General features: G+C 42.6%; 1 protein-coding gene across 1 annotated transcript; it reads right to left on the reverse strand.

Moving 5' to 3' along the window:
• Nucleotides 1–23,921: 23,921 nt before the first annotated feature.
• Nucleotides 23,922–53,810, reverse strand: LOC124712357 (keratin, type I cytoskeletal 9-like). The gene is made up of 3 exons (XM_047242652.1): nucleotides 53,783–53,810; nucleotides 39,760–39,847; nucleotides 23,922–24,667 (listed from the first exon to the last, which is right to left on the reverse strand). Exons 1-3 carry the CDS (start codon nucleotides 53,795–53,797, stop codon nucleotides 23,922–23,924), a joined length of 849 nt encoding a protein of 282 aa, XP_047098608.1. The 5' UTR covers nucleotides 53,798–53,810.
• Between the last annotated feature and the right edge of the window lie 18,279 nt (nucleotides 53,811–72,089).

Here is a 72,089-nt window from a genome sequence, read left to right on the forward strand (position 1 = left end):
GGTCTAAGGCGCTGCAGTCATGGACTGTGCTGCTGCTCCCGGCGGAGGTTCGAGTCCTCCCTCGGGCATGAGTGTGTGTGTTTCTCCTTTGGATAATTTAGGTTAAGTAGTGTGTAAGCTTAGGGACTGATGACCTTAGCAGTTAAGTCCCATGAGGTTTGACATACACATTTGACTCTCAACGATGTCGGAATGATCTCTCAGACACCTAAGCTGCCCCTTACTGGCAGTTTTGTTCTTCTCCCTCCACCCTTGCCGTTCAGGGAGCTGACTTTCTCGTCGTATAGTCTTGTCGTTGGTCCTCAATTTACGATGTCGCACTCTGAATAGCTGATACTGTGTACCTCTCCCCTGTCAGTTCTGTGTACAGAATCAACTTCGAAAAGTTTCTCGATGACGGCTATTGCGTTTCACGGGAATTCAGTTTTCGTACGCTGTTTCGTGTTGCGGCGGCCGTCAGTTGTTGCCGGAATACTCCAAAGCGGCTTGCAAGCCAGATTTTCTTGAGAAAACTTCTGAGAATGCCTCTAGTCGTTTCCCTGTAATATTGAATCAGCTTAACAAGAAGCATGTTTGTTCGTAAGGTGAAGGCCTATTTCGCACTCGAAGGCCTCAGGTTCTCGTAACTGGACGGCGACCCTCAGGTGTCAGTAGGTCTTTAAATAGGACCCCTGTTTCAGAGCTAAGCACAATACAGCAATTAAACGGTCCCTGTCCGCCTTCTGTGGCTTTTAGGAGAGTCCCACAATAACAAGCCGGAGTTTAAATGAACCCTTTTCTCCAGAGCGTCAGGATTGAAGTATTACGAGCCGAAATGCTGATCATTTGCATATCTTATCGAATATATAACTTGGTTATGAAACCTCTTTGTCTTGTGTCCGCCGATTTCGTATCCTAAAATCCACTTGCTCATAGATACATTGTATGAAGGTTCATGTAACACAGGATATATCAAAAAGAATCATCGGATTTGGCACCTCTGTATTTCTGAAACTAATAAACATACACAATGAATTTTGTTTTTTGACGAGCGGGAAACTCAAAAATGTTTTTTCATACCTTTTCATACGTTTTAATATGCCCTATTTGAGATGCACGACATATGTCAATGCGGTATTCAAATTGTTCCACACTGCAGCGAATATGTCTTGAGTTACAGCTTCCACAGCTGCTGTTATGTGATGTCCCAGTTCATGCATTGTTGGCAGTAATGGAGGCACATATAAAGAGTCTTTTATAAACCACCACGAGAAATAATCACACACTATCAGGTTCGGTGAACTCGGAGGCCAGTAATTCTCAAGCAGATCGAGATATGTGCTTTCTCAGCAAAGAAAAACACATTAAATTTTGGGGAGTCCCGCCCATGTCGTACAACTTCATGTGGTTGTACTGTACCCCCTATTCTCACCTGATAAGGACTGATCTTTCTATTTAAATGGAATGTTGCTTCGTCACTAAACACAAAGCGTGGAAGAAATCTGTCATCCTCTATCTTGCCAAGAAAGGAATTAGAGAACTCCACATGTTGTTGTCTGTCACCTTCACGAAGAGCTTGCAGTAGTTGAATTTTATGTGGTTTCAGGTGTACACGTTGAGGCAACGCACTCCGGACCGATGTCGGGGACATGTGGAACTGTCGAGATGCACGGTGAACGGATTTCTCCGGACTCCTTGAGAAAGTACGGCGGATGTGTTCGATGTCTGTGTCAGACACTCGGGGACGGCCTGGCGATTTGCCTTTATGCAAACAACCTGTTTCTCGGAATTGTTCATGGCATCGTCTAATGGTCTGTGCTATAGGAGGTTCCACACCAGGCCTAGTGCGAAAGTCACGCTGAACAATTGTTCAAATCGTTCAAATAGCTCTAAGCACTATGGGACTTAACATCTGAGGTCATCAGTCCCCTAGACTTAGAAACTACTTAAACCTAAGGACATCACACACATCCATGCCCGAGGCAGGATTTGAACCTGCGACCGTAGCAGCAGCGCGGTTCCGGACTGAAGCGCCTAGAACCGCTCGGCCACCGCGGCCGGCTGAACAATTGTTACTGACCCACACTGCGCAAAACGTAGAGCACAAAACGCTTTCTGTTGTCCCGAAATCAGTTTCGCTACAACTGAAGTGAGCGCACACTGCTGTTACCTAGCGGGAAACATGTAAGACTCGAGAGTTTGCTTTTTCCAACATACGTTGTTCACGCACATATCTCAAGTAATATAATAATTATGATCTTTTCAAACGGATGAGTCCTTTTGATACACGCCTTGTTCACTATACAAAGACTTCTAGACTTCTACGCATCATTCATGTAAACACTAAATGGCGGGCAGTAGTATTTTGAATTCTCTAACACAAAGTAACTCTTCTTATTCCTTGACAGGCTTTGGGAAAGGGTGACAGAGTCCTGATTCTTTCTTCAAATACAGTCAATCGTTTCTCCACAGAATTCAGATCTGTTGGTAGTGCACAATAGTGAAGGATGTCATTTCGTCACGCTAGTGGAGACATTCTCATAATGAAAGACAGAGTAAAATGCTGGCAAAATCTACACTCTTGAATGAACGTATTTAGCATCAAGTATGTTTCTAACAACTTATTTTTTTCTTCAATGCGACAGTCGGAGTCTCTGACAGCCGTGATGTGCATGCTCAAACACCTCCATCGCACTTCATAGTTGGGTGTATACAAGTATACAACGGCCTTGCCTCAGTGGATGCACTGGTTATTGTGAGATCACTGAAGTTAAGCGCTGTTGGGCGTGGCCGGCACTTGGATGGGTGACCAGCCAGCTGCCATGCACTGTTGCCGTTTTACGTGGTGCACTTAGCCTCGTGATGCCAATTGAGGAGCTACTCGGCCGAATAGTAGCGGCTTCGGTCAATAATACCATCATAACGACTGGGAGAGTGGTGTGTTGACCCCACGCCCCTGCTATCCGCATCCTCCTCGGAGGATGACACGGCGGTCGGATGGTCCTGGTAGGCCACTCGTGGCCTGAAGACGGAGTGCTTTGTATACAGGCCCCTAGCGTTCTCCAAATGTTGCTGTGCTATATGGATCTTTGTAACGTAGGCTTGTTGGAATTGTTTAACGTTTTCAATGGCCGGTAGCTCCTTGCAGCTCATTTTATATTTTAACATGGTTTAAGAATGTTTAACGGCACGGTGATACCACTTATTTTCCTCTTATGAGCTTCTGTTGCACACGAATTTTGAAGCCACATCTCTAAACGCAAACTCAACTCAGCATTTACTTTCGTGACAGGGGACCTCTTATTGGCAGTAGCAATCATCTTTTAATCCTCTCGTCCCTGTTATAAGTTCAGTTTTTCTTCCACTGTTGTGTTTCTCACTGTCGTGGCACATGCTACAGTAGATATAAGTACCGTTAGTAGACTTGAGGCTGTTACGACGGGTGTACTAACTAAGCGGTGTTCGACAATCGCTTAGCTAAGATCCTATAGTACCTAAGCAAAGAACACTCAATGATAGGAAAAGCAATTACAATTAATGACGCCTTCACAAATGCTATAGCACATGAGAATTAGTTCTAAGTTCTAGGCGACTGATGACCTCAGAAGTTAAGTCGCATAGTGCTCAGAGCCAGCCAGAACTTAGAACTACTTAAACCTAACTAACCTAAGGACATCACACACATCCAAGCCCGAGGCAGGATTCGAACCTGCGATCGTAGCAGTCACGCGGTTCCGGACTGAAGAGCGTAGAACCGCTCGGCCACTGCGGCCGGCTGTACGCGAGGTTTCCATACTCCTAAACATCCCTAGGTCCACTGTTTCCGATGTGATAGTGAATTGGAAACGTAAAGGGACACGTACAGCACAAAAGTGTACAGGCCGACCTCGTCTGTTGACTGACAGAGACCGCCGACAGTTGAAGAGAGTTCTAATGTGTAATGGGCAGACATACATCAAGATCGTCACACAGGAATTCCGAACTGCATCAGAATACACGGCAAGTATTATGACAGTTAGGCAGGAGATGTGAAAACTTGGATTTCATGGTCATAAGCCACACATAACGCAGCTGAATGCCAAACGACGCCTCGGTTGGTGTAAGGAGGGTAAACATTGGACGATTGAACAATGGAAGAAACGTTGTGTGGAGTGACGAATCACGGTACACAATACGGCGATCCGATGGCAGAGTGTGGGTATGGCGAATGCCCGGTGGACGTCATCCGCCAGCGAAAGTTCCTGGCAGATTAAAACTGTGTGCTGGACCGAGACTCGAACTCGGGACCTTTGCCTATCGCGGGCAAGTGCTCTACCAACTGAGCTACCCAAGCACGACTCATGCCCCGTCCTCACAGCTTTACTTCTGCCAGTACCTCGTCTCCTACCTTCCAAACTTTACAGAAGGTCTCCTGCGAACCATGCAGAACTAGCACTCCTGAAAGAAAGGATATTGCGGGGACATGGCTTAGCCACAGCCTGGGGCATGTTTCCAGAATGAGATTTTCATTCTGCAACGTAGTGTGCGCTGATTTGAAATTTCCTGGTAGATTAAAACTGTGTGCCGGACGGAGACTCGAACTCCCGACCTTTGCTTTCGCGGGCTAGTGCTATACGCAAAAGAAGTTTCTAGTTGTGAAATTACGCGCCAATATGCTAATTAATGATTGGTAGAGAAACATCACAGTCGATCGGAAAGCAGCATCAAACCCCCTCAAGCCCGTAGATATATAGAAAACCAATGAAAATTTGTCACTGAATCAGAACAGTGAATTAACATAAACAAATTTCAAAAACCCTCAAATATAAACTACTTTACGGAAATTTTAATCTCATTTCCCAACTATCATAAACTGACGAAATAGTTTATGACAAATTCCTCAGTATGAATGACTAACACACACGTCAATCTCGAACATTCCTCACGAGACCAGTTCATAATTGTATAGTATAAAAACTTGTCATAAAACATTATTTCAGATTCGCACCTTCATTCTTGCTCATAACTAAGCACAATTATGGTAGTAATTAATAAACAATTGAATAATTAAATAAACAGAACTGCAAATAAAAGTGATAGTTTCGAAAAAGTGATCCTCTAATTCTGTTTTTTAGTGTATTTCTCTAGTAACATCGTGAACACTGTATTTATTTTCGCAGTTTTATACATATCCCATAAATGTAGCGGAAGCTATGCTCAGTAGTTCAAATAACGTTCAGGAATGTTGCAGGGTTACGTCGTCGACAACCGCTGAAATTTTGATAGGAGCACACCCTGCCATTATCAAGTCAAAACTGCAGCAATTTAGAGCTGTGCAAGAAAATTATAAAACCTCGGTCTCCACAGGCACTCTGCAAAGGTTATACACACATACACACGTACACACACTGTAAACACTAGCGGCGTCACGAACTAAAGATGACCGACGTCAGACATGGTTGATGGTTAAATTAATAATCAACGGATGACGTAGCATAAACCTGTCTCTCTCTTTTTCACTAGTGGGAGAGTAGGATTCCATACAGAATTCAAACAAAAACCACCTCTTGCATTTATAAGGTTACTTGCTAATTTAATTTCAACAGCTTCCTTAATAACACTAACCCAACAGCTGGAAGAGAATGACAAAATCTCTGTCTTATTATATTCCATAGGATGACCGGTATTAAGTCAGTGTTCGGTTTGTGACGGAGCTAGTGCTTATAGTGTGTGTGTAATTAATAAACACTTTATAACTATTTATAGAGTTTTTGTGAAAACCGTGACTTTAAATGGCTGGCCGTGCCCAGTCGAAAAGCATTGCCCTAAGTTTTCTGAACGCTGCACACGCCGGGAGAAAGTAAGATCTCACATCATCTATAGTAGTGTTGCTACTGTGTCACGTAAGGGGAAAAACAAATTATGACGAATCCCGACGCAACTTACCCCATAACTGTTTATACGAGGGTGAGTCAAATGAAAACCTTAAGTATTTTTTAAAACATTATTTATTGTGCAGAAGTGGTACAAAGCTGTAACACTTTTCAACATCATCTCCCCCACGCTCAATGCAAGTCCTCCAGTGCTTACAAAGTGCATAAATTTATTTAGAAAAAAATTCTTTTGGTTCTCCGCGCAACCACTCATGCACCACGTGGCGTACCTCTTCATCAGAACTGAACTCCTTTTCTCCCATTGCGTCTTTGAGTCGTCCAAACGTATGGAAATCACTTCGGGCAAGGTCTGGTGAGTATGGTGGATGAGGAAGACACTCAAAATCCAGATCTGTGATTGTTGCAACTGTTGCACGGGCAGTGTGGGGCCTTGCATTGTCATGTAGCATAAAGACACCTGCTGACAGTAATCCACGTCGCTTTGATTTGATTGCAGGCCGCAGATGACTTTTTAGGAGATCTGCGTGTGATGCACTGGTGACAGTGGCCCTTCTAGGCATGTAATGCTCCAAAATGACGCCTTTTTTGTCCCAAAAGAGAGTCAGCATAACCTTCCCTGCTGATGGTTCTGTTCGAAACTTATTTGGTTTTGGTGATGAGGAATGTCGCCATTGCTTGTTCGCTCTCTTCGTTTCCGGTTGGTGGAAGTAAACCCAGGTTTCGTGCCCAGTAACGGTTCTTGCAAGGAAGCTATCACTTTCGCGTTCAAAGTGCCGAAGAAGTTTTTCACGAGCATCAACACGTCGTTGTCTCATTTCAGGAGTCAGTTGCCGTGGCATCCACCATGCAGACACTTTGTGAAACTGGAGCACATCATGCACAATGTGGTGTGCTGACCCATGACTAATCTTTAAGCATGCTGCAATGTCATTCAGTGTCACTCTGCGGTTTTCCTTCACTATGGCTTCAACTGCTGCAATTTTCTGTGGAGTCACAACTCGTTGTGCCTGACCTGGACGAGGAGCATCTTCCACTGAAGTCACACCATTTGCGAACTTCCTACTCAATTCGTAGACTTGCTGCTGTGACAAACATGCATCACCGTACTGAACCTTCATTCGTCGATGAATTTCAGGTTTCACACCTTCACTACGCAAAAACCGAACAACAGAGCGCTGTTCTTCCCTCGTGCAAGTCGCAAGTGCGGCGGCCATCTTTATACTGACACTGTGACGGTATGTGTGCATCTGCACTATGCTGCCACCTACGGGCCATTCTGCACGCTGTTTGTAGCGTGCTTACCAACTTACAGGATAACGACGCGAAATTTCGATTTGTTATTACAAATTTAAGGCTTTCATTTGACTCACCCTCGTATATAAGTATTTACAAGGAAATATCTTTTCAATAGAAAAGAATCGTTTGCATACTTTGTAATAGAAGAGCACTATGCAAAAAAAAGCAGTAACGTTTTCGCCGGCCGAAGTGCCCGTGCGGTTAAAGGCGCTGCAGTCTGGAACCGCAAGACCGCTACGGTCGCAGGTTCGAATCCTGCCTCGAGCATGGATGTTTGTGATGTCCTTAGGTTAGTTAGGTTTAACTAGTTCTAAGTTCTAGGGGACTAATGACCTCAGCAGTTGAGTCCCATAGTGCTCAGAGCCATTTGAACCATTTGAATACGTTTTCCACGATAAACTTTTTGTGATCAAAATTTTTTACCAATTTTTTAGATCTACATGTGTCCATTTTACGATCACTTTGCAATCCTTGCTGATTGATTTTATGTTTGAGTGCTGTTTATACTCGAGACATATATCTCTACCAGATATTAGAATTACACTCACCAGTAAAACGGCTATATACCTCGCTGGATCATTCCTTTGTACGAAATGCCGTTTTTCCTGTCTACAAAAGATATTACTACAATACGGCTTTACAAATTTTTCTCGCAGGTGATTAACGTTGTAGTCTGCATATTACTGTGTTGGGCCAAGTATCGTGCGTAATTTGTCCAAAATATGTCGAAAAATTCAACCCAGTTGTAGCAACGTAGCTGTAGTATATAGATTAGGTAGTAGTGATATGTTGAAGTGCTATGATATTGGTGAAATAAAAAGGTCAAACCATCACTTAATCCATCTGTAGACTGATGCCGAAACAGCAATGATATTCGGTCGTGAGCTATCACAGTTGCGAAAAAAGCATTGAAATTAATTGTGATACAGATCCTCTACTTATTTAGAGCTATCATCCTTACGATGTCATTTATTACTTTTATTTCATTATCTTTATATTCCCATTGACATTGTGCAAGCGGAATATAAAAGACAGTGAGTTAGATATTCCACATATTAAGCCAGAATTGCAGAAACATGGTAATATCTAAACATTGGTCAGTTCGGATAGAGATCAGTGTAACTAGGTTTTTGGCCTGGCGATAATGAATCTGTTACCAAAATTAAAATGGCGAACACTTCCGAAAGATACATGGGTATTGAAAGAAATTTGTGTCTTGGGACTTGTTTACCATTACCAATATGTATAAAATTGAAAGTCCAAAATATACGCTGAGTATGGCTAGTAAATTCCGAAGCAAATGCAATGAGTTTGATAGAAATCATACCTCGTGATTTTTTACTGTATTAATCATGCATCTTATATAAACATCGTAAACATTGAAACTATGGGTTCAATATGGCTAACAATATCTAGAAAATTACGTTATTTGCCACTGAGGACAATTCCTCAATCATTGACACCTTTTTTTTTTTTTTGACAGCTCAGCATCAGAAAGAAATACCGTACCCTTATTGCTCTCACATCTGTCTGAATTTAAACAATACCTATTCTTGATTATCTTGGATGGGCGGGAGGATGAAACGTCTTTTCCAACCTTTGATGCGACCAGTTTTCCCGAAGGAAACTTTTCCGGAAAAATATTTGCACAACGTATGACAGCTCGTCTGGACTGTTTCAACGAAGATCCGCGGTTGTCCCTCGTTTAGAATTGTCCAATTAATCTTCAAATTCTTTTCGAGTTCCACTCGATGATTTCTTTTCCGTTTTAGCAACAAAAGAAAGGATACCTTATTGTTCAAGCAGATCTCTAACTTCATCACTTGATTCGGTATCTCTTGATATTTGATCCTCTACATGTTAAATGATTATAATATGACCAGCGTCTAGTCTTTTCTGCTAAGCACTTTTCGCATTTGCAAACAGTCGCTTATAATTTTCTTGGGTGGAAACTTCCCAGCGTCGCAAAAATCTCACTTATTGTAACGTCCACTGTGACACCAGATTAACCTGAATTAACCTTAATATATTGTCTAGTATTTATACCGTGTAGTATGACAGCTATGAATGTTAGATCTCTGTTTTACTCAATATTTATTTACTCCTTTATTTATCATTAATGCATTATAAAATACGTATGAAGAAACGGCTTCGGGAAGACACTTGAGCCTGTCCCGCACTGCCGTTACGTGAAAGAAAATACGAGCTTACCTAGACGATTACATTTTTCAGCTGTCCTTTCATATGTGGTTTATTTCCGGAGCAAACTTGCTCCTATTCAAGTAGCAGTTTATCGTTGGTCGCTGGAGCGAGGAAGGGTATCCACTGTTTGGAAAAATCGCAGACCATTCCCGTTTTAAAAATGATCGTAGGTCAGATGCACATAATTTTAGCCCTATATTGTTGTTGTCAAACCGTTGTAGAACTATGGAAAATATTTATGCTAATGTCCTATGACTTCGTGGAGAAGGAAATCTCCACTATAAAAATCAACATGAATTCTGCAAACAGAGATCTTGCGAAACTCAGTTCGCTCTGTTCCTCCTTGGAAACCACATCGCTGTAGACATCGGCGATCAGGTTGATGATGTGTTTCACGACTTCTGGAAGACATTTGAGCCTGCCCGCACTGCCATTAAGTGAAAGAAAAAACAAGCTTGTAGACGGAACTCAACACGTGGCTCTTAATAGAACAAAATCAATAGACGTAAAGGTACTTTCGGGGGCATGTCAAAGAAATTTGATAGAACCGTTATTGTTTACAGTGTGTATAAATGAGCTAGTAGAATGCGTCGGAAGCTCTTTAAGACTGTTCGCAGATGACGCGGTTGTGCATAAGATCATATCAAAGCCAGAAGACCGTAGCGATTTGTTGGAGACCTTCGGAAAAATAATGAATGGTCCAAGGACTGGTAATTGACCCTGAACGTAGAGAAGTGGAACTTATTGTGGGTACATATGAAAATAAAAACACTACTGTACAACTACGCTATTCATGAGAAATTGCTGGAAACAGCAACCATCGTAAAATAACTAGGAGTATCTACCCGGAGAGACCTTAAGTGTAATGACCACATAAAACAGATAGTAGGAGAAGCCGATGACGAACTGGGATTCGTGGGAAGAATATTAAGGAAATGTAATTCTTCCACTAAAGTGTGGCTAACAAATCGCGTGTGGGGCCGATTCTTGAGTATTATTCACCAATCTGGGACGCTTACTAGGGAGGTCTGATAGAAGAGAGAGAAAAGGTCCAACGAAAAGTGGCGCGGTTCGTCAGGGGATTGTCAACTGCACGAGAACGTTACAGAGATGCTTAATAAACTCCATGGCAAAATCTACAAGAGAGTTGTTGTGCGTCACACATAGGTTTACTACCGACATTTCGTGAGAGTACTTTACGGAAAAAATGGTTCAAATGGCTCTGAGCACTATGGGACTTAACTTCTAAGGTCATCAGTCCCCTAGAAATTAGAACTAATGAAACCTAACTAACCTAAGGACGATCACACACATCCATGCCCGAGACAGAGTACTTTACGGAAAAAAATGGTTCAAATGGCTCTGAGCTCTATGGGACTTAACTTCTAAGGTCATCAGTCCCCTAGAACTTAGAACTAATGAAAACTAAGTAACCTAAGGACATCACACACATCCATGCCCGAGGCAGGGTTCGAACCTGCGACGTAGCGGTCGCGCGGTTCCATACTGTAGTGCCTTGAACCGCTCGGCCACCCCGGCCGGCGAGTCGGACAACATATTACTTCCTCCTACATGTCTCGCGAGATGACCACAACGAGAAAATTCGAGAGATTAAAGCTAATACAGAGGCTTACCGATTATCATTCTTCTCACTTGCCATTTGCGAGTGGAAATGGGAAGCGGGATTAGTTAGTGGTACCAGGAGTACCCTCCATCACGTACCGTCATGTAGCTTGCGGAGTATTGATTCAGATGTAAATCTTACTGGGGATTCACGAGGAACATCGTATATTGTTTGTCGTACCAGTTGAAATATAGCATGGTGGGAGCATTTTAAAGGCGCAAGTGACACAAGCGGCATTTTGGGCATATAGCATGGCATAAATTTACAAACTATTTTATGTTTGCTTGTGTGTTAGCGGCTTAACATGAATAAAAATAATTGTGATTAGAATTTATTATATAATTTACTCTTTGAAATAGATGACGAAGCTGCAGGCTCTTTTTATCTCCAAAATACAGTGGCGAAAGCAAATCATGACAAAAAATAATAATTTTTGAAATTTGACATTTTCTGTTTTCTACTCCATAATGGACTTTGGACTTTTCTGAACTTTTTGGCAGATAATACATTAAAATCAGACAATTGTGAGACTTCAAATAATATTTTGAATGTTAATGCGTGACTGTCAAATTTCGGGGCTACGCCACAGTTGAGCAGTCATATCGTGGGAACTACACAGTCTAGAAGGCTGTGAATTGCTTTGTTTTGTGCCTACTGCTACGTCTCAGAAGTTGGCATTACGAATAAACAAATAAGTCCTTTGTTTCTGATACTAGTATTCGTTGAAAGTAGTGCGATTATCGGCTACTATTGTATTAAGGTAACTTCCATTGATTTTTATACGTAAATAAAATTACTAAGCGTAAAAGTAACTCCAAGAAACGCAAATTCGCGCGTAACAGATATGTGAGACCTGCATTTCCTTCTGAAGTACTTGCAAACGCCGATGAAAAGCCATGTCATGCTTTGTGTCCACCTCCACCAAGGTGTAAATACAGGCAAGCTGAATTTTCTGGCACCCTGCATGAATTTACGCATAAAAATTCTCTTCCTTTGGCAGTAATGGAGGAAATCAAACCTATTTACAGAGATTTGGCAAATCCTGAGCTACTAAAGAAGTGTTCAAATGAGAAGACCCAGAAAGTGAATGTGTCCTTCAATAACGTTGTGTGGTGCTGTATGCCTAAAAATGTATTTGTTGGCCTTATGACTCTAAAGTGAGCAGTGTGTGATGGTGTAACAACTTTTAATGGTGGGAACTATGAAAGACTTAAGGTTCTGGAGAAGTTAGGACTGCGGAAAGTGGATGAGCTTCGTGTACGTGAAGCAGAGTTAACTGTTCAGCAAATGACAAAAGAAGCAAGAAAGAAAAAGAGGGGGCAAGCGCTGGGCTGTTGTGATACAGACTATGGGCCAGGGCAATTCTAGTGCATAAAAGACGCAGAAATGTAAGTCTGTATAAGAATTTGTAATAAAGAAATGTTTTAAACCTCAGTATTGCTGAACTACGTTTATTGCAATAAATGACCCGTTTTCTATAAAGGTAAAGATGGTAAGAGACATGAAATTTTCACAGTATGCCTAGTGTGAGATTCAACACATATGGAACTAGAATAATTAAACTATTCTGAGTCGTTTTGTTGAATCTGTATTCGATGTTAACAAATTTCTCTTTTTCAGAAATACTCTTCTTGCCATTGCCACTCTACACTTTATATCCTCTCTACTTCGGCCATCATCAGTTACTTGACTGCTCACATAGCAAAACTCATCTACTACTTTTAGTGTCTAGTTTCCTATCCTAATTTCCTTGGCATTACCCTTATTTAATTCGATTATATTGCATTATCCTTGTTTTGCTTTTGTTGATATTCAGCTTTTATCCTCCTTTCAAGACATTGTCCATTCCTTTGCTGTCTCCGACAGGATTACAATGTCATCGGCAAACCTTCAAGTTTTAATACTTACTCCAAATTTTTTTTTTGGATTCCTTTCCTGCTAGTTCAACGCACAAATTGAGTAACATCGGATATAGGTTACAATCCGGTCTCACTCTCGTATCAACCATTGCTTCCCCTTCATGTCCCTCGACTCCTATTACTGCCTTCTGGTTTCTGTACAAGTTATAAATAGCCTTTTGTTCCCTGTATATTACTCCTGCTACCTTTAGAATTTCAAAGAGAGTACTCGAGCCGACATTGTCAAAAGCATTTTTTTTAAGTCTAGAAATGCTATAAACATCGGTTTGTCTTTCCTTAACCTGTCTTCTAAGGTAAGTCGTAGGGTTAGTATTGCCTAGCGTGTTCATACATTTCTTCGGATGTATGAACTCGGAATAATTGAAATGCTTTTCTTCTACAAACCGATATAACATTTTCGATTGTTAATTCCCATTTCTGTAAAATTCTTCCTGCTACTTATCTTCGACTCGGCTGTGCGCGACCTCCCCAAGCTGGAACCCAACGCCGACTCTTCTGTAAGCGCTGGGACATCGCTACCTGTTCAAACCAACAATCGGTTTAATAACAGATTTATTGCTTTCTTCATCCGTCGCATACTATTGCTCACAGAAGCGCGTACCTGGAGGCGGGTGATGTTCTCCAACGAGTTATATTAGCTGTACGTGGAATACATGAAGAAACATGTGGAGCGACTAGTATCAATGCTATAAGCGGCGTTACACTTTATTAGTGTGACATCTCCTGGCAATAAATAGTTTTTTGTGTGGTGTACGTGTTTGTCACTTTCCAATGTCATGGCCTCCGCTAGGGTACCATACTCAAAACAAGGACGGTGTGAGAACTTCACATTCAGAGAAAGAAGCATACCTTAAGAACTATGAGCAATTCTTGATCTTCGATACTGTGAAACAAATCTCTTCTACTACCATTGAAAATGATAGGTGCGAAGTGCAAAACGAACAAGTTCCATGGCAGCACTGTATGAGAACGGTGGTAATTACCACTCCTCGCACCCAACTGTGAGACAGAATGTGCGCTCTCCTTACCCCTTGAGTGCCTGGATCAAGAAAAGTTAGAAGCACTGTAAAAGTAACGTAGACAAGGCAAAAAAGTTACACTCGTTACAGTACGGGTATTTAACAGAACATGGGACCTTGTTTTCCGAAATGTTTATGGCAAGTACAATATTTCATGCCCAGAACACATGTCAGAAGTGTTTCACTCTTGAGACTTCTGTCACAAAGGTGTCAAAAATATCGATATTTTCGTCTAAATAGCGTAGACCTCTTTTTATATATATATATATATATATATATATATATATATATATATATATGCGATATTTTTAAAATTTGCCCGTCACTAATCTTAGAGCAACGTTAACATGCAGCAGAATTAATATTTCATTTCTTCTAGCTATTCATTGGTGCAGTGCAGTTCTTAGAGGTACCCAAGGCTTAGAAATTACTAAATAATGCGGCCTTATCATAGAAAAACCTGTGCTTGCAAAATAATTGTGAAGTGGGTAACGCTAGTAATCAGCGACAAAAGTTTCTGCCATCTGTTTTTTGCTCACATCGGATATATATGTGGCTTCTGGTGTGCAGCATGCGTTGCATAACGGAACAAACGGCGAAATATTTGAGTGAAAGCTATATACGTGGCGGGGATAGCAATCACTTAGAGCACAACAGTTGCTTTGCAGAACACGACAAAACTACATCCACTGAAATCTTATTTATTGTTAAAGCATTGGTTAGCCCATGATGTCAAATTGTTACTTGAATACATATATTATATGATGTTCAGACATTATTTTTTGTGTATGCCTTGATAGTTCCCGCTAACGGTGTCTGTTATGTGTTAGCAAGTTACTTATTGGTGTTTTGCGCTTTCTGGCAGCCGCGTGGGATTAGCTGAGCGGTCTAAGGCGCTGCAGTCATGGACTGTGCGGCTGGTTCCGGCGGAGGTTCGAGTCCTCCCTCGGGCATGGGTGTGTGTGTTTGTCCTTAGGATAATTTAGGTTAAGTAGTGTGTAAACTTAGGGACTGGTGACCTTAGCAGTTAAGTCCCATAAGATTTCACACACATTTTTTTGCTTTCTGGCGTTATTTAAGCTTTAATAAGTTTAGGACCGACTCACCATAGTGTCTGTGAAATAAGCGACTAAGAATGGTGCACGTGGCGACAACCTGAGTATGCAGCATGCATCATACGCGTTGTCCCACGGTGCCGTAGCCAGAGTTAATTGCTCACATCCGAGGGAAGTGAGACATGCAATGCTGCGACGTCTATATTACTACTAGAGCTTGTGGCTCTAGGTTTTCAAAAGGCCTTAGGTAACAAAGATAACTGACATACAACTATGCAGACCATTCCCACACGTGACCGGATCGAAGAATTTCATACTTCTAGTACTCAATATGTTTAACAGAAACATGTGTAAAAAGTGGTTTGCGCCAGGGAAATTTAAAAGTTAAGGTAACGAACTCGATGTACATAAATGATTTGTCAGACAGAATCAGCATCAGTCACAGATTGTACGTTGGCGCTGATGTCTAAGAGACAATCTCATTATTCGATGTTAATAAGGAGATACTGAACGGCTTAAATCGATTATAAGAGGTCGTATTCTACTGCCTCCGTCACAGATTGTACGTTGACGCTGATGTCTAAGAGACAATATCATTATTCGATGTTAATAAGGAGATACTGAACGGCTTAAATCGATTATAAGAGGTCGTATTCTACTGCCTCCTCGCAAATTTCGCTTGGGGATCAAGACAGTAAGGTAAGAGATTACGGCGTCAACCAAAGCTCATGATAAATCATTATTTCCTCGCTCCATAGGTGATTGGAATAGTACAAATTATACTCCTCTATGTACTATATAGTGGCTTGAAAGCTGTATTAGTATGTTTACAGAATTGTAGTATCTCTCTTATGATTTATAGTCTTACCCAACAATTACCAGCACTTGTCGCGGGGGAAGCCCTCCTGCCACTAGTTCAAGTAAAAAATTAACAATAAACACTTCTTATAAATTCTACCAACAAACGTAATTCATGGCAGTTAGACTATTGAAGATGGCTTAATACAGCGATATTATTGGCGATATTATAAAGAGAAGTTTTGGAGTAGAATGTATCTTCAAAGGTTGTAGACATTAGATATTTCAACGGAGTCCATCATGAATTAAATTAAAACATGGTAAATAGCAAACATATATAGCAACAGAAAATTTTCCGAAGCAATTCATAAATTCTCGACCGTATCAGGTCTGCTTTCGTAGGCGCGTTTACTTCTTGCTGTTATGTTTGTGTTGGTATCCGACAGGAACAAACCTCTAAGTCTCAAAGGAAGGTCAGCTTACAGGCATCTTAGACGTTATCTTGCTGGAGCACACATGTATAATATCCCTGCAGTTAAAGTGAAAGAAAACTGATTTAACTTACCTGCTTATTGGCATGAATCATAAGAAAAAAGAAAACTGATTAACATTATTTCTTAAAAAGAGTAAAACTTTTCGGGAGGTTCAGTACAGGAGCCGGCCGATGTGGCAGAACGCTTCTAGGCACTACAGTCTGGGACTGCGCGACCGCTACGGTCGCAGGTTCGAATATTGCCTCGGGCATGAGTGTGTGTGATGTCCTTAGGTAAGATAGGTTTAAGCAGTTCTAAGTTATACGGAACTGATGACCTCAGAAGTTAAGTCCCATAGTGCTCAGAGCCATTTGAACCATTTTTTTCAGTACAGGTAAATATTATAAATTAAATTCTCTAGTTTAAGAGGGAACGCAGCTCGGAAGTTATCCATGAGTTTTAAAAAGAATGGAGCTTCTAAACCCCAATCAAGCCAGTTGTGTCTACCTAGCGACAATGACTTATTCCGTACTAAGCATTGACGGCTGCACAGTATACTGAGCTTAACAGAACTATTGGTGATGTAGGCACGCATATACTACGATGTGAAGTAACAAAGCGTCAAGAATGAGTTTAATTTAGTACTGCGTCATATCGGGAGCTTGAATTAATTTTTAACGAAGAGTGGGCTGTAGTTCTACAACTGCAGTATAAGGCACAGCGATACGGGACCTGTTCAACAGCAGAAAAATTAGCTTTTCAGATGTGTCTGTAACCTGCGTGTGGGGTGAAAAGAACACACCTATTTAGTGCCTTCAACGCGACCTGTTTCGTATCTACCAAAAAGCTTTTCCGGGAAGGGTTATTCTTTTGCTTTCATCTCAGGAAATCAGATGTGGAAAGTCATCGTTTGCTATTGGAAGCTTATAAAGAAACATATACTGTTGGAAACAACGCGCAGAGACTGGTTTCGATGGTTCGAAGACAACGATTGTGAGGTGAGTGCGTTCTGGGAAGTGTGACGTACCATGATCTGTTGCATCCGGGTCGAAAGGTGAATTCTGAACACTAAGAAGCACAATCACTCAATTTGAATCGCGTGCTTAAAGACAGACGGCCCAATATACTCAGAGACATTACAAAGTCATTTATGCTGCAAATCGATTGAAGGAAATGTTGAAGAGATTTCGAAGGCATGTTTTACCTCACCCGCCATATCCGCTAGACAGCCCTTGCGACTGTTTCGGTCCATGAAGCATGGCCTTTCTGAAGAATTCTTCGAATCTTTTAACGGTCTCACATACTTGCTCCAAGAGTGAATTACCTCGAAAGAACCTGAATTTTTTTATCGCAGAATCCAGTTGCTACCCGTAAAATGGGAAAAGGTAACAGCTCATCTTATCCCATTCAATTATAATAAACACGTGTTTTCTGTCCTGCAAACAGTGAAAATTAATTCAAGTGCCCATTAAATAAAGCTTTGTCATTTTGTTTAGTAAATAATTGTCTCATTATCTGCAAAAAATGCTTGTCAGTACGCAATAGTATTACTCCTGACCGAAAGTGAATGGTCGTTATTATAATTTCTGTATCCAAGACAGTACAGTTCATTTACTTACAAATTCATCTACGTATTTACCACATGTTTACAGGATATATAGAAGATTTCTGCACATCACATGGATTTTGATGTCTAGATTCTGGCAGTCATGTTTCCTCAAACACTTGCTGTACGACACTGGCAGAGAGGTGTTCTGCATCTTGAAGTTCTCCACTTCACAGGTTGCATCTCCATTAAATGTATCCTCACAACTTCAGTTTCTGTTTGCATCTTACCACGCAGTTCGTACTCTAGTCAAAGTTATTTATGTCTGGTAAGACAGTTTGCAACAACAGCGTACTCTCTCTTTAGGCTTCTGGCACATCCTCCATCGGTTCCATTCGGCGGGCAGAAGATGAAAATGCATGTGCTTCAGTGACTAGTATTAAAATCTTTCTTAACTTCTGTGTAAACTGGGTGTTGTGTGCTGTCCTTAGGTTAGTTAGGTTTAAGTAGTTCTAAGTTCTAGGGAACCATAGATGTTAAGTCCCATAGTGCTCAGAGCCATTTTTGAACTTCTGTCTAATAAGTTATGCCTTACTTCAAGACATGCAATGTCTGGGGTCATTTCCCTGTCTTTTCTTTCCTTTGAACCTTTGCTGCTTATTTTCGTCCATGTGAGGATTCTATATTTACACGACGATACACTTTGTCAACTGATGTTAATCCTAGGCAACAGGATACGATGCAGCGTGTCTCGATGAGAGGACAGACTTTGAGGTTCGTGTACTCATAATTATCGTTGAAACTGAATGTACAGCCTAGCTTCACTCCAAAATATTTAGGAGTGTCACAGTGTTCGTCCAGTTTCCGCCTAGCTTGTCTATTTGTCACGTGAAACGCCCAGATTCGTATTGCGATTGGATTAGTTTCTGGTGGTTCCCGTCATTTTATTCTGCCAAGTCTTCGAGATCGGGGATCAATTTCATCTGCACCTCCTCGAACGTACCTCCTTGAGCTACAACTGTTGTGCCTTCGGCATAGATGGAAGTTCTCATGTGTGTTCTGACAGGTTGTTGATTAGTGTAGATATCGTGCAGCAGCGGAGGCAGCACACTGCCTTGAGGAAGACCATTCTCCTGGAACCACCATCAACTTTTGTTGTTGTTCAGGATGACACATGACTGTCTATTTCTAGAAGACATTAAATGAATCTGGTTATTGTATAAACTCGCCATACAAGCGCCTCCTGGAAAGCGCACTTAGATGGAACAACTTTCTGCTTCCACTACAATACTTTCAACTAAGACTTAACTCCACCAAATGCTACAAGGGACGTTCAATTAGCAATGCAATATATTCTTTTCTTGAGCTGTTTCAGTTGAAAAATGGCAGAATATGTTGTGAGGCATCCTTAAAAATTCATGTTTCAGCGCCTGTGGTTTTATGATGCTCCGATAGGTGGCTACACCATACGTAGTCTGCAAAGTAGCGTCTGTAATGGATGTGCATTACAAGCAGAAAGCTGTCATTGAGTTTCTTTTGGCAGGAAAACAGAGCCTCGCAGATATTCATAGGCGGTTGCAGAATGTCGACGGAGAACTGGTGCGGAACAAAAGCACGGTGATTCGTTGTGCGAGGGTCTGTAATCATCGCTACAAGGACGCGCAAATCTCACCGATCTCTGGCGTGTCGGACGGCCACATACAACTGTCGCTGTAACGTGGATATACACTCATTGGAAGTAACAGACGAGTGAAAACGAACTTCTCCTTCTCCATCGAACTTCTTCCTCTCCATGACTGCGCAACGCCTCGCACAAGTCCGCACACCCAAGAGAAACTCACGAAACTTCGTTGCACTGTTCTTCCCCATCCACCCTACAGCTCGGAATTCGGACCTTCCGACTTCCATCTGTTTGGAACAATGAAGGATGGACTCCGTAGGAAGTACGAAATGAATGATGGGTAGGTTACTGATGGAGCAAGACGTTGGCTCACACGGTGATTATGTTGAAACATAGAGCTTCGTAGCCAACAGAGTGGGATATAATATGTTGCACTGGAATCCCGAATAAAACCAACCTGTTTTCAGAAATAAATGTGTTGCACTACTTACTTAACGCCCCTCGTACGTCTGACACCATAGAGAGAGCTGAAACCCAGTAATGTTTGGTGTATCAGCCAAATAGTTCACAGGGTAACATCCATGTGCCGAGAGCATCATTTTAAGCAACAGCACGTCGACACTCTGCCAGTTATCGCAGTCATCGCTCAGCAGTTGTCGATCAGCAGTCGGCAGAAGTCAATGCCGCAGGTCTCAGCAGTTACCTGAAAGTTAGCTACAGTGCCGGCCAGCCTAGTTCTGAGACTGTTTACGCGGAGTGTCTCACGTTCTTTAATTGATAGACGAAGTGCTGCCGGCCGTTGTCGCCGAGCGGTTCTAGGCACTTCAGTCCGTAAGTGCGCTGCTGCTACGGCCGTAGGTTCGAATCCTGCCCGGGGAATGGATGTGTGTGATGTCCTTAGGTTAGTTAGATTTAAGTAGTTGTAAGTGTAGTTTGATGACGTTAGATTTTAGGTCCCATACCGCTTAGAGCCATTTGAACGAAGGGCTTACTTATTGAGACACAGAAGTTAAACTGTCTGCATTTCAGTTAGGTAGTTAGGAATCATCTTCCGTTTAAGGTTAGACAGAAGGCCCCCCCCCCCCCCGCCCGATCCTTTAAAGAATCGACTCCCATGTACAGAACAGCTTGAAAGAGCTGATTACTTTACAAACGAGTTAATGTGTTAAATATTTAACGTTAAGCATGTAAGGGAGCAAAAGTTCGGAAAAGGTTTTGAAATTATGCTTACAGGTTGTTGAAAGTCGCAAAGTCCTCGCGTTATGTAACACTCTGTGAAAATAGTGTGCGTAATTTGCGCTCCATTTTATTCAAAAGCTAGTTTCCCACGTATCTCAAAGTTTATGACGGCATGTCTCCTGAACAAAGTGTTGTACAATGATATAATTTTGCAGGTAGTCTAGATACTGTCTGCAAAGCTTTGCAAACTGATCTAGCAGTGAAGAAGTAATAAATTCGTCATGCCTGGTGTTAAAATTTTACTGCGTACAGTTTACGGAAGAACTAGTTTTTACGCATCTAAATGTCTATGACGTCATATGTCCTGAAATGTATGCTGTAAAATGATATAAATTTTGAATGTTCATTCAATAGTATATGTGGATACAATCTGCAAAATGTGTTGCCAATAAAGCAACTAGTAACGTAGTAGTAAATTAAAATTTCGTGTCTGATGCCGAAGTTATTCTGCATGAACAGCGAAAATATAGTAAGTGATAAACTTTCTTTCTTTCATAATTTTTTGGCAATGTCAACGAGAAAAAAAAATCGTCAGGGTTTCAAATTATGTGTTAAGTTCGTTGAAAGTCGTTAAGTGCTTTCATTCTCAAATACTGGATCAGTAAAGTGGTGGTATTTGCGCGGCAGAGCTCACACGCACGCACACACACACACACACACACACACACACACACACACTCACACAAACACACACACTCACACACGCACGCGCACACACACACACACACACTCACACACACACACACACACACACACACACACACACAGACACACACAGCTTCTAACTACTTGTCCTATTGTCTTAGACTTGTAACATATATATGATTATACCTTTTAAATTCTATCAGTAATTACGCATGATACCGAAAGTGAAATTTTTGCCCTTCAATAGTGTTAGATACACAATCAGAAACTGATGCCGGTTTCCAAGATAGTGGCTTAGCAGTACATATCAGGTTCATCAGTGCCACGCCTTCTCACAAGGCAGACGTTTACTATCTATTTTGTGATGCACATCCTGTAATTGACCCCATATGTGGCTAGTAGTTATTGTACCGACGTGTGGCTACTAGTGATCCTGTTTTAAAGTTGTTTTCCTGCGAAGAATGTGTAGTTAGAGTGCCAGCAGGCCACTTTCATTGACTTACAGATATCTGTGGAAGGGGGTTCGCTTCCTTCAACCTTTGTGCTGTTCAAAAATGGTTCAAATGGCTCTGAGCACTATGGGACTTAACTTGTGAGGGCATTAGTCCCCTAGAACTTAGAACTACTTAAACCTAACTAACCTAAGGACATCACACACATCCATGCCCGAGGCTGGATTCGAACTTGCCACCGCAGCGGTCGCGCGGTTCCAGACTGTAGCGCCTAGAACCGCTCGGCCACTCCGGCCGGCCTTTGTGCTGTGCATTTACGTCAGGTGTTCACAACAACTACCAAAGCCGTTTTCAGGTTTCCGTAAGTCAATCGGTACCAACAGAACTCTTATATTATCACTCTGTTGAACGTGTGTGTGTCTGCCTGTCTGTCCGACTGTTACGAATAATTTTTCCCAGGAACTGGTCAACGTATCAAGTTGAAATTTATGTCACAGACTACAGTCTACAGTCCCTTTATGGTGTTCAAATTTTAAACTTCAATGTCAAGTCAGTGGAAATGTAAAGCCATTGGTGTCACATATTTTTATATCATGCCAGTATCGATACCGGTATCAGGTAAAAATCGTTGAAATATGCGATTCCCTGGATGGATGAACTGTCTATATACATGATGTAAAGGTACAGGTGCAGATATTTTTGTTGTTGACTGATGACAGTCTACTGAAGTACATTACATTAGTATTTATTTGATTTGTAGACTAATAAGTATTGTTATTGTGAGTAATATGTTTTCAGGTTCGATAGTAGTTCATGTGGCAAGAGGAAGTCATCATTACTTACATTCCCCGCGTAGCAGGTCAGCTGTTGAAGTATGATGCGTGGACACAACACAATTAGTCTACACTGACAAGCGTAGTTCACGTTGTGGTGCAGTTACGGCCATGCAGAAACATCAGGTTGTAAAGTTTGTGATATGTTTGTGGGAAGACTGTTCGACACAGAGGAAAAGCAACCAACACACTAATAGTGTTCATGCAATGTTTCAGATAAAAAAATATCTGCACTTACACCCATTACACACTGTATATACGAGGGGCGTTCAGAAAGTAAGCTCCGATCGGTCGCGAAATGGAAACGACTATGAAAATCCGATAAAGCTTTGCACAGATGTGTTGGGTAGTGTCTCTAGTATAACCCCAGTTAGCATCACGTCGCTCTTCTCATTTCTGAGCTCGCAGTGAGTGCGTAAAGATGTCTAGAAAATAGTGTCTGCCGCCAAGTACGAGGGCCTGGTGAGAAATTTCGCCTGAAGCTATGCAGCTAACATTACATAACTGTCGTGCTGTTTCGTCTTCACGACAATTCTCAGCCGCATTCTGCAGGGGCAATGAAGATGCTCCTGCATCGTTTTCAAATGGAAATGTTAGATTACCCACAATACAGTCCGCAATTGTCTCCCCCTGAGTTTCATCTCTGGTCATATGAACCGCTGTCTTTGAAGACAACATTTTGATACAGACAACGAGGTGTAGGCCAGCGTGGAGAATTGGCGGAAAGCACTGGCGGCTGCCTTCTATGATGAGGCTATTGAAAAGTTGGTACAACGCTATGACAAAAGTCTAAGTCAGAACGGCGACTACGTAGAGAAGTAGCTGAAAGGTGTAGCTAATTGTTACAAGTAAAACATTTCTGATGTTCACTGTGGTTTCAATTTGGCAATCAATCGGAGCTTACTTTCTGAACAGGCCTCGTTTCTACTGGGCCGGCCGGAGTGGCCGAGCGGCTCAAGGTGCTACAGTCTGGAACCGCGCAATCGCTACGGACGCAGGTTCGAATCCTGCCTCCGGCATGGATGTGTGTGATGTCCTTAGGTTAGTTAGGTTTAATTAGTTCTAAATTCAAGGGGACTGATGACCTCAGAAATTAAGTCCCATAGTGTTCAGAGCCATTTGAACCATTAAGTTTGTACTCGACCCTTGGTGCGCGAGATCTACTAGCACTTATCATTTTTTTTTTGTTTTTATGTTTTTCAGTCTGGTGTTTCGAACATAGAATTACTCTCGGAATGAGTTCTGGACGAAGAATTTATTAAGTCAGTCAGATTGTAGCATTGATGGGTGTTATAAATATTGTTCGGAAATCTGGCAGCCCTTTCAGCAGAGGTGAGAGCCGTGACGTCACTGGCGCTTGGTGATCTCGTCCTGGATGCTGGTAACGGAGTGCTTGCTGAGAGCGCCGCCGGGAGCGGAGGAGGCGGCGGCCTGCGACGGCGCTGCTCCCGCCTCGCTGGCGGCGCCGCTTTTGGCGCCCTGGTAGCCGCCGAAGCCGGCGAAGGCCGGGGGCGCGAACTGCCGGTAGCCGCCGGCGAAATGCTGCGGCAGCTGCGGCTGCGGCGCGCTGAACTGCCCGCCGGCCCCCGCGCCGCCCTCGCCGCCCCCGAAGGCGAACCGGCCGCCGGCGGTAAGCGGCACGGAGGCCAGCTGCGAGGGCGCGCCGAAGCCGCCGGCGGATCCCAGGAAGGGCGAGGCGGAGCCCAGCGCGGGGGCGGCGCCGTAGAAGCCGACGCTGCCGCCGGCGGCCGCGGGCTGTGCCACGCTGGGGGCGACCGAGTCCGCGCCGCCCACGGGGGCTGCGCCGAAGCCGAAGCGGTAGCCGCCTTGGAAACCGCCGCCGCCGCCGGGGGCGGCCGACTGCGGCTGGTAGCCCAGGCTGAAGCTCACCTGCTGAGGAGCGCCCGCGCCGCCCACGCCGCCCAATCCGCCCCCGGCGTCGCTCGCCACTGAGGAAGAGGATGCGTCGGAAGAGGAGCCCTGTGCGCCGCCGACGCCAACGCCGCCGCCGAAGCCGTTGAAGCCGTTGAAGTACGGCGGGAAGAAATGGTATGGCGGAAAGCCGCCATTCCCGCCGCCGAACTGGGCTTGCGCTATGGAAGAAAAACTCAGTCATTGTGGGACTGGGTGCAGAATGTGCGTCACTTCTCTGTTGTTTGTATGGAGGAACGAGGGGAACGATTATTCTAGTAAACATGGGCATACTTTAAGACGTATGAGCCTTCATTCAGTAGAAGATGTATGCCACCAACTGCGACATGGTCGCGTATACAAACAGTGATCCAATCCTGTCAAATGTTTTTTATTCCAGTCTTTGATCTCAATATGAATTCTTTAGTCGGTGATTGGTTTCGGTCCGTTATGATCATCCTCAGATCTTTTTCACACCATGTCCTAAAATGATAAGGCCATAATGGCATCGTCAAAACATATAAATATAATCAGCATAACATCGTCATATAGATCTAAAATATATTCTACACCTTATTTTAGATCCATATGACGATGCTATGCTGATTATATTTATATGACGATGCTATTGTGGCCTTATCACTTTAGGACATGGTGTAAAAAGGTCTGAGGATGGTCATTACGGACTGAAACCAATCATCGTCTACAGAATTCATATTGTGATCAAAGACTGGAATAAAAAACACTTGAAGATATGTGTTTCCCGACAGTGAAATGAACAAATGCTCATACTTCTTAAGTTATGCACTTTAGTGTCCGACTTTACTGGAAATTTTGCTTCGAATGATTTTTCCTGTCATATCCCTGAACATTGACCATTAATCCTGGGGCACCCTGTACACCTACGTGGTACTAACATAGTGGCGTCTATACATGTAGTGATGTGTCCCTAAGACGAGACATTACATTAAGTTCTTTCGAGTATGTACCCGAAAAGCCTTCGTGATGGAGTTAGGTGAGTTGTTGCTAACGTTACATGAAATACCGTAAAACTAGACAACTTTGCTACAGAGGTACTTCTTTGTGGCAACAATCTGCTCTACCATTTTACTCTCCTACATCTACATCTACATACATACTCCGCAAGCCACAGTATGGTGAATGGCGGGGAGGAACCTGTACCACTATTAGTCATTCCCTTCATGTTCCTCTCTGAAGCAGAACGAGGGAAAAATGGCCATATGTATGTCTCCGTACGAGCTTTAATCGCCGTAAGCGAAATATAGCTGGGAGCGATAGAATCGTTCTTCAGTCGCAGCGAGCCTAGTGCTAACAAATCAAGAGCCCGTATCTGAATTGCTTCGATATCTTCCTTCAGTCCGGTTTGGTGCGGATCCCAAACACTCGAGCAGCACTCGACCGTAGGGTCCCACTACTATTCTATATGCGGTCTCCTTTATAGATGAACCAAAATTTCCTAAAATTCCCCCAATAAACCCAAGAATTTCCGTTCTACAATCCTTACATGATCAGTGCATTTCATATTGCTCTGCAGCGCTACAGCTACATATTTAATCGACGTGACATTGTCAACTGATGTTGTACTCGAGGATTATGCGTATTTTTTCCCTACTCACCTGCATTAAAGTTTTTTACATTTAGAGCTAGCTGACATTCATCACACCAAGTAGAAATTTTAGCTAAGTCACCTTGCATCCTCCTATCCGCCACTCAACGACGACGCCTTTCCATACACTACAGCATCATCAGCAAACAGCCGTAAACTGCTGCTGCTCACCCTGTCCATCTGATCATTTATGTACCGGGTGATGAAAACGACAGTATAAATTTGAAAAGTTAATAAAAACGGAATAATGTAGATAGAGAGGTAAAAATTGACACACATGCTAGGAATGATATGGGGTTTTATTAGAACCAAAAAAACTATTGCTACACACGTGAAAGATCCCTTGCACGCGTCGTTTAGGGACGATCGTGTGCTCAGCCGCCCCTTTCGTCATGCTTGGCCTCCCAGGTCCCCAGACCTCAGTGCGTGCGATTACTGGCTTTGGGGTTACCTGAAGTCGCAAGTGTATCGTGATCGACCGACATTTCTAGGGATGCTGAAACACAACATCCGACGCCAATGCCTCACCATAACTCCAGACATGCTTTACAGTATTGTTCACAACACTATTCCTCGACTACAGCTATTGTTGAGGAATGATGGTGGACATACTGAGCATATCCTGTAAAGAACATCATCTTTGCTTTGTCTTACTTCGTTATCCTAATTATTGCTATTCTGATCAGATGGAGTGCCATCTGTCGGACATTTTTTGAACTTTTGTATTTTTTTTTGTTCTAATGAAACCCCATGACATTCCAAGCATGTGTGCAAATTTCTACCTCTCTATCTACATTATTCCGTGATTTATTCAGTTTTCAAATTTGTACTGACTTTTCGATCACCCGGTATTTAAAAAGTAACATCCAGCCTATCACACTTCCTTGGGGCACTACTGGCGACCCTTGTCTCTCATGAACACTCGCCGTCGAGGACTACATACGTAATGGGTTCTCTTACCCAAGATGTCTTCGAGCCGCACACATACGTGGGAACCTATTCCGTATACTTGTACATTTGTTAACAGTCGGCACCATGGCACCGTGTCAAATTCTTAAACACTGTAACTCGTTCAACATTCAACATACAGCTCTGCTGCAGTGTTTTCTAACATAGTGCTGCCATTAGTGATGGTAGCTACAAGTACTTCTGAGATGGTCGCAAAGACAATTTATCGGCAAATGGAAAAACAACATGGGAACATAGTTTCAGACTTCTTGGAAGCTTTGTGTTACTTCCAATAACTTTGAAGAGCTGGTTAGCTGATGGCAAGTTAATATAAATAAATTGTATCTGCAAACTATTCTTATACGGACTAAACTTTACAAAAATTTTCTTCAACCATTGTAAAGCGAAAAACGTTGTTGCTGCAGATTATAGGGGGGACTTCGTGACAGCACACATACCTGGCGAAACGGGTGCGACAGCTGAAATTACGGGTACGTTTAAATGTTATAGTAAATAAGAGACAGTTTTATTTCGCACTACAACTTTGTTTCTAAATACAACACATAAATGCTCAGAATATTTTATTAAATGCGTCGTGACTTTGTGCCTTCTTATACCACTGAACTTATAAATGTCTAATACTCTGAGCAGTTACCTTGCTTATAGAATATTGTGTTGAATGTCAGTGTTGTTACCTGCTTCTTTTTCAAACAATGCCTTTGAACAGAGACGGCAGTAAGTGTGTGAAAGTTATGTTTAATCACATTGCTTAATTTAGCTTTTTTCATTCATATTTTATGTGAGTGAGACGTGGGATGTAATTATTTGTATTTTAAGAAATATAGGAAAACAAATCTCACGAATTAGGTGAAGTTTGCGACGAATGTTTTTCTGTGGTGACCAAATCTCTGCCACAGTTATAATTGTGTGTCAAAAAAATGGTTCAAATGGCTCTGAGCACTATGAGACTCAACTGCTGAGGTCATTAGTCCCCTAGAACTTAGAACTAGTTAAACCTAAGGACATCACAAACATCCATGCTCGAGGCAGGATTCGAACCTGCGACCGTAGTGGTCTTGCGGTTCCAGACTGCAGCGCCTTTAACCGCACGGCCACTTCGGCCGGCTAATTGTGTGTCATTGAGAAACAATAAGTCAGACCATCCTTGTGGCAGATAAATTTAACGCTGTTCTGTCTGTCTTAGACTTCATGTTATAATATTGTCCTGAGATGGGACGTAGCTGTCTGACAATTAATATTCCATATTGCAAAATATCATTCACATAAGAACTTTATTGCTATCAAAATTAAAGGATGAAAGTTATAACATTAAATATCGCAGCAAAAATGTCGTGAGGTTATGTCACACAAATAGATCTAGGTGTCAAAAAGTTTCCCAGTCTTTCGTTACATTCAACTTCGTACACTTATGAAAAAAATTTTGGAAGTTAGGTTAGATAGAGCGTCATTCAGTCGTAGAATGAAGTTGCTTCAATATGAAATTTATAGTCACAATGCAGATCATATTTCGACCTGTGTCAGGTCATTATCAATGCAGTGCGGAATTGTAGCAGTTGTTCGTGCTCAAGTGAATGCTTACACAGTTCAGTAATTGTTGAAAGGTGTAAGCATTCACTTGAGCACGAACAACTGCTACAATTCCGCACTGCATTGATAATGACCTGACACAGGTCGAAATCTGATCTGCGTTGTGACTATAAATGTCATATTAAAGCAACTTAATTCTACGACTGATTGCTGCTCTATCTAACCTAATATAACCACAGTCGTTGCGTGCACCCACCCGATGGAGGGCAACCTGATGAATTTTTGAAGTGTTTTCCTCCTGCTTCGACGCATGCTCTGAGCCAGCGTCCCATTCTTTGCCGCACCGCATTGAAAATTCATGGAGTGCGTCCCATTTAGACATATTCATTATGAATACGCACTCTCAGAACATCGACGTTGGGTACAGGATATACATTCGTAGACTTCTACACCCGTCGTTAATTTGAATATACTCAGGTTGTGTATTTGGACGCTATGTTGTGAAACACTTAAAACAAAATACCGACGTTTCGTCGTTCTTTGCAGCGGTTCTATTCAGGGCGACTAAATGTTGGATTGTGGGGATAGTCGTTCCTACACACTGTCTTGTTTCGGTTGTCAGGTGGCTCCTGACGTCCCATTCTGAGATGCCACTGGCAGATTTCAAGTAAGGATTGCTACGGAGGGTTGGCCGTACGGTAGACCACTCTACTCTCACAGGTGACTGGTAGGCTTGTACCCAGGAGTAATGTTTTCCTGCACCAAGACGTTGATTCCAGTTCTCTTGCGACCACTGGTTTGCTGTGTTAATTCGGGTCATGTGGAGATGGTCGCTGGCGAACACACGCAACTCCCTGGACAGGGCTCGCTGGCAGCTACGCCGTCAGTAACTTTTAACCACCCTCTCTAACCATATGAAAACACTCACACAATTTATGTCAAAACAACAGCACGTTACGAATTCGCAACAAGTTATCAACAGCGGCGGACAAAAATATGGAGACAGCAAAAAACCAAAACATTACCATGCCTATTACAATTTAGGAAAACTGTTATCATTCAAAACTGCTTCCAGTCGTCTCGAAATGCATAAATATGGGTCCTGTGTGGTTCTAAAGGGAATCTTACACTTTTCTTCCTGGCAAGTGCAGGCAACATTGAAGGAGGTAGACAGTGATAAAGCACCCTTCTCCCAAAAGTAGAAGGCAAAGGATCAATAAAATTGAGATCTGGTGACGGCGGTGGCCAGGGGAAAGCGACAATTCATCCTCGTGCTCAGAATACCAGTTTTGGACGATGCGAGCTACGTGATCAGAGCCATGTGGTCTTGGAACATAGCGTTGTCAATGGGAAACAAACTTTGTACCATGGGATGGTCATGATCAGGCAAAATGGTCACATAATCATTGGCAGTAGTGTGTGCTTGCTGAGTAACAATGAGGCAGGTGGAATACCACAATATATGGCTCTTCAAATCATTGCCGAACACCTACCATATTTCACTCTAGGACGTAAACTCGACCTGAAGCTGGAAACACTGCGACACAAAACACCGTCGACCAAATAACTTTCTTCCATTGCTACAGAGTCCGCTGAATTACAGGCCTATATCACTAAAGTCAATTTGCAGTAGGGTTTTGGAACATATACTGTATTCGTACATTATGAAGTACCTCGAAGAAAACCATTTATTGACACATAGTGAGCACGGTTTCAGAAAATATCGTTCTTGTGAAACACGACTAGCTCTTTATACTCATGCAGTAATAAGTGCTATCGACAGGAGATGTCAAATTGATTCCATATTTTTAGATGTCCAGAAGACTTTCGGCACCGTTGCTCACAAGCGTCTTCTAACCAAACTGCATGCCTACGGAGTATCGTCTCAGTTGTGCGACTGGATTCGTGATTTCCTGTCAGAAAGGTCACAGTTCTTAGTAATAGACAGAAAGTCATCGAGTAAGACAGAAGTAATATCCGACGTTCCCCAAGTAAGTGTTATAGGCTCTCTATTGTTCCTGATCTATATTAACGACATACGAAACAATCTGAGTAGCCGTCTTAGATTGTTTGCAGATGATGCTGCCATTTACCGTCTTGTAAAGTCATCAGATGATGAAAACGACTTGCAAAATGATTTAGATAAGATACCTCTATGGTGCGAAAAGTGGCAATTGACCCTGAATAAGGAAAAGTGTGAAGTTATTCACATGAGTACTAAAAAAAATCAGCTAAATTTCAATTACGCGATAAGTTACACAAATCTGAAAGCCGTAAATTCAACTAAATACCTAGGGATTACAATTACAAATAACCTAAATTGGAACGACCACATAGATAATATTGTGGGTACAGAAAACCAAAAGCTGAGATTCATTGGCAGAACACTTAGAGGGTGCAATTTGTCTACTAAAGAGACTGCTCACACCACGCTTGTCCGCCCTATTCTGGAGTATTGCTGTGCGATGTGGGATGCGCATCAGGTGGGACTGACGGATACATCGGAAAAGTACGAAGAAGGGCAGCTCGTTTTGTGTTATTGTGAAATAGGGGAGATGGTGTCACAGACATGATACGTGAATTGAAGTGGCAATCATTAAAACAAAGGCGTTTTTTGTTGCCACGGGATCACCAGTTTTCTCCTCCGATTGCTAAAACATTGTGTTGGCACCCACCTACATAGGGAGAAATGATGATCACGATAAAATAAGAGAAATCAGAGCTCGCACAGAAAAATTTAAGTTCTCGTTTTTCCCGCGTGCTGCTCGAGAGTGGAACGGTAGAGAGAGACAGCTTGAAGGTGGTTCATTGAACCCTCTGCCAGGCACTTTATTGTGAATAGCAGAGTAATCACGTAGATGTAGATGGAGATGTTTTACGGCTTCTGCGCCAAATATTCCTATTACGGGCATTTGCGTCACTGGTGAGGGGGTTTGGAATTTTAGCTCGTCATGCAATTTCCTGCTTATTGAGCTCCCTTCGTGTTGCTTTTTTGCTGACAGAGCTGCAAGAGCGACTCTTTGTTGTGCAGTGAGTTTAGGAGCTGCTGTCGTCCTGTTTCGCACCACAAACCTCTCCAATGACCATTTGTAACGATCACTCAACACACATTTTCGTTCGCGTTTTGACTGAGCGGGTTTGCGGTATACATTTTCCGTGTATGCGGTATAAATCTTCGATGCAGTGTCTCCTGAAACACCAAACGCTTCGGTACTTTGGTTACGGAAGTACCCACCATATGAGAACCAACAATTCGTCCACGTTCTAATTCAGTTAGCTCCGACGTAATGCACTTACGACTACACAGAACACTGTTCTGACTAATACTGACAGATGCAACGTGTTGAAGACATTACACAGGTGCCGGTCGTGGTCAAATACAACAGAGCAACGTGCACGTTTGGGTAGCATTTGCATTTATGCTCAAGCAATCATTTCTCGCGGTTGTTTTCATACCTTTGCCCTATTTGTGTGTTTCTAGCTACTTATTCGTTGCATGAAGTTGACGTTTCAATGTTGTATGTTGTTTGCAATAAGTAATATTACGTTTTATTCTATTTGTAGACATTTCGGTTATTATTCTTTCTGATGCGCACTCTGACAATCTGTACTACAAGTAATAACAATGGAAATGTTAGAATAACACAGCGGCCGGGAACTGCTTTATGGGGCTAGATTTCTAAAATGTTGTGTACGGGTATGCAGAGCAACTGAAAATAAAGCATTGGTTTAATTAGACAAAATTGAAAGCGGGTAAAGACTTTTACAACGATTTTATGAGAAGACATGAAGACTGAATGCTAAGGACAGCTGAATTTACGAGTTCGCAGGGAGTAGCATGTTTGAGCGGGGAACAAATTGTCACATAATTTAAAAGGCTACGTTAGCTGATGAACAAGTTCATAACCACTTACGGTACAGTTAAAATTTTTTGCCATGAAAGTGACTTTTTTTTACACATTAAAATTTCATGTCCGATACACGCTCCAAAAATTTAATCAACCAACATGGAAAGGGTGTAAGAAATATTAAAAAGACAACGAACGTATATTCCCGTGACAACGAGTTTTATAATCCTGTTAAACACAATATTATAGTACTGCTTACTTCAGACAGTGTTCTAATGCAGGCTCCAGAAAAAACACTGTGTGACAGAAACTTTGAAGCAACCAGGGTGGGGAAGGAGGGGGGAGGACAAAACGAAATGAAACTTCACGGTTTGAGAGAGCGTGTGATGTTATTTCAGTGATTACATTGCCCACTCAAACATTCAAAGAGCTTCGCACATCCGTGACGCTACCCATCAGCAGGCTGTTTCCCTGTCGCGGCACCGGACCAAACGTGGCTCTTTGTGTTGCGACGTTAACGGCAGCCTACGCATGTGGTGGTGATTCCTCAGTCTGGCTGCTGCTAGTCCACGGCTGGCAGTGCAGCATGAGACGGGATGTTACTGGGACTCCACCACTTATTCTCAGATAACAATAATAAGCATTCCTACTTTCTAATTCCTTTATGTTTCCAAGTACTTTATAAAAGGTTGCAACCTTGACAAAGTATTAAGAAACGAAATTAGTTTCACCTTAAATGTGCAATTTAGTGTTGTCCAAATGCGATCTGTCGTTGTCAGCACGTGGCAGGGGAAATGTAAATGGCAGTAAATGAAATAACAGATAAATAAATCGTTTCCCCCTTTCCTCTTCCATCCAGGAGCGGGGCAAGGGAAGAGTAACTGCCAGTAAAGCTCACAGTAAATTATGAGCTCTATTTTCTCTGAAAATTTCGTCATGGGCATCTCATGTGATGTTTTTGGGTGAAGTAATATGTTGACCGACTCTTTCTGCAATGTATGCTTTCCGAATTTCAACACTGACCCGTCCCATGGTTCACAACGCCCCTCTAAGTACTGTAGAGCATCTCTTTGACCAGAGGTGTTCAACTTTTTAGCTTACCTGGGTCACATTGCGAGGAGAAGAATATTTTTGGGTCGCATATAATACATTTAACACTACCAAACTGAGGGGAAGGGGGGAGGGGAACCAGATACTGATATCTGCTTTCCGCCACATGCAGCCCACGGGCTGCAGATTGGACACCCCTGTCTTTGATGCCCTCACACTTACTAACCTATCCCGTGATGAAACCTGTTACTCTTCACGGGATCTCTGTCTGTCGTGTTAATACGGCGTGGTAAGTGTCTGAGACTGATGAGCAGTAGTCAAAAATCGGGGGGAAAGTGTGTTTGGAAAGACACTCGTTTTGTTGGTGAAATGCATGGAACAAACTAGCTACTGTGTTCGGTTTTCGGGCATGCTCATGGCTACACTGTTACTGAGGTTGCCCAATTTGCTGGTTTGTGAACACAAACTGTCCAATGTGTGTGCAAAGAATGGTGTAGCACTTGCAGCCATGTAACATGGTGTAAGAACGGCAATCACAAAAAAAGAGCCTAGCCGATGGGAACCGCTCACGAAAGTCATGCTTTGTTAATGACAATGGCTTCCAAAACTGTACTTCCACTCTGTCTTAGTCACAGTCTCATCGAACGTCGCGAAGGGAACGACACTAAACGGACCTTTGGGAAACTGATGCACCGCAGAAGAATTTTGTTTACTGCGGCATGTAAAAATGCACGTCTTTAACGGCTCTGGGCACTATGTGACTTAACCTCTGAGGTCATGAATCCCCTAGAACTTGGAACTACTTAAATCTAACTAACCTAAGGACATCGCACACATTCATGCCCGAGGCAGGATTCGAACCTGCGACCGCAGCGGTCGCGCGGTTCCAAAATGTAGCGTCTTTATGGGCCAAACAGTTTATAAACTAAATCCTCCTTGAGACATTGAATCGCAACTTTATTTACGATAATGATAGAAGGTGAAGAAATAAATTAAAATTTGTGTCATGGCCAGACCTTGAACTGGGGTCTCGTGCAGTGAGGGCATTGGACTAGGGCAATCCGTGCAGGTGTGTTGCATATACTGCTTCAGTGCCGGCACTGTAGCTCAGCGTGTTGAGTCAGAGTGTTAGCTGCCCTCTGTAATTAAAAACTGAGTTAAACTTGAACAAGCGTCATGGGACGACCATCCCAAAAAAATACAACGAACCGTAATTAACAAAATGAGATAAAAAAAGTGGTGTACTGGCTAACACACTTGCTTAGTAAGCACAAGACCCATGCTCAAGTCCTGGCGGTGGCACAAATTTTAATTAGCTTCTTCAGCTTCTATCATTATCGTAATTTATAAACTGCTCAGTAGATGACTGGAGACTTGTAGTGTGCTCTGTCGTGCCTCAATTTTGCCACTTATCAACTGATGCTTGGAGCAAAGTGCAACTCAGGCCTAATGAGGCTGTTTGTCCGCAGTGCGTACTGAAATGAAATGATGTACGACATTGATGGCTGGGGAAGTTCGGCCGCCGAGTTGCAAGTCTTTTCAGTCGACGCCACACTGTGTGACTTGCGTCTCGATGATGATGAAATGATGATGACAATATAACACAACACCCAGTCCCCGTCCGGGAATCGAACCCAGGCCTGCTGCATGGCAATAAGATGAGCTGATCACTCAGCTATGCACAGGATGTAGTTCAGACCAGAGATATCTTTTGTGATGCAGATACACTTCTCGCATTTACCTCGAATAGAATTGTCAAAGCAGCATCAAAACAATTGTTGGATCTCTTGGGGTTGTTGTGGTTAGTAGCTGCTGATGTCACTGCGCTGCGAGACGTGGCAAGTGAAACTCATAGAGGGACTTCTGATAACACGCCCGTGGCTCGCTGCCCCCCCCCCCCCCCCCCTCACTTGGAGCACTGCGAGTTAATCAGTCCATCATGTCGCTTTCATATAAAACAGGAGCTGCTTTCGTGGCATGGTATTCTGCGGACTTACGTGTATCTGTTATTGCTTACGAACATGAGTGTGAACTGCTCTATTTAAATGTACTGTAAGTGTATTACTCGTATTCTACGTTATTTTTGTTCGCATCCGTTCTCCATACTTTCTTGCAGTTAACAGAGAACTCCACGCTAACAGGTCCTGACAGTATTGGTATTCAACTTATTACATCCTGTCACGAAATAAGCAAGTAATTCTGCTTTGAATAGTCTTGCTTCTTGCCACTGAGTGTCATGTATATCTCACTGGCTTGCACAGAGTGAATGTAGATATAGTTGAGTATGCTTTGTAGTCATGGTGATTACAGCATTCTTCCTTGAAAATTCCAAAAATGTAACAGTAGCTACGAATATGTTTCACACGTTAGTGACAGGTACTGCAAACCGTACATGACGAAAAACGGGTTGTAACAAAAATTACACAGAATAATAGCAATATAGTGCATCTAAATCGAGCAATTTACACATGGATTCGTATGCAGTATCAAATAGACATGAGTCCACAGAATACAATGTGATGAATCTAGTATCTATTTCATGTGAAACGAAAATAAATAATGAATCATTACGGATGAGAGCAAAAATTAAGCAGAATACGTACAACATATTTATGTAGCAATTCAAAGGGTGCAATATGCTCGAGAAGGTCGTAATAAGGAACATGATTTCCACTTGATAACAGCCAACGGTCGAAATTCTAATATCGCGATTTACAAAGAAATATGCCTTACCAACAATCAGACACACCTAGAAAGTAGTATAAATGAAAAATATTATCATCTAGCACTCGTATTTCCAAAGACAATAATACGGATTTTCGCCTCATATGTCTCGTATTCGAAGTCCTTCGCCACGCGACTTGGAACGCTGCTATAGTTCTGTGTTTCCTTGTCGTAACACGGTCCTCGCACTTCTGTTTTGGTGTACTGTGCTGGTGACACTCCCGCGGATGGGTCGAGACTGATCCGGACTACCAGCAGGAATCGCGCATGCGTGAAGAGGCGTGGTTTGAGGGGTAGTTGTGCACATAACGCCCCCTGATGGAAACCGAAGAGGTGGCTTCCGCCCGTGTGAAGTGGGCGATGACTGTGATGCCGCACTCTGCTGTGGTTAAAAGCTGCATCAGTATTGTGAGACTTGCGCAATGTTATCCGCCGGAAAACCAGAAAATGGTATTTGCAGCAGAACTGTCGGGAAACCCAGGAGAGCTGGATATGGTTTTAGGAAGATTAAGCAGTGTTTTTCGTACCATGGCTTGAACCCACTCATTCAGGTTGTTTATTTCAACATTATCAGTGACCAAATGTAGCTATTTCGCATGTGACTACAGCAGTGTTCCCAGAAATGCATACACGCGTTTTAGGTTTGACGAATAACAAGTGATATATTACACCTTGATAGGACCGCTTGATCACCCCCATTGAATTCCCGTGGGACAGTGGGTGAAAGAAAGCACTCTCCATCGCCGAAACGTGACAACTCTTCGGAGCCAGAACTTCAACTAATGGCTTCAGCTGTATACGGCATACAACACGAATTTTGTGCACTCTCTGCTTCGCCGAATTGACGCCATACTGGGTCTAGAGATAGTTTTATGCGGTATTAGCATAGCGTCTCCTCGGGGTGTCTAATTTTTTCCGTCTTGAAATTGGACAGAGAGTCACTTGTGTTGTAGGAGGCATCCTATTCATGCCCTGTACTTACGCTTCTGGAGTTTACTTGTAAACGTAGATTTGCTGGTAGTTTGTGAGGAGCGCTCAGGTCGTAACAAGGGTCTTCACAGATCCGGTAACAAATAGAGCTTTCTTCAAGTTGTTATCTACAGCCGACAAATATTTGAAAAAACTCATTCTTTGTACCAACAGCTGTACAGTCCTGTTTATACTCTACCGGTTTCAATACTGGTTACCAACTTTACAGGAGATACTGCGAGGTAAAAAACAAGATAAAACAAGTATGTAAATTCCTACAATCTTACAACAGGAAAGTCGGTGAAAAATGTTTGAAGCATCGCATACTTACGTAACATACATCAACTGGTGAAAAATATATACCTGCTCTATACGCTGTTGTCAAGTATAAGATGTGGCGAATCATCACAATAATTGTTTCATTGAGTTTCCACCATAATAGATCTTAACTAGTTGAAGTTTGATAAAATGTAAAAGCTTGAACTTAAGATAAAATAACCACCACAAGCTCAGTCAGAGCATGGTGTATGCAAGAAGAAACTATTTCGTTGATATACAAGGTGAATCGCCTAAAATTTGCACCGCAGATGTTGCGGAAATGGAAACTGCTATTGATGTGCGGTTTTCACAGAATGGGTTGATAGTCAGAGGCTCGTTTTGTTAGCCAATCAACAGTATGTAGTAATACTTGGAATGTGTATTTCTTGTGCAAACGTACACTTTTTGAAATGCAAAAATGCCCATTGACATTAAAAAACTAAAAGTAGGGTAAATTAGAATGTCAGGGGTGTTCTATATCTGCGCGATAACAATGGAGATGCTATCGAAGACAGTGCTGCCAAAGCAGGGTTACCAAACACAGCCTTCCGAAATGCCTTCACAAAAGAAGACTAAATAAATATTCCAGAATTCGAATGAAGAACAGCTGCCAATATGAGTAACGTAGAAGCAAATATCCTCGGAGAAGTGAATAAAGGTAGTAGGAGTAATCCACTAAATTACAGGGCCATATCATTAACGTAAATATGCAGCAGTATTTTGGAACATTATGAAATACCTCGGAGAAAGCGGTCTATTGACACACATTCAACATGGATTTAGAAATCATTGTTCTTGTGAAACACAACTAGCTTCTTACTCGCATGGAGTGTTGAGTGGTGTTGACCTGGAATCTCAAACTGATTCCGTATTTCTTGGTTACCGGAAGGCTTTTGACACTGTACCGCACAAGCGGCTTTTAGTGAAACTGCGTGCTTATGGAATATCGTCTCAGTTATGTGACTCGATTCGTGATTTCCTGTCAGAGGTCACAATTCGTAGTTATTGACGGAAAGTCTTCGAGTAAAACAGAGGTAATTTCTGGCGTTCCACTAGGTAGTGTTACAGGCCCTTTCCTGTTACTTATCTATATAAACGATTTGGGAGGCAATCTGAGCAGCCATCTTACGTTGTTTGGAGATGACGCTGTCGTTTATCGACTAGTAAAGTCATCAGAAAATCGAAACAAATTGCAAAACGGTTTAGAAACGATATCTGTATTCTACGAAAATTGGCAATTGACCCTAAATAACGAAAAGTGTGAGGTCATCCACATGAGTGCTAAAAGGATTCCGTTAAACTTCGGTTACACGATAAATCAGTCAAATCTAAAGGCCGTAAATTCAACTAAATTCCTAGGAATTACTATTAGGAACAACTTAAATTTGAAGGAACACATAGAAAATGTTGTGGGGAGGGCTAACGAAATGCTGCGTTTTATTGGCAGGACACTTAGAAAATGTGACAGATCTACTAATGAGACTGCCTACACTACGCTTGTTCGTCCTGTTTTAGAATACTGTTGCGGGGCGTGGGATCCTTACCAGATAGGATTGACGGTGCACATATCACTGAAATGATACAGGATTTGTGTTGGACAACTTTAAAACTAAGTCATTTTTCGTCGCGGAGGAATCTTCTCACGAAAGTCCAATCACCATCTTTCTCTTCCGAATGCGAAAATATTTTGTTGACGCCAACCTACATAGCGAGAAACGATCATCGTCATAAAATAAGGAAAATCAAGGCTCGTACGGAAAGGTGTAGGTGTTCGTTCTTTCCGCGGGCTATACAAGATTGGAATAATAGAGAATTGTGAAGGTGATTCTATGAACCCTCTGCCAGGCACTTAAATGTGATTTGCAGAAAATCCATTCAGGTGTAGATGTAGATGTTACAGGATTCTAGTGCAAGTCGTTTACGAGACATTGTGTTTTGAAAAGTTCGCACACCGATTCCTGTGCAACATCTGTGCTTCAAAAATTTTTGCACCTACTTTCATGTTGTAACCTCGAAGGAAATCACATACTTGTATTATCCTGTTTTGTCCTTTGAAGTATCTCTTGTGGAAATGGAAGCCAGTACTGAATCCAGTAGAGAATAAATAAGATTGTGTAGCTGTTGACACAATTAATGGTTTTTTCCCCATCTGCTACCCTCTCTTAGCTGTGTTGGAGCCTAGAGCAGGACTCGGCGCCTGTGAGGTGCTGGCAGACTCGTACTGGGGAGAGAAGGGACGTACCTGCCGGAGCCGGCAGCGGCGCCGCCTCCGCCACGGTCGCCTGCTGACCATACGACGTCCCGGCAGACAGCGCCAGCAGCAGCGTCACCTGCAACACCGGCACACCGTGAGCACAGACGCCTGGAAACACTGACCTCAAGCAGGCTATCTGTGCGAGACACAGCTAGCTTTTATTCAGACACGAAATGTTCCAAACAACATATGCAAGTGAACAGTTAGATTCCGTCCTCCTAGATTTCCGAAAGGCGTGCCACACTGTGTCGCATCGTAGGACGCAAACCAACATACTATCATACGACCTATCTTCAAAATACGTGTTTGGCTCGAGGAATGTTTAACTAATAGACCACAATCTTATATACAGGGTCAGACAGCTAAGACAGTCTCCCCCAAAAGAATCCAGGACGAATAAATATATCGAGGTGCGGTTTTCTCCAAGCTATAGCTGATAACATGGCAGATTCCCTGCCGTTAGGATGGATTTAATAATGATCAAAGCAGACGAAATGAATTAAAAATCGAGGTGCGGTTTTCTCCAAGCTATAGCTGATAACATGGCAGATTCCCTGCCGTTAGAATGGATTTAATATCATAATGATCAAAGCAGACGAAATGAATTAAAATTTGTGCTGTGGCAGGGACTCGAACCCGGCTCTTCTTGCTTGGTAGGCAGAAATGCTAACCGTTACACCACCGCATTACGATGGTCAAGATTGCAGCAATGTTGGCCATGGTATTGCGGTGGTGTAATGGTTAGCGTTTCTGCCTACCAAGCAAGAAGGTCGGTGTTCGAGTCCCGCCCGTAGTACAAATTTTAATTCGTTTCGTCTGCTTCGATCATTATCGTACCCAACAAAGAGACTTCAATGTCTCAGGGAAACATTTAGTTATAGGATTCACTATCGTTCATAGTCACCGAAAGATGACAGCGAGCGTTTGTCTGATCATGAGCCCTTTAAGACAAATGAACGTGCAGGGAGGTGACGGACAGTGCGTTCCCCTGATTTGGAGCTTGTACTAGGGTTAGAATCAATGTCCTGTAAGACTCGGCCCTCCGGATCTCGTCTACGCACAGTCCGCCGTATTCCTGCATGTTATACACAAAATGCATTCGCAATTGTGAATAAGGACAACCATCAGCTGTAGAATGGAATGACGACAATCCAAATTTGTGGCGGGCCACGACTCGAACCCGGATATCCCGCTTATCGCGGTCGGCAGCCTTACCATTTTGCTATCCGTGTACGACTCACACGCAGACCCAAACTTCCATATATCGTCAACCATGTGTCTGCGACCTGTACTCGTACATGCATTATGAATATTCCCGTACAGCTGTCCGCAGCTCGTGGTCGTGCGGTAGCGTTCTCGCTTCCCACGCCCGGGGTCCCGGGTTCGATTCCCGGCGGGGTCAGGGATTTTCTCTGCCTCGTGATGACTGGGTGTTGTGTGCTGTCCTTTGGTTAGTTAGGTTTAAGTAGTTCTAAGTTCTAGGGGACTGATGACCATAGATGTTAAGTCCCACAGTGCTCAGAGCCATTTGAACCTGTACAGGTCAGGCTTTGTACTTGAAAGTCGCTTGCACGGTATCGGCAGATGAATACGATATTGCAGTGCCTGTGTTATTCTGATTAACATGCAAAGTTCCTTTGTACATGCGTGCAAAAAAAAATTTTTTCAAATGGCTCTGAGCACTATGGACTTAACATCTGAGGTGATCAGTCCCCTAGAACTTGGAACTACTTAAACCTAACTAACATAAGGACGTGACACATCAATGCCCGACGCAGGATTCCAACCTGCGATCGTAGCGGTCGCGCGGTTCCAGACTGAAGGGCCTAGAACCACTCGGCCACACCGGCCGGCATATACGCGCATATCCAAAGGAACTTTGTGTGGTGTCACCGCCAGACACCACACTTGCTAGGTGGTAGCCTTTAAATCGGCCGCGGTCCGTTAGTATACGTCGGACCCGCGTGTCGCCACTGTCAATGATAGCAGACCGAGCGCCACCACACGGCAGGTCTAGAAAGACGTACTGGCATTCGCCCCAGTTGTACAGCAGACTTTGCTAGCGAAACCACACTGACAAATACGCTCTCATTTGCCGAGACGATAGTTAGCATAGCCTTCAGCTAAGTCATTGGCTACGACCTAGCAAGGCGCCATAGCTTTGGTAATTAATATTGTGAAGCATGTATTATCAAGAGCGATGTTTCTACAAATGTGGATTAAAGTTAAGTATTACAGCAACTGCGTCCATTTTCTAAGTTCTCATTTCCTTTTAACTGTTCCAGACCTCACGCCAATCTGCGTGAGCTTAACGCGTGCCTTTCGGCTTCCTCTCGTTGTGACTTGGCTATCTTGCTAAGTCACAACACTTTTCATCGTAATCAGAATAACACAAGCACTGCAATACCGTATTCCTACATGTTCACCTGTCTGAAGGTACCCATGATGGCACAAACACCCAAAAACAGCTTGAAATGATATGTGATGTGAGTGGTGGCTGTGAGGGTACTTGTTTTGGTAAAGCTGTGCTGCCTCACGTCTGTTTCCGTATGCCTGGCCGTACACAAACACCAGCTCGGCTTGCTCCCGACATGAATATCGGACCATTCTGCTGCTTACAGTACGCTGAGTCAATCACACAGCCTGCAACACACAAGGAACACAGGGTATGTCGTCAGAAGAACTTTCACCCGTGAGCGCCATCTACTGTGGCAACACTGTATTTCCGGTCACATGTTCATAGGATCTTCTTTACTCAATTTCCAGCCAGGAATCCGTCCCTGCCGTTTGTCGGTTTTATCAATGTTCACCATGTATAATTCCAATTCAAAAACAAAGCCGGTGTCGAAATTCGGCGACTGTAAACGATAAAGTTACTTACTGACGCCAATAAATTCGCCATATTGTGGTCTATATCTTGGCAAAATCCGCTCGTCGACATGTTAATTGGCCACTCGGGATTAGCCTAGCGGTCTGAGGCGCTGTAGTCATTGACTGTGCAGCTGGACCCGGCGGAGGTTCGAGTCGTCCCTCGGGCATGGGTGCGTGTATTTGTCCTTAGGATGATTTAGGTTAAGTAGTGTGCAAGCTTAGGGACTGATGACCTTAGCAGTTAATTCCAATAAGATTTCCCACACATTTGAACGTTTTGATATGTTAATTCATTCAGGATATATTTTGGGTGTTGTATCCTAGCTGCCTCACCTTGTATAACAGTCAAATGAAAACGAAAGGGATTGAAAAAAGTAAGTAAACCGTTCATTATTGTAAAAGTAATCGCCATAACTGTTAATACATTTATCTCAGTGTGAGACAAACCGGTCAGTGCCCTCATGGAAGAAAATTTGCAGTTGATTACGGAATCGTGGTTGTACATCGGCGGCACCTCTTCATCTGAAGCAATTAGATGGCCATGAATGTCTATCTTTAGGGCTCCGAAAATAGGAAAATCCCATGGCGAGAGATCGTAACTATACGGAGGATGTTGTAACCTCCCCACCGAAATTTAAAAGAAAGAAATAATAAATGAATAGGAGCCAAGAATAACCTCCCTGCAATGAAATGTACTGTCAATGACAATTAAACAAAAATTAGCAATCTGACTCAAATATAAGTTCTTCACAAAAAATTAAGGTCAATTCAGTGATAAGAAAATTCAATTAAACCGAAATATCGGTCTTTGGCCCTGTGTAAAACAATCAGAATTAAAGTCTTACCTCATTGTAACTGGTAGTCAAATTTCTGCTCTTATTCGTGCGCACGGCTTGGAGGAACTGCATTGCAAATAATAATATTCCTTTTTTCTGTGATTTTACTGAAATTTTTCTTTAACGGGAGTGGAATGAAAGGGGAAGTGCAATTAAATAAATTTTGTTTGTAAAAAACTGCTTTGGTATAAAAATTATTATTGGGGCACTTGTTGGAGATTAATTACAATAAATAAACTTTACATTATCTATTGATTACCTTACTTAACAATATACCTCATTTAGCCTCTTGACCAGAATGCCATGTCGACGCTCGCCGACTCCTCACACACACAACTCCGCTCGACTGCTATTACCGACATACTCCACGCAACTGAACAGAGCTACTGCTCGCAACGACTACTGACAGAGTACTGCCTTGCATAGCGACAGCTAGCGAACTGCTCTACATGACGACTACTACTGCACTGCACTGCACTACATGACGACTACTAGCGTACTGCTCGCAACACTTGCGCGGTCAAGCGCAGACTAACTACGATAAAAGGCTCTCTGGTCAGAGACGCTGCAATGCCTCGCCATCGCTGCTGCGTTACATACGTGTTTCAATGTGTAAGAGCTACGCGGCAAAACCTTTGCGGCGTTGTCGAAGCAACCTGCGAACAATATGTCCGTCCACAGTTGCCGAGTTTGTTTCAGGTACGCTGCAGAGGTTTCACTGGGAAACCCGTTTCATACAGTCGCCATCTCTCCCCATGCGATTTCCGTATTTTTCGAGCACTGAAGACAGATTTTTGTAGCGTCGATTTATTTCGGACGAAGAGGTGCGGCCGTGGATACAGTCACGGCTCCGTAAGAAACCGCAAACATTTTTTCTTGAAGGCATTTACCGCATTTCTCACAGTGGAGTAAGTGTATTAACAGTTACGGTGATTAATTTTGAAATAATAAGTAGTTTACATGCTTTTTTCCATCATTCTCGTTTCCATTTGACTGCTTTTTATAGAATACGAATAGGGAAGAGGAGATGTGATGCCATAGAATGTTCCGTATTTTAGGGTGTCCATATGGATGAAATTTTTATCGGAAAGAAACCTATTACGAGCTTACCAAAGAGCTATGTCCATGAACTTCTACTCCTCATACAACTGCTTATTTTTGAAATATAATTAACGTATTTGAAACATTTCCACTACTTAATGTCTTATGGCATAATTTCCTGCGTAGAGAGCACTGATTGCTCAAAGTCAAGAAGTTTAATATAAAATACTCACTCAGTTACCATGGAGCCACCTTTATAAGGATCTATGATTTCTGACTTCACCCTCACAAGACATACTCTGAGGTGACGAAATTCATGAGATTCCTCCTAATATCGAGTCCGACCTCCTTTTGCCCGGTATAGTACAATAACTCGACACGGCATGGACTCAACAAGTAATGGGAAGTTCAGTGCAAAAATGTAGAGCCATGCTGTCTCTATAGCCGTCCATAACTGCAAAAGTGTTGTCAGTGCAGGATTTCGTGCACGAACTGACTTCTATGTTCAAAGGGATTCTCGTCGAGCGATCTGAGTGGCTAAACCAATCGTTCGAATTGTCCAGAATGTTCTTCAAACCAATCGCGACCAATTGTGGTCCGCCGCGCGGGATTAGCCGAGCAGTCTGGGGCGCTGCAGTCAGGGACTGCGCGGCTGGTCCCGGCGGAGGTTCGAGTCCTCCCTCGGGCATGAGTGTGTGTGTTTCGGATAATTTAGGTTAAGCAGTGTGCAAGCTTAGGGACTGATCCTTATCAGCTAAGTCCCACAAGATGTCACACACATTTGAACATTAGTGAATTGTGGTCCGGTGACATGGCGCATTCTAATCTATAAAAATTCCATAGTCCTTTGGGAAGATGAAAACCACGAATGGCTAAAAATGGTCTCCAAGTAGACTATCGATTCATATGGAAAAGAGGACGCAATCCCTTTCATGGAGCCACCAGCAACTTGCACAGTGCCTTGTTGACAACCAGGGTCCTTGAATTCGTGGGGTCTACGCCACACTCCAACCCTGCCATCAGCTCTTACCAATGGAAATCGGGACTCATCCCACCAGGCCACGGCTTTTGCACTCGTCTAGTGTCCAATATATAAGGTCACGAGCCCAGAAGAGGTGCTGAAGGCGATGTAGTGCTGTTAGCGGAAGCACTTACGTCGGTCACCTACTACCATAGCCCATTGACGCCAATTTCGCAGCACTGCCCTTACGGATACGTTCATCGTATGTCCCACATTGATTTCTCAGGTTATTTTGCGCAGTGTTGATTCTCTGTTAGCTCTGAAAAGTCTACTCAAACGCCACTGCTTTCTGTCGTTCAGAGAAGGGCGTCGGGCACTGCGTTGCCAATGGTGAGCGGTAATGCCTGAAATTTGCTATTTTCGTTTCACTCTTGACACTGTGGATCTCGGAATATTGAATTCTCTAATGATTACGGAACTGGAATATCCCATGCGTCTCGCTCCAGCTACCATCTTACATTGCGTTCAAAGTCTGTTAACCTCCTTCGTGCGGCCATAATCATGTCAGAAACCTTTTCGTATGAATCACCTGAGTACAAATGGCAGCTCCGCCAACGTGCTGCCCTTTTTTAATACCTTGCGTACGTGATGGTACCGCCACCTCTATATACAGGGTGTTACAAAAAGGTACGGCCAAAATTTCAGGAAACATCCCTCACACACAAAGAAAGAAAAGATGTTATGTGGACATGTGTCCGGAAACGCCTACTTTCCATGTTAGAGCTCATTTTATTACTTCTCATCAAATAACATTAATCATGGAATAGAAAAACACAGCAACAGAACGTACCAGCGTCACTTCAAACACTTTGTTACACGAAATGTTCAAAATGTCCTCCGTTAGCGAGGATACATGCATCCACCCTTCGTCGCATGGAATCCCTGATGCGCTGATGCAGCCCTGGAGAATGGCGTATTGTATCACAGCCGTCCACAATACGAGCACGAAGAGTCTCTACATTTGGTACCGGGGTTGCGTAGACAAGAGCTTTCAAATGCCTCCATAAATAGAAAAATTCAAATGGCTCTGAGCACTATGGGACTCAACGGCTGTGTTTATCAGTCCCCTAGAACTTAGAACTACTTAAACCTAACTAACCTAAGGACATCACACACATCCATGGCAGAGGCAGGATTCGAACCTGCGACCGCAGCAGTCGCACGGTTCCGGACTGCGCGCCTAGAACCGCGAGACCACCGCGGCCGGCCATAAATAGAAGTCAAGAGGGTTGAGGTCAGGAGAGCGTGGAGGCCATGGAATTGGTTCGTCTCTACAAGTCCATCGGTCACCGAATCTATTGTTGAGAAGCGTTCGAACACTTCGACTGAAATGTGCAGGAGCTCCATCGCGCGTGATCCACATGTTGTGTTGTACTTGTAAAGGCACATGTTCTGGCAGCACAGGTAGAATATCCCGTATGAAATCATGATAACGTGCTCCATTGAGCGTAGGGGGTAGAACATGGGGCCCAATCAAGACATCACCAACAATGCCTGCCCAAACGTTCACAGAAAATCTGTGTTGATGACGTGATTGCACAATTGCGTGCGGATTCTCGTCAGCCCACACATGTTGATTGTGAAAATTTACAACTTGGTCACGTTAGAATGAAGCCTCATCCGTAAAGAGAACATTTGCACTGAAATGAGGATTGACGCATTGTTGGATGAACCATTCACAGAAGTGTAGCCGTGGAGGCCAATCAGCTGCTGATAGTGCCTGCACACGCTGTATATGTTACAGAAACTACTGGTTCTCCCGTAGCACTCTCCATACAGTGATGTGGCCAACGTTACCTTGTACAGCAGCAACTTTTCTGACGCTGACATTAGGGCTATCGTCAATTGCACGAAGAATTGCCTCGTCCATTGCAGGTGTCCTCGTCGTTCTAGGTCTTCCCCAGACGCGAGTCATAGGTTGGAATGTTCCGTGCTCCTTAAGACGCCGATCAATTGCTTCGAACGTCTTCCTGTCTGTACACCTTCGTTCTGGAAATCTGTCTCGATAAAAACGTACCGCGCCACGGCTATTGTACCGTGCTAATCCATACATCAAATGGGTATCTGCCAACTCCGCATTTGTAAACACTGCACTGACGGCAAAACCACGTTCGTGATGAACACTGATCCGTTGATGGTACGTACTGATGTGCTTGATGCTAGTACTGTAGAGCAATGAGTCGCATGTCAACACAAGGACCGAAGTCAACATTACCTTCCTTCAATTCGGCCAACTGGTGGTGAATCGAGGAAGTACAGTACATACTGACGAAACTAAAATGAGCTCTAACATGGAAATTAAGCGTTTCTGGACACATGTCAAATAACATCTTTTCTTTATTTGTGTGTGAGGAATGTTTATTGAAAGTTTGGCCGTACCTTTTTGTTACACCCTGTATAGATATCGTTATCACGTGACATTCATCACCTCACTATACATGGGAGTTTTTTTTCCATGGAGCATTAATTAAACATACGTTATAGTACAAACACCACGTGAATAATCTGAAGAAAGGTTATTATTGAAAACAAATACACGGTAAATTAATAAACCACTTCAGTATCGAGGTATTACCGAACGTCAAAAGCAAAAATTGTGTAATTTACAGCTGCAGACTCGCTAGTCAACTTTTAGTAGCTTGCTCTGATTACAGAAAACATCGGAATACACTTGATTCCATCACAACTGTGACATGGATTAACATAATGCCATCATATAAGAGGCGATCAAAAAATTATTTTTTGGGGACGTTGCTGCAGCCTATTTGCAGCCCAATGCGACTTCGATGTGGGTACATAAGCACCGACATGTAGGCAAGCTGCTGATGAGCCATTCGAAAGGAACCCCTTTATGTTTTGGTTGTTGAAGGATTGCAGCCTCTGGATATCGGCGCAATTTCGGCAAATGTCGAATTAAGCCGGCCGGAGAGGCCGTGCGGTTCTAGGCGCTACATTCTGGAACCGAGCGACCGGTACGGTCGCAGGTTCGAATCCTGCCTCAGGCATGGATGTGTCTGATGTCCTTAGGTTAGTTAGGTTTAATTAGTTCTAAGTTCCAGGCGACTGATGACCTCAGCAGTTATGTTGCATAGTGCTCAGAACCATGTGAACCATTTGTCGAATTAACCTTTCTCGTGCTGACACTCACCAAACTAGAAACCCTATACTGAGTACAGACCGCCGAGGAAAAATCTCACTCATTAAGCTATGAACCTAAATCACTGGAGGTAAATGCCGGGACGTTTCCCTTGAATAACGCACTGCCAATTTCCTTCCCCATCCTTTCGTGATCTGAGCAGTGCCCTGTCTCTACTGACGGTTCTGTCGACGGGACGTTAAACTCTAATCTTCCGTCTTCCCTTTTCTTCATGATGCCCTGCGAAAAGAGCTGTTTATATATTCCACGGCATAATGTAAGCATTGAGCGACTATTAGAAGGTAAAGTGCGAGAATTATTAGACTTATTGCGTTGTATGACAAATTCAATCGTAAACGCTCTGTCAGAGGAACGAGAACCCCTGCTCCATGTGTGACTACATAACTACGCCAATTAACCGATAAACATGACTCTGCACATAAAATATTCAAGCGAAGTACACCTCCTGAACGATATGAAATATTCTGGAAACTGCGAGACAAAGCGAACGAAATGTGTGCAATACCGTAATACGTCATACGCAATCTAATATATTCAGAGGTCGAATTCCGCAGCACTGTGGGAAAAAATTGTGTAGCTTTGGCGTAAGAAAGGTAAAATCTGATGCTGTTTTTCCATACTCTGCAGACGAATTAAATGAATTTTTTTCTCAATTAGGTAGGATACGAAGAAGTGTTCGTTAAGGCTTACCTCTCTCTTAATATTTGTTTAATTTATTAAGGCACATACAATGCAAAGAGACACTAAAAGAAACAAAATTAAATGTATTCGGCTTTCTGAAGATATAGCAGTCTTGAGAGATTCTGTAAAGGATATGAACGATGTGTTGTACACACGCAAACTGAAATTAAATAACATTAAAATAATAGTCATAGATAAATCAAACAGGCAGATAAGTATAAGAATTGAATAAGAAAAATTGAAATGGAAGTAAAAGAGCTTAGCAACTTGGATGGTACAAATAATGGATGACAACATAACTGTAATGTATAACAAAAGAAGCAGTGAAGTGACTTAGCAAGCGTTCAGAAATAAAAGTAATTTATTTACAAACAATCACTTTAAAATGAAAATATGAAAGGAATTCATTAAGACATTTATTTGGAACATTTTAACCTACGTTTGTCAAGGGTGGACGCTGGGGAGACAAAAAACAGAAATACGCTATCTGACATAAAGCAGAAGTACCCAGAAGACGTGGTCTGATGTCAGCGTAGCGTCGTACACGGACGTAACATCGGCGGATATGTAAATGATTAGAGTTGCAATTTTCTGTCAAAGGCAGAACGGTCACCACAGTGCATTAATGTCATTCGTGTTCAGTGTTGTTACCAAGCCTGGCAGGGTATATAAGGGGTGTGGTCAGTGTCAGAGAGTCGGTGAACACTGTGAAGCAAACGGAGATGCCGCGTATGTACGTATGTATGTATGCATTGAACTGGGAACCTAGAAACGATAGAGAGGTTTCGTCCCCGCCGCAGCCCTCAGTGGGACACAACCCCACAAAAGGATACAGCAGTCCACTCACCCCACCGCCGCCCCACACCGATCCCAGGGTCACTGTGCGGTTCGGTCCCCAGTGGACACCCCAGGGAACATCTCATTCCAGACGAGTGTAACCCCAGCGTTTGCGTGGTAGAGTACCTACGGTGTACGCGTAGGTGGAGACACCGTTTGCTCAGCAATCGACAACATAGTGTAACTGAGGCGAATAAGGGGAACCAGCCTGCATTCGCCGAGGCAGATAGAAAACCGCCTTGAAAACCATCCACAAGCTGGTCGGCACACCGGACCTCGACACTAATCAGCAGGGCGGATTCGTGCCGGGACGCAGTGCGTTAGAACGCACGGCTAGCCGGGCGGGTGAGATGCCACGTACTCGTATGAGACAGCAACTGGTAGAGTTTGAGAGGGGCGACATTGTGGGTCAGGCTGAATCGTGTAGTATCCAGATTTGTCGGACTTGCGGATGTGAGAGTGCCTGATGTTGGAGTACATGGGAACGTGAGGGCAGGCACACTCGTCGTCAAGGCCAACCACATGGCAAGCTCTTCACATGGCTACCTGCCATCCGAGAACAAGTAATGGGCTCCCTGCAACATTGTGTGTTATCCTGCATAATTCGAGGCGGCCGCTGTGGCCGAGCGGTTCTAAGCGCTTCAGTCCGGAACCGCGCTACTGCTATGGTCACAGGTTCTAATCCTGCTTCGGGCATGGATGTGTGTGATGTCCTTAGGTTAGTCAGGTTTAAGTAGTTCTAAGTCCATCGGACTGATGACCTCAGAGTTCAGTCCCTTAGTGCTTAGAGCCATTTGAATCATGATTGGACACAGTCTAACATCAGTCGGACTAGAGACTTATCGTCCAATACAGAAGCTATTGCGTTTGGAACGGTGCCTTGAGCAAGAACCTAGGACTGCTGACGAATAGAAGTCGCATTGTATTCAGCGATTATTCGTGGTGTGCGCCATCCCCAGATGACATCATCGGCGTGGATAGAGGCGACCTCAAGGGAAGTTCCATTCTTCTAATACTTGGAGAGACATAATAGTAGTGATTGAGAGGACTCTGACGGCACAACGGACATCCGGTACCCTCATGTGTTACCTCTTATGCAACAGAATGGAGGTACCATTTTTCAACAGCACAACGCTCGTTGACAAATGACACATGTTTCTCTGAAGTGTCAGTGATGCTGAAGTACTACCGTGGCTAGCTGGCTCCCCGAATCTGTCACTGATAAAACATGTGTGGGACCAGCCCAGATGTCAGCTTTGTCACTTTGCTGCTATCCAGGAAATCTAGGACCAGATTCGACAGTAGAGGATACTATAGCTTTATGTCAGACCTCCCAACGTCATACTGATAAGAGGGCTGATACTGCCAAGTTCTTCGTACGAGGGACATCTCATAAATAATGCATAGGTTGGTATTACTGTGGATTGTTGGATGCAGCTACAATGAAAATTACGTCAGAGCTTGAGAAAGATGCACTTGTTTTGTCTCGTCGCTGTGTACTCTAACACAAAATTGGTGAGAGGTAGAAATGGACCCTACAGGGATCTCTGGTACTGTGACTGCTGAAGACCAGAGGTCGTACTTCAAGAGCGAAACTTGATTCGGCAAGAACCCTACAGGATTCCGCAGTGCATTAATTGAAGTTTGCGGTGAGTTTACAGTGGACAGTAGTATGCCTACAGTTTCACCGTGGATTAATCGTTTTCGTGATGGTCGTATGAGCACAGACCAGGAAGGACAAAAGTCCGCAGGTGAACGAAGTGTGAAACTTGTGGCAGATGCTCTTGAAGAAGATCGCAGTCCGACTTGTGAGGAACTCTCTGAAGACACGGGAATTCCACAGGCATTAGTATTCCGCTTCTGACAAATGATTTGAAGAAGAGAAAAACTGCTGAGAGATGGGTCCTACACTGTTTGACTGCTGAAGAGAAGCAGAAACGGCTGGACATTGCAACATTGCTCAAGCAACGATTCGACCCTGAAGGTCTAGGATTTTTGCGTCGAATTGTCGCAATTGATGAAATGTGGATTAGAGACTGAACCAGAATTGAAATAACAGTCCGATGAGTGAAGAGCTTCAGATTTTCCATGTGGAAAAAATTTCCATGTGCTCAAGCAAATGATGATTTTTGATTATGATCACAAAGGGATAATCATGGCAGATAGCGTACGAAGTGAAACAAGTGTCACAGCAGCACAGGCAGCACAGGCATAACTTCATACAAAATCCAAGCGGAGAGATGCACGAAACTAGACCTCAGTTGGTCGGGGCTGGGCCACACGTTCTCCGCGGCAATGCACGCTCTCATATCGGCAATGCTGTAGCCCAAAAAGGCGCGAACATGGATGGGAGGCGTCGGCGCATCCTTCCCACAGACTAAACTTGAGTCCATCAGACTTCAGCTTGTTCTCGAAGTTGAAAAAATCTATCCATTGACGTCTTTATCTTCCTCTGGAGCAGATTTCTACCACCGTTACGAGCCGTTCGACAGATGAACAGAGGTGGTGTCCTGGATGGAATAATGGTGTTTCCAAGACGTTGAGATAGAGTGATAGAGAAGGAGGGAGACTATATAGAAGGACTGCAAAAATATATTGAAAAAATAAATAAACAAAAAATAAACGTGTAAGTAAAAATAATTAGTGGACGTTATTTATGAAATGTCCCTCGTAAATCTGACTTGATTTTGTAATCTCTGTACTCCAAGCCCATAAAGTTTCAATTCGAATTCGCCTCCCCTTTTGGGTGCTATTTCTTTTTTTTTTCTTTTTTTTTACAGGTTATGTTGAAGCAAAAGAGATGTGGATATGGAGAAAAGCCTCAGAAATATCCTAGCTGAAAGAATCTAACGAACTCTACAGATTGAAATAATAGAGAAAAATATACTGATTAACATGATACACTGAAGAAGAACATAACTTTAAATGCGAACAGTTTTCGTTAGGCTGCACCGTGACTATTATTGATATAGAATATAAAAAAACCTGTTGAATATTATCAGTCACTATTAATTTATTTCCTCAACACGTTTCGGAGGTTTGAACGTCCATTGTCAGGTGGATTTATGGTGTGAGTCACTATGTCTTATGTTACGATTTTGGGGTGATCTGTCGCATCGTCTAGTAGTTTTCTTTTCTTTTTCTACTAGACTGAGACACGGGTTACCTCAAAGTCATATCACATCACGTACATCGCTTGTTAATAAGCATTAATCCACCTGACGGTGGGAGTTTAAACCGCCGAAAGGAGTCGCAGAAGTAAACATTACTTTTGTTGTTTCGTTGAAAGAAAAAAATTGATTAATTCGACACAACAGCTGCATAAAAATCATATCGAAGGAAAAAAACTAGCCATAAATGAAGAGGCAAGTCCAGAACAGCCGTATTAGACAATGTTATCACTGGAAGGAACTGCAGTAGCCACAACAAATTATAAACATGGCGAGAGACAGAAAAGGATGGCGTAGCTTATAGTGTCTGGTGATGATCAACAAGGAGATGTAGGCCTTAGTCCTCTGTAAAAAACCTCGCGAGGCTAACGAGTGTCCAGCAGCGCTGGTGACTTACCGTGAGCGAGTGCATGTCTCGAGCGGCGGTGGAGTGCGCCGGCTGCGTCGCGGGGTTGCCTTATAGCGTCGGAGGCGGCGGAAGGCGGCGGACACGCTGGGCGCAGCGTGTTTCCGGCGACCTCGGGGGCGGTAAGGCGGGGGCGGTGGGGGCGGAGCCCGCTGCGTGCCGTGCGCAGGGGACGGCCGGTCGCGCCTCGCCGGCCCGCAGTTTCTAATCGCCGCTGGCACAGTTCCTCGGCTGCGGACTTCCTGGCGCCTCGGAGGCAACTTGTCATTTGCATTGCTGCAAGACGAGGTATGTAGAAACAGAGCGCCGGTGCGAGATTTCATGGAGGAAACGCAGCGACAACTTGACAGCAGCGGCCCCGCCGTGCTGCCACGCACAATGGGAGGGAGTCGTCTGGAGTCGTTCGCTACACGAAACTCTTTCTTGCCTCAACTTGTTTCGGTTAGAGTCTTCCAACGAGAGGAGACTTGCCTCACAAACTGTTTCCTGGGTAAGCACCCAACGTAGCCGTCAAATCTTGCATAATTACACTGTTCAAGAGAATCAGGGGAAAATGTGTATCAACGTCCTGTGTATTAAATAAACACTGAGGTGACAGAAATGATGCACAAATACATATGGCAGTAGTATCATGTACACGAGGCGCTCTGGTCGCAGGTTCGAATCCTGCCTCGGGCATGGATGTGTGTGATGTCCTTAGGTTAGTTAGGTTTAAGTAGTCCTAAGTTGTAGGTGACTGATGACCTCAGCTGTTAAGTCCCATGGTGCTCAGAGCCATTTTTTTGAAAATGATTCCGGTGTGATTATCGCCACACGATGGGAATTAATGGACTTTGAAGGCAGTATGCTAGTTGGAGGAAACACATGCGTCATTCCAGTTTGGAAATCGTCAAGGAATGCAATATTCCGACATCCACAGTGCCAAAAGTGTGAGGAGAATACCAAATTTCAGGCATTACCCCTCACCACGGACAAAGAAGTGGCTGACGGCTTTCATTTAACGACTGAGAAGAGATTGTCGCAAAAATCAGTGTGGGACGTGCGACGAACGTATCCGTTAGGACAGAGCTGCGAAATATTGGTTGTTGGGCTACGGCGCACGCACGTCGCATGGAGAGCCTCTCTGGGCTTGTGACCATATCATTTGCACCCTAGATGACTCGAAAACCGTGACCTGTCACATACGTCCCGTTTTCAGTTGGTAAGAGCTGATGGTAGGTTTCGAGAGTTGTGCAGTCTCCACGAAGCCATGAAGTTGTCAACAAGGCAGTGTTGACACTGGTGGTGGCTCGATAACAGTATGGGCTGTCCTCTAGTCCAACTGAACCAATCGTGGACTGGAAATGGTTATGTTTAGCTATGGTTATGTTTACAGCTATTCGTCGACTCTTTGCTCCAAAACAACTAAGGAATTTTTATGGACGACAATGCGCCATGTCACTGGGCCACAATTGTTTATGACTGGTTCACAGAACATTCTGGACAATTTGAGCGAATGATTTGGCCTCTACATCTACATCTACATCTACATCTACATTCATAGTCCACGAGCCACCCAACGGTGTGCAGCGGAGGGCACTTTAGGTGCCACTGTCATTACCTCCCTTTCCTGCTCCAGTCGCGTATGGTTCGCGGGAAGAACGACTGACTGAAAGCCTCCTTGCGCGCTCGAATCTCTCTAGTTTTACATTCGTGATCTCCTCGGGAGGTATAAGCAGGGGGAAAAATATATTCGATACCTCATCCAGAAACGCACCCTCTAAAACCTGCACAGGAAGCTACACGGCGATGCAGAGCGCCTCTCTTGAAGAGTCTGCCACTTGAGTTTGCTAAACATCTCCGTAACTCTATCACGCTTACCAAATAACCCTGTGATGAAACGCGTCGCTCTTCTTTGGATCTTCTCTATCTCCTCTGTCAACTCGACCTGGGATGGATCCCACACTGGTGAGCAATACTCAAGTATAGGTCGAACGAGTGTTTTGTAAGCCACCTCCTTTGTTGATGGACTACATTTTCTAAGCACTCTCCCAATGAATCTCAACCTGGCACCCACCTTACCAACAATTAATTTTATATGGTCATTCCACTTCAAATCGTTCCGTACGCATACTCCCAGATTTTTACAGAAATAACTGCTACCAGTGTTTGTTCCGCTATCATATAATCATACAATAAAGGATCCTTCTTTCTATGTATTCGCATTACATTACATTTGTCTATGTTAATGGTCAGTTGCCACTCCCTGCACCGAGTGCCTATCTGCTGCAGATCTTCCTGCATTTCGCTGCAATTTTCTAATGCTGCAACTTCTCTGTGTACTACAGCATCATCCGCGAAAAGCCGCATGGAACTTCCGACACTATCTACTAGGTCAGTTATATTGTGAAAAGCAATGGTCCCATAACAATCTCCTGTGGCACGCCAGTGATTACTTTAACGCCTGTAGACGTCTCTCCATTGAGAACAACATGCTGTGTTCTGTTTGCTAAAAACTCTTCAATCCAGCCACACAGCTGGTCTGATATTCCGCAGGCTCTTACTTTGTTTATCAGGCGACTGTGCCGACCTGTATCGAACGCCTTACGGCAGTGAAGGGAAATGTCATCAACCTAGGAGCCCGTATCTAATATTTTCTGGGTCTCATGAACAAATAAAGCGAGTTGGGTCTCACACGATCGCTGTTCCTGGAATCCATGTTGATTCCCACAGAGTAGATTCTGGGTTTCCAGAAATGACATGATACTCGAGCAGAAAACGTGTTATAAAATTCTATAACAGATCGACGTCAGAGATATAGGCCTATAGTTTTGCGCATCTGCTCGACGACCTTTCTTGGAATCTGGGACTACCTGTGGTCTTTCCCAATCATTTAGAACCTTTCGTTCCTCTAGAGACTTGCAGTACACGGCTGTTAGAACGAGGGCAAGTTCTTTCGCGTACTATGTGTAGAATCGAATTGGTATCTCGTCAGGTCCAGTGGACATTCCTCTTTTGAGTGATTTCAGTTGCTTTTCTATTCTTTGGACACTTATTTCGATGTCAGCCATTTTATCGTTCGTGCGGGGATTTAGAGAAGGAACTGCAGTGCGGTCTTTCTCTGCGAAACAGATTTGGAAAAATGTGTTAAGTATTTCAGCTTCATGCGTGTCATCCTCCGTTTCAACGCCATTATCATCCCAGAGTGTCTGGATATGCTGTTTCGATCCACTTACTGATTTAACGTAAGACCAGAACTTCCTAGGATTTTCTGTCTAGTCGGTACATAGAATTTTACTTTTCGAATTCACTGAACGCTTCACGCATAGCCCTCCTTACGCTAACTTTGACATCGTTTAGCTTCTGTTTGTCTGAGAGGTTCGACATGAATATTTTTTGGACATAATCGAGAGGTAAGTCCGTGCACTAAATCTTGCTCCAGAAACGCTTTCACGATTGTGAACGGCTATAGAGGCAGCATAGATCATTGTTTCTGCAGTGAACTTCCAACGTTTTGTTGAGTACCCGTCACGTCGAGTTGCTGCAGTATGCTGAGCAAAAGGAGGTCAAACACAAGTCTAGGAGCATACAAGGCGAGTTCGACAAGGCTGCCGCCGCGTTACAACCCCACGTGAAGATCGATGTCTGGCCATTTCTGCGTTGCGATCTAGTACGAATACCGCCAGAGCAGTGCAAGACGGTCTCAGAAGGGCCACTATAGCCGATGTGGCCGATTATACTGTAATGAACAGGTTACGAGAAAGGACCTTACGGCCCAGATTTACTGTTCGTGTCGCCTGCTCGACATGATAACATCTTACAGCTCGCCTTCAGTTCTCCCGTTCCAGTGTCAACTGGCTACTTCGTCACTGGCGAAACGTGTTATTCACAGAAGAGTCCAGATACCATGTGGCGCAAGGTGACGGCCGTGTTCGTATGCGCAGACCCTTGGTGAGCGGCACCTGCCAAATGTTATCCTGAAAACGATAGATTTCTAAGGTTTTTTGAAGCTGTAGGGAGACTTCTGTGTTGACGGCCATACGAATCTTGTCGTTGCCCATGGTCGCCTTACCGCCAGGCAGTGCATCGAACAGATCCTGTTGGACCATGTGGTGGCTGTTGCATACGCTGGTGGCCCAAAATTCCTTCTAATTCCAGGGCTTAGGTGGCGGGCGTCAGCAGGGATATGTTCCGAAGCTTTGGTATTGAAGCAATGGAGTGGCCGGCGGTGAGTCTCCACCCAAACTCCATCGCGCATAGGCGAGACACGCTTGACGGACGTGTTCGTGGTCTTCCTTTCCACCATAGACTCTCCAAGAACTCTCATGGTCTGCCATTGAAGAATGGGAACGGGTACCACAGAGTGACCTCCGAAGACTTACGCGGAGCATGCCACCATGTAGGCGTAAGGTAGTGATAAACGCTCACTGAAGGCATGTACGTTATTTCAGCTCTCAGAGTCCAACGAAAAGCACCCAGGACGACAGCATAAATGATTGTTTACACTTTGTTTTCGACACCGGCAGGACATTTCAGTTCTGTTTATATAAACGGTAGAGGATGTAATGATATTTCGTTCCGCACTTAAGGGGGGATGTTGATAAAAACACACACTGTTTCAAAAAAGCACCAAATTCATAGTTTTGGAGATATGGCAATCAAATTTTCTACCACGCATTACATGAGGGTAACACATTTACATATAAAATCCTTTGATTATATATATTAACCATTTTTAGAATGAAATGTGAAGTTTTATTTTCAAAAAATAATCTATGATCGCTTTTCTCAGAAAGTATTCAAGAGATTTCTATAAAAAATTCTCTGTTTCATCTCTTTATATATTGTAAGTTTCTCTCATGAGGTTTTTGGGATAGGTCAAATAATTCCACAAGTACAATTTTAAATTCATGAAAAATTCCAAGCACTTTGCCCCACATCTCAGATTGCAATCAGAATTTCAAAATTCGCTCTTGAGACAAACGTTTATTTGGTTTACAGAAATATGTGTATCAAATTTCATAATTCTAGCATTCATAGAATCTGAGGGAAAGGTAAATAAACTTTAAAAAAACAAACTTTTCAGGAAACGCAATTTAAAGTTCAACCTAACTTTTTCCTTATGTTACTTCTTCAGAAGGCACCACATTTGTACTCTGGGTCGTCTTTCCCTTCATGGCTTCTCTTCTGGTATCTTGTTGTCTGTCTTCTTTCCTTTACCAGGTCTTCTACTGACTTTTCAGCTGCAGAGACGCGCTGTAAATCTGTTTTTCTCAGGATGTCTTGTTTAAAATTTCCCATTTTGAAGCCCATTTTTTCTAATACATTCATTCTCCCGACGTTCCCAGCATAAAATAAAATAATTGATTCATAAGTTGCAATTCTGACAAATGTAGCAGATGCAAATGTGTTTTTAGGGTATCGTTTCAATATGAGTGATTTTAGACACCCATTTGGATTTTGGGTTTTGCCATGAACGCACTTTTTGAGAAGTTTAGGATCGGCCAGAAACCTGTAAGTGGGCTTGATGTATCCTGCACACGTTTGGTTGAAGGTAATACACAGAATCGTGGTTCACTGAGCTGGTATTGAAGTGCTGTTTCAAAACGTGGGCGCTGCAGGGAGGCTGCGTCACATTTTTAATTAATTTTCAGGCACTTCGGATGCGATTTCAACATTGAAACTTTAGGAGTTGTACTAACAAATAAAAAATAAATGGAAAATTGACATTTTTGATGAATTTCATCAACGTTCCCCCTTACATTGTGACAGATGAAGGTATAATTTGGTAACGTAAACAGTCCTCAAGTATTGCTCAATGAATTACGGCAGACGTCCAAAGTCATGTTCCCCAAGTTCTTTTGAGCAGTGCATAAAATATTCCGAAGTATTGAACCCGGCGATACAGCGCATTTACTTTGGTCAAGGGCGTCATCGAAACGGCTAACGTACCCCACTCATCAAAATCCAATATACGCTAACATGTGTCCCAAGAAAAAATATTATTGTCCTCATGACTCTTAAACTTTCACCTTCCCTCCTAATCTATACCTCAGGCTACACGAGAGATAACTTTGTCCCTATACAAGGAGTTCTTTCTGATAACACTCACCTTTCATTGCGTATTAATGTACGTTCTAGTTAAGCTTAATCACTTATGGTAGCGCAATAATGACCACCCAATTAATGTCGATACCCACGCGAATGCACACTTCTGTGCACCAGTGTCAAGTCAATGGATCTCTGCACGCCTCATTCCGGCAATTTTTCGGATCAGCCAATCAGCAGTAAGCCAACCCCTATATGAAACTTCCTGGCAGATTAAAACTGTGTGCTCGACCGAGACTCGAACTCGGGACCTTTTGCCTTTCGCGGGCAAGTGCTCTACCATCTGAGCTACCGAAGCATGACTCACACCCGGTACTCACAGCTTTACTTCTGCCAGTATCTCGTCTCCTTCCTTCCAAACTTTACAGAAGCTATCCTGCGAACCTTGCAGAACTAACACTCCTGAAAGAAAGGATACTGCGGAGACATGGCTTAGCCACAGCCTGGGGGATGTTTCCAGAATGAGATTTCCACTCTGCAGCGAAGTGTGCACTGATACGAAACTTCCTGGCAGATTAAAACTGTGTGCCCGACCGAGACTCGAACTCGGGACCTTTCCCTTTCGCGCGGAAGTGCTCTACCCTCTGAGCTACCGAAGCACGACTCACGCCCGCTACTCACAGCCTTACTTCCGCCAGTATCTCGTCTCCTACCTTCCAAATTTTACAGAAGCTATCCTGCGAACCTTGCAGAACTAGCACTCCTGAAAGAAAGGATATTGCGGAGACATGGCTTAGCCACAGCCTGGGGATGTTTCCGCTGCAGAGTGGAAATCTTATTCTGGAAACATCCCCCAGGCTGTGGCTAAGCCATGTCTCCGCAGTATCCTTTCTTTCAGGAGTGCTAGTTCTGCAAGGTTCGCAGGATAGCTTCTGTAAAGTTTGGAAGGAAGGAGACGAGATGCTGGCAGAAGTAAAGCTGTGAGTACCGGGTGTGAGTCATGCTTCGGTAGCTCAGATGGTAGAGCACTTGCCCGCGAAAGGCAAAAGGTCCCGAGTTCGAATCTCGGTCGGGCACACAGTTTTAATCTGCCAGGAAGTTTCATATCAGCGCACACTCCGCTGCAGAGTGCAAATCTCACTCAGCAACCCCTATAGTTTGATGAAGTTCCGATAGGTGGCGGCCCTATACGTAGGCTTCAAAATGCCGTCTGTAACAGACGTGCATTCCAGGCAAACAGCAGTCACTGAGTTTACTTTGGCGAAGATATCTCCGGCTCCCCGGAAGATTTGACTGAAGCAAACGTCCGTTAAAGCTTACATTGTCTTTCACCTGTTTCTTGAGTGTTTGTCCGATCCCTTTTTCTCTCTCCAAAGTCGTATCTCTGGTATTCAACTTCCGCTGCTGTTATTTTAACTTTATTATTGTTTTCAGTTTGCCACGTTTATACCGGGTAGGTGCAGTACTTATATATTCCATTACTGTTTTATATTTTCAGCTGTAGGTATTATTAGTTGCATCAGCATGTTGATTGTTTTGTGGCTAACTTACCTTGTCTAACAGTCTGCACTGTTTCTAACTCGCTATACTATATATATTTTAATGGCGCTTCTTGGCATTTGAATGATTTACAATTTCTTATTAGTTATTTACTCAAACCTCGTCATTCCTATTGCTTCTAACTATGGCTTTTTATGTCTTGTTTTGCGTTCTTATTAGTTTCAAATTGTATTCTTCCTTTTTTACTAGAGTATAATAAACACAATCTTTATTTGCCGCTATAATCACGTGATTGTCAACAAATTGCAGGCTGTATAGAGCATCAAAAGATGTTGCCGTGTCATGGCATGTCCTTCTCCAGTTAGGCAGGTCGTGTTGTAGGCTACCCCAGATCATAACCAGTGCTCGGGACATACGGCGTTCTTTCCAAATCATTTGTTATTTGCTCAAGTTCAGTAACTTCTTTTTACATGCAGTCTGATATGGCTTTTACAGCTCTCCACAACCAGTCGGACTTTCGTGTCTCTACCGAGGTATTTTCCAGTCGCCTACTTTAGAAAAAATTTGCTGCATTAGTAAATGCGGTTGATATTATTTTAGTGTATACTACTAATAAAACATAGTGATGTATAGGCCGAGTACCTGGGTGACATAATTGGTTCGCGTTTGACACCAGGACAACCTGCGTAGACTGCTTAGTCTGTTCATAGTGTTATGAAACGTGGGACTGATATAAATTCTTCCAAGACAATTTGCAATATTTAGGAATTATTTTTGCTGAAGGCAAGATTTTGCTCATGTCACCGGTAGCGATGGTAGCAGATAAGTTGCCCATGGCGACAACCGTGAAATCGATTCAGTACTTTGGTGGAAACGTAGATATTATACTATGTTTATTTCAAAGGCTACCAACATAATGCACCTCTTGAGCAATCTTCACAATTAGTTACGTGTCTTCGATACAAGGAATGTCAACAAGATTTCAGCATATTTAAAAGTCTCTTATGCATGCATTTTCTCCTGTTCTGCTTATGATTTATCTTAGTATCGCACACAAAAAAGACTTTCTTTATTTTTTATAAGTGTCCAAATGTGTGAACGTGAAAAAGCAGGATCTTGTACTGATCACAGGTGGCGATTAGTGAAAGCTTCACCAGATTTTGTAGATAGCTGCGAATACAGAATAAGCCGTTCCGGACCAAGGCAAAATAAAAGCAAATCCACTTTGCGTCTGTCTTGCCCCAAGTGGCAAAGTGGTCAGTTATGCGACTGAAATTCATATTCTGGAATTAACCTTTCCAGTCTTAGCACTTTTGAGTGCAATCAGTGAGTCTACTCAACCTCACCTGATTGCAGGTACAATCATCATGGAGCATTTTGATAATTACGATGTTACCCCACTGCCGGTATTACTGGCGCAACCGGTCTTTTGGATTCTGGGGCGGCCAGGTTAAAATGCAATGCGATTCAACAAAGGAAGTAGGAGTCCTCTGACCAACTTAAAATTTGTAACCAGGTAAACTTTATAAATTGGGAGATATTTTCAAAGGACAGAAAATTCTAATTTTGGCACTCCAAGAAACACGAATGACGAACAACAACACCATGGATTTCGGCAGTTATCTACTTTTTAAAAGTAAAACGGATAACAGAATACTTACTAATACACCACATCTGGGAGTTGCTTCTGCAGTCAACAAAAACATTTTAAATTGAATAACGGAGGTAAAACCCAGTAATATTAGACTAATGACAATTTCTCTTAAATGCGCAAATAAGGCATACACTTTAATTAATGGAACTGTAAAAAACCTGAAGAGGTTAATGACTCTTTGGAAACGTTATAAGGCATCATGTCGAAAATTCCTCAAACCGTGTTAAAATTTTAATTGTGGTTTTAATGCTCAATTAGGTAAAGAGAAAAAAATGTAAGAAAACGATGGGTGGAATTTCCTGCGCATTAATGGAGAAACCAAAATGGCCAAAGACCTGTTGAAACGTGCGAAAATTTTAACCTTAAAATCATTTCAAAACTTGTTAAAAAGAACAAAAACCTTGGCGGTCACCCAATACATTTACTCGGGAATTTGTAATCGATCATGTAGCAGTTTCATACCCTAACTACAAAGGAATTTTCAATGACCAAGTTAGGAAAGGGACTAATATATATTCTGACCATTATTATTGGGATAACGCATTAGCGTTATCCCAAATTTAACGCTGCTGAAATAACCCCATCTCTAACACGCGAACTTGACGAAAAACAGTACAACTGGCAAAGCCTAAAAGAAAATTTCGTAAGAACAGCACAAAATTTAATTCCGCTTCGAAAGAAACAAAAGCATCCTCGGTGGAAAGCAGATTGCGAAACAGCCGTTAAGTCTAGATATGAGGCATTAAAAAATCGGAATAGTAACAAAACTGAAAGTACGTACAACACCTTTCTAACTGTAAGAAGAGAAACATTTAAATTAATCTGAGAGACTAAAAGAAACTACGAAAATGCCCAACTTTTAGAAACCGAAAAAGACTTCCAAAAGAACAATACAAGAAACTTTTATAAGACATTCAAAACAAAACTAACTGGTTACCAACCTCAAAGTCTTTGCTTCAAAAATGAAACTGACTGTTTGGCTCTTAACAACTAGAAAAATTGTAAGGTACTTGCTAATTATTTTGAAAACTATTAAACAATCTAGAACTAATGAATAAATTCTAACCACAACAAACTAATAACACCAACCCTAACTCTAAGGAACCTGACGAAATTGACATAATTGAATAAACTAAGAGACTTAAAAACAATAAACCATCTGGAGAAGACGATAGAATTACAGAACTACGAAAATCTATTGGCCCTTACACTATAAGAGAGATCATTCAACTAATAGGACATATCTGGCAAACTGAGACTGGAAAACTGCCCTAATTCATCCACTGCATAAAAAAGGCGATAGAACCGATGTTAATAATTACCGAGGAATCTCTCTTTCCCAGTCACATAGAAAATTCTCTCACATTGTTTCCTTGATTGAGCCCGAGAACAGTTAGAACCTAAAATTGGTGAATACCAAGCAGGATTTAGACCAAACAGATCTTGTCCAGAACAAATTCTTAATTTAAAAGTAATCCTTAGGCAATAAAGGGTTTCTGGTAACAATATTGTATGTAAATTTGTAGATTTTAAAAAAGCCTACAACTCAGTTGACTGTGAATTTCTTTTCCAAATTTTAAAGGAGCAAGGGCAGATAATAAAACTCTAATACTGACTAAGGAAACTTTAGCTGAGACTAGCTCTAAAGTTAAATTCCTGTGAGAAATTTCTGAACCATTTGATATAAAGAGTGATGGTAGACAAGGAGATGGACTCTTTTCATTATCATGTAACTGTGTTTTGGAAAAGGTGATTACAGAATGGCGAGAGCAGAAGTGGAGCCAAAATATAGATCAATCAATCAAGTTAGGCAGAAGTAATATTAAAGTAGATTGCCTCGCCTTTGCAGATGATCTGGCAATTTTAAGTAGGAGTATTACAACAGCTCAAAAGAAACAAATTGCAATTCATAAAGAAGTTACAGAAAACGTAGGACTCCAAACATCACTCGAAAAATCGGAATATGTGACAGGCAACATATGAGCACCAAAATTTCTGAACACAAAATATGGAAAAATAAAAGGATTTCTCAGTTTAAATACTTGGGAGAAATCACACAAGAAAATGGTCTGAAAAAAAATGCAAACGAAGATCGCTGTCAGAAATGGCAATTGAATTCAGATTAACACAAGATATTTATAATAAGAAATTACTTTCTAAATTCAGTAAACTTAGGCATTACAGCACTGTAGTCAAACTTGTATGTTTCTATGGAGTAGAAACGTTAATTTTAAAAAGTAAGGGGGATGTTGAAGAAATTGAAAAGAAAGAAAGGTAGATTATTAGGAAAATCTTAGGTCCCAAAATATAGATGGAGAAACTTATAGGCTGAGAACTAATAGGGAAATAGAAGAGTACACAGATATACACGCTGACATGAGAAATCGAAGACTTAAATTTTATGGGCACATTAAAAGAATGGCACATACTAAGTTGACAAAAGTAGGTAGACAATAGTAAAATTCTGCGAAAATGGAAGTAAGGCCAAAACTAAACCAATTAAATGGATCGTTGAGATTAAGGGCGATTTTACAGTAGCCGGTATATCTCAGGCAGACGTTAGATAGAAAAACATTCAGTCAAATGATATTGGCTTTGAAAGTTGGTCAGAGGGAAATTTTAAAACGGACTGGAATATCGTGGTCTGATGAAAGAAAGAGACTTCATTCTGAAAGGATGAAACAATTCTGGACACAAAGGAAGGCCAACCACCAAAAGTAACATTGATGGATTGTACCTTGCGTGCTCCTTTTGGGCCCATATATGAATAATAATAATAATAATAAAAACGGGATGGTCCACCTGTGATTGCCAAGTGGAACTGTCAAATCCATTCCCTGCCTGAAGTATGCTTTACAATTATCAAACATGCAAATGAACTGCGTACTTTTTGAAAATTGCTTGTCTGTTATCACTAAACCATTAGTAGACAATAAATTTGTAAACTTATGTATGTATGAAAATATTTTTTAAGAATTGCCCGCTAGAGCTATCTGCTACCCTCTTTGTTTTCTCGTAATGGTTTCTGTCCTTATACTAGCCAGTATCTTGTATTTTCTGCGGCCTCCTCTACTTCCACTCACGATTCCTTCCACAGTATCCATCAGTAAACCATCTCTTGTAATCCAACGTCCAATCCAGTTGTGGATCCTCTTCTTGATTACCTTTTAAACTTCTCTGTTTTGCTCCACTCTTCTCAACACCTCCTCATTTCTACCCATTTTCTACCCATTTCAACCCAAAATTTCTACCCACTTTATCCATTCCTTTCAGCTCCAAATCCACATCTCAAATACTTCTTCTTTTTTCCTCCACCTTTAGTACATAGCACCAACGGCCTTGCCGCTATGGTAACACAGGCTAGCACTTGGATGGATGATCATCCGGTCTACCGAGCGCTGTTGACAAGCGGGGTGCACTCAGCCCTTGTGAGGCAATCTGAGGAGCTACTTGATTGAGAAGTAGCGGCTCCGGTTTCGGAAACTGACATACGGCCGGGAGAGCGGTGTGCTGACCACATTCCCCTCCGTATCCGCATCCAGTGACACATATGAGGTGAAGATGACATGGCGACCGGTCGGTACCGTTGGGCCTCAATGGCCTGTTAGGGAGGAGTTAAGATTTTAGTTTTTTTTTTTTTTTTTTTTTTTTTTTGTAGGTTGCCAACATATAGACGCAAGTGATGTAAGTGCATACCAAGACGCAAACCACGGTATTCATCAAAACAAATGGTCGCTAAAACAAGTCCTACATATACAGATCTCTGTGACACGGGTAATATGCTACGTACTGTTATCGGTACACCTGTACGAACCAGTACAGAATTGTGCAACGAAGCCCATAGTAGCCAGGATATCGTAAGTTAAGAACAGTACGAAAAGAATGACAGACGATGCTGAATGTTCGGGGCTTGATACAAGTTATGTAAGCGGATAATGAAATAGAGGCCTTCTTGTGCGAACTCACACGCTATGCCAGAACTCGTACGGGACTTGGTAGATTAATCTGCCACAAGTATTGAGTATGATGTCAAACATCTATTAGGCGCACTACAAATGTAGTGGTGTGGACATGTTGGGATTTTAGGTCTCACGGGGAGCGTGCAAGGGATAAGTCCCTACAGGCGCAATGTCCTCTGTGCTCTCGGTGGCTCAGATGGATAGAGCGTCTGCCATGTAAGCAGGAGATCTCAGGTTCGAGTCCCGGTCGGGGCACACATTTTCAACATGTCCCCAATGAAGTATATCAACGCCTGTTTGCAGCTAGGGTGTCCATTTACTTATCATTTCATTCTAGAAAAGCTGCCTGGTCATCAACGGTGACTGTCATATATAAATAGAGAAGTGTTAATCATGTTAAAGCCAAACCAGAGACTGCTCAAACTCAGTGTCACAATATACGTGACAACTAACTCGCTCTCAGCTCAGCATACTCACTTCTCTCGTATATGAATCAACATCTATTGCCTTTTAAATCACCACATTCTCCAAATCCATGTTGTCATTTTTACCCTAATAATTACCTGCGTGAAACTTTAATATTCTGTCACTGTCACAAAAAATTATTCTTAGCCACGTATCTGTAATGTGATTAAGAAGCAGTTTGAAGATAAAGCCGTTACAGATTCAGTATGTTACGTCCAGGCAGTGGCATACAAAGTTTTCTGATTAAGAAGCGTCTCATGCAGTCCATGGCGTAAATAACGGTCCTTCAGACAACATATTTTGAAGGGCGGATTGGGGGTGGGGGAAGAGGGAGGGGGCAAACCGACTTCACTGATTTCAACAATGTTCGAATGTGTGAATTCCTAACGGACCAAACTGCTGATGTCATCAGTCCCCTAGACTTACACACTACTTGATCTAACTTATCCTAAGAGCAACACACACACACACCCATGCCCGAGGGAGGATTCGAACCTCGGGCAGGAGGGGCCGCGCAATCTGTGATATGGTGCCTCAAACCACGCGGCCACTCCGCACGGCTTACACTGATTTATTTTAAAATTTCCTTGTATTCAATTTAGCCTTCAAAAGTCATGAAGGATAGATGAACATAAGTGTACCAGTGAACATTTCGTAAACTTTCTTGCTTAATGTTGAGAAAAGTACTACAGCGTGGGGAGGCCAGCACTGCGCTTAGCGCATTGGTCCACCAGCTCTATTTTTCTACACAAAGAGTGATCGATGAGCTATCCAACACTCTTAGTCGAGTCAGATTGAACGAAAAAAAGTCTATACTTTGCAGAAGGTGACGTCGAAGATTTTATTTTTTTAACTCGTTTAGATTTGCCAATAAAATTTATGTTCGCTAAACTAACTATACTAAAAGCTTTGAAAATTTCGGAATTTTTCAGCTTTTTTCTTAAATCTATTTGTTGTGCTACTTACGCTTTATCCTTCTATTTTATTTTTAAAAGAGCACAAAATTCACTACAAATTTATTGGTACAACTTTTTTCTGCTTGCAGTACCAAACGTACTACCGTCAAAACATAAAGATTTTTAGAACTATGTATAAATTTACTCTGTGTAATGTAAAGTATCCGGCGGTACACACGCTGGCAGATGACGTTCACTGGACATTCGCCATACCCTCAACCTGCCATCGGATCGCCACATTGTGTACCATGATTCTTCATGGTGGAGAGCTTGCAGAAAATAAAAATTATCACATTGAAAAAGTTGGAATAACACAGATGTTGACAAATAATTATAGCGATTTTATTATCAATAATCGGAAAGATATTACATATTTTTGATCAGAATTTTGAATAATCTTCCTCACACATTTTGGAAAAGTGAGTAACAAGATAAAGGATTAGTAAATTGGGTTTTAAATAATTTACCAATGACTGACATGCATCTACCTGCCTACGAGTACTGTGGGCCTTGGACCAAAGTAGATGAAAGATTAGCAAGAGGTATCCAGGAATTAATTCACTAGATGAAGCTTGTAAAAATCATGACGTTGCTTATCGTTATAATAAAGATTTAGAAAAAAAACACGAAGCAGATAAAAAACTTCAATTAATTGCAAAACTAAGAGCGCATGCAAGTGACGCTTCTTTAAGTGAATGCAGCAACTCCAATTCAAGGAATAGTGTATGTAAAACGAAAATCAGGAATGGGTTTAGGTGTTGATGACAACGGTTGGGGAGTTTAATCTTTATTAAATTTTTAATCTATATCAATCAATAATTTTTGATTGATTATACTTTGTATCCGAGTGGAAAAACTAAGCCACAATCAAATAAACTCGAATTAAATAAAGATCAATTAACTGTGTTTGTACTATTTTTAACTTATGTTATAAAAAAGAAAGAAAAAGAACAGGTGGAAATTTGCTTGTTACATTAGTTATTCCTGTTGTGAAAAAGGTTATTGAATATCTAACAACAAAGAAGGAAGGCAAAGGTTTAACTCAACATTAAGGTGGTTTTCTTCCTTTACATTTGGCTGCATTACCATGTCTATCAACTATTGGTTCACTTGCTGGCGGATCTGCAGCAATCGCAAACGCAGTGATAACAAACTAAAAACCTGATAAAGAGCTAGAAGAACAAAAAAGACGTAATTTGGAATGGAAAAGAAAGCTGGTTCTGGACTGAACAAAAAAAATCGAAAAAAATAATGGAAATTTTAACAATCCAATATCTAACTTTGGCATAGAAAATTTTGTCAAACAACTAAAAATCAAACACTTTAGTGACGTTTTTATGATTGATGAATTGCCAAACAAATAATTAAAAATTCAATGTGGAATAGTTAATTTAAATACATCTGATCATGTTGGCACCCACTGGATTTGCTATTACAAACATAAAGATAAAAAATTAGATTCTGATTCATATGGAGGAAATATTCCCAAACAGCTCGTTAACTATGTGAGAAAAAGTGATCTTTGCTACAACAGTGAGAGAATACCAATTACAAACAGTATTGTAAAGTGCTTAAAATCTTATTACGAAGGCAAATAGAATAGCTAATTCACAGGATGAAAATAAAACAATATGGCTGGTTGTGAAGGAAGCAGCAAAAGGTCGAAGATTGTGTTGATCACAAAATATCGCTCCAGAAGTTGGTCAATTACGGAATACAGAGTGTAGCTCACAATTGGTTCACCTCTTACCTTAGCGACAGACAGCAAAAGGTCATTATTCACAGTGTTGAGAATGGCTGTGATGTGGGGTCTGAGTGGGTTACAGTCAAATGGGGGGTGACCCAGGGATCAGTGTTGGGACCATACCTGTTCCTTATTTTTATACGTGATACGGCCTCCAGTTTTACGGGTAACTCTAAAATATTTCTGTTTGTTTATGACACTAGCTTGTAGTAAAGGATGTTGGATGCAACATTTGCTCGGTTTCAAATAGTTCAGTTCATGACATAAATTCATGTCTTGAGGAAATTAAACTAACGTTAATCACAGTAAGACTCAGTTTTTACAGTTTCTAATACACAATTCATCAGAACCTGACGTTTTAATTGCACAGCATTGGCTTATGATTAGTGAAACTGAACAGTTCGAATATCTATGTGTTCAGATACATAGTAAAATGTGGTGGAAAGATCACGTTCAGGATCTTGTTCAAAGACTTAATGCTGCCATTTTTACTATTCGAATGGTATCTGAAGTAAGTGATCGTTCGACACGAAAATTAATCTACTTTGCTTATTTTCATTCGCTTATGTCGTACGGTCTTGAATTTAGGGTAACTTTTCCCACTCTAAAAGGATATTTTTGGCTCAGAAACGGGCGGTTCGGGCAATGAGGTGTAAGTTCACTAAAGTGGGTATTTTGACACTGGCCTCTCAATATATGTATTCTGTACTGTCGTTTCTTATTAACACTATCGGGTTATTCCCAAGAATAAGCAGCTTTCACTCAATTAATACTCAGCAGAAGTCCTACCTTTATTTGGATCGGACTTCCTGAATCCTTGTGCAGAAAGGTGTGCAGTATACTGCTGCATACATTTTCAATAAGCTACCACAAGAAATCAAAAATCTTAGCAGTAATCCACGTGCTTTCCTCATGGATCAGTCCTTCTATTATGCCGAGGAGTTCCTTGAAAAATTAAGCTGATTCTTATGTTGTATTGTTGATTGCGTTTACGGAAACTGATGGCTTGACTTTTTGGGTTCATAAATATCTTATTTTCTTCTTTTATTACTTTTATCTTGCAATTTCATGTACTGACGCGTTGCATGACCTTGGAGATTTGCTCCTCAATTTGGTCCTATGGAACTTGACTTGTAAATAAATCAATAAAATAAAATCACTGCCATGCGTAAAATATGCATGTCATCACGTGTAGTGGTGCAACGAGGTGGGTGTAATCGGACCCGTCACTTTATTATATCCTTCTGCAGCCATCGATTCCAGATCCGCATCACACTTGCTTGGTTCCGTTCCACACGCCACCGATTTTTAATTTTTTTTTAAAGCGGCCGTAAAAACAATTCCAGCTCGTCCTCATGCCTATCTGTGCATCCTTTATATAAAGCTTGCTGGTGATGCTACTGGCGCCCGTGATGTGCGCCTGCGCTGAAACGCTGATCGTGTGCCTCTCTCGTCGCCGCCACCCCATGCTGCAAATTTCATATGATTTCGATGTTTCCTTCAGGATATTTTATTTTGTGTGACCAGTAGTGCACATCGGAGTGCAAAATGTAAGAACGAAAGTAACTCTCGCATGATGAGTCACTGCCAAGTGATATAGCTGGGTGAAACTTACACTGAAGGCACCACGATCTGTGATGGTCCCCTGGTCACTACAAAAGACAGGACATGTTTCTTATTAGGATGTGTGATCACCATGGGAGGCAGTGCATGTTCTGCAACATGCTCTGATGCTGGCCGCAGGGTTGATAAGGAGTCGTTGTGGCAGGACATTCCATTCCTCCAGCAGCGAGCTTGGCAGCTGCTGGATGGTCGATAGGTGCACTTGGAGACGCTGTTTTGTGTCTCGCAACACATCCCTACGTGCTTGATGGTATTTAAGTTGGGGGAAATTGACAGGGCACTCAATTCATCGAATATCCTCTGGCTGCAAGAGCCTCTCCACCTGCGAGGTTCGATGCGATCTTGCAATGTTATCCATTACAGTGAAGTC

The sequence above is a fragment of the Schistocerca piceifrons genome, chromosome 8 (genome assembly GCF_021461385.2).
Source record: "Schistocerca piceifrons isolate TAMUIC-IGC-003096 chromosome 8, iqSchPice1.1, whole genome shotgun sequence".
Taxonomy (NCBI): Eukaryota; Metazoa; Arthropoda; class Insecta; order Orthoptera; family Acrididae; genus Schistocerca; species Schistocerca piceifrons.

What these genes read in the sequence shown, in the direction of transcription:
- LOC124712357 (XM_047242652.1), bottom strand. An exon ending in GCCGCTGCCGGCTCCGGCAG is followed by an intron (nt 24,668 to 39,759) that starts GTACGTCCCTTC and finishes TTTCTTCCATAG; the next exon opens with CGCAAGCCCAGTTCGGCGGC.